Source organism: Hypanus sabinus, chromosome 1, assembly GCF_030144855.1.
Source record: "Hypanus sabinus isolate sHypSab1 chromosome 1, sHypSab1.hap1, whole genome shotgun sequence".
NCBI classification, from domain to species: domain Eukaryota; kingdom Metazoa; phylum Chordata; class Chondrichthyes; order Myliobatiformes; family Dasyatidae; genus Hypanus; species Hypanus sabinus.
The window spans coordinates 75,899,721-75,971,809 of NC_082706.1; positions in this window are offsets into that span (position 1 = coordinate 75,899,721).

Here is a 72,089-nt window from a genome sequence, read left to right on the forward strand (position 1 = left end):
AGAGGGTGATGAAGAACAAGATACACTGGGAACGGTGCAACAGGTAGAGAAAGTGATGAAGAATACTATTCACTGGGAATGGTGTCACAGGTAGAGAGGGTGATGAAGAATATGAAAGACTGAGAACGGTGTATGAGTTAGGGAGTGTGATGATTAACACGATACACTTTGAACGCTGCCACAAATAGAGAGGGTTATGATGAACACGAGAAACTGGGAACGGTGTCACAGGTGGAGAGCGTGATGAAGAACACGATACTCGGGAACAGTGTCACAGGTAGAGAAGGTAATGAAGAAAACGATACACTGAGAACAGTGTCACATGTAGAGAGGGTCATGGCGAACATGATACAAGGCGAACGGTGCCACAGGTAGAGACGGTGATGATGAACATGATACACAGGGAACGGTATCACTGGTTGATAAAGTGATGAAGAACATGATGCACTGAGAACGGTGTCAGAGTAAGAGAGGTTGATGAAGAACATGATACACTCAGAACGGTGTCACAGGGAGAGAAGGAGATGAAGAAAACGATAGACTGGGAACGGTGTCACAGGTAGACAGGGTAATGAAGAGCATGATATGCTGAGAATGGTGCCTGAGGTAGAGCGTTTGATGAAGAACATGATACACTGGGAACGGTGCAACAGGTGGAGAAGGTGATGAAGAACACGATACACTGTGAACGGGGTCTCAGGTAGAGAGGGTGATAACCATCACGATACACTGGGAATGGTGTCACAGGTAGAGACAGTGATGAAGAACACGATACACTGAGTACAGTGTCACAGGTCGAGTGCGTGATAACCAACACATTACACTGAGAACGGTGTAAGAGGTCGGGAGGGTGATGATTAACATGATACACTGAGAATCGTGTCACAGGCAGAGAGGGTGATGAAGAACAAGATACACTGGGAACGGTGCTACAGGTAGAGAAAGTGATGAAGAAAACAATACACTGGGAATGGTGTCACAGGTAGAGGGGTGATGAAGTACACGATACACTGTTGTGGAGTCTCAGGTAGTGATGGTGTTGAAGAAAATGATACACTGGAGAACAGTGTGACAGGTAGAGAGGCTGATGAAGAAGATGATTCACTGGAGAATGGTGTCACAGGAAGAGAGCGTGATGAAGAACATGATACACTGAGAACGGTGCCAGAGGTAGAGATGGTGATGATTAACACGATACTCTTTGAATGGTGCCACAAATAGAGAAGGTTATGATGAACATGAGAAACTGGGAACGGTGTCACAGGTGGAGAGCGTGATGAAGAACACGATACTCTGGGAACAGTGTCACAGGTAGAGAAGGTAATGAAGAAAACGATACACTGGGAACGGTGTCACAGGTTGAGAGGGTGATGAAGAACATGATACACAGGGAATGGTGTCACAGGTAGAGTGAGTGATGAAGAACATGATACACTGATAAGGGTGCCAGAGGTAGAGAGGGTCATGACGAAAACGATAGACTGGGAACGGTGTCACAGCTAGACAGGGTAATGAAGAGCATGATATGCTGAGAATGGTGCCTTAGGTAGAGCATTTGATGAAGAACATGATACACTGATAAGGGTGCCAGAGGTAGAGAGGGTCATGACGAACATGATACAAGGCGAACGGTGCCACAGGTAGAGACGGTGATGATGAATATGATACACAGGGAACGGTGTCACTGTTAGATAAGGTGATGAAGAAAACGATACACTGGGAACGGTGCATCAGGGAGAGAAGGTGATGGAGAACACGATACACTGTGAACAGGGTCTCAGGTAGAGTGGGTGATGATGAACACGATACACTGGGAACCGTGTCACAGGTAGAGAGGACGATGAATAACATGATACTCTGAGAACGGTGCCAGAGGTAGAGATGGTGATGAAGAACACGATACACCAGAGAACTGAGCCACAAATAGGGAGGGTTATGATGAACACGAGACACTGGGAACGGTGTCACAGGTAGAGAGGTTGATGAAGATCATGATACACTGGGAACGGTTGAACAGGTAGAGAGAAGGTGATGAAGAAAATAAAACACTGAGTACGGTGTCACAGGTAGAGTGGGTGATAACCAACACAATACACAGAGAACGGTATCACAGGAAGAGAGGGTGATGAAGAACATGATAGACTGAGAACGGTGTAAGAGGTCGGGAGGGTGATAATTAACATGAAACAGCGAATCGTGTAACATGTAGAGAGGGTGATGAAGAACAAGATACACTGGGAACGGTGCAACAGGTAGAGAAAGTGATGAAGAATACTATTCACTGGGAATGGTGTCACAGGTAGAGAGGGTGATGAAGAAAACGATACACTGGAGAACGGTGTCACAGGTAGACAGGGTAATGAAGAGCATGATATGCTGAGAATGGTGCCTTAGGTAGAGCGTTTGATGAAGAACATGATACACTGGGAACGGTGCAACAGGTAGAGAAGGTGATGGAGAACACGATACACTGTGAACGGGGTCTCAGGTAGAGAGGGTGATAACCATCACGATACACTGGGAACGGTGTCACAGGTAGAGACAGTGATGAAGAACACGATACACGGAGTACAGTGTCACAGGTCGAGTGCGTGATAACCAACACATTACACTGAGAACAGTGTAAGAGGTCGGGAGGGTGATGATTAACATGATACACTGAGAATCGTGTCACAGGCAGAGAGGGTGATGAAGAACAAGATACACTGGGAACGGTGCTACAGGTAGAGAAGGTGATGAAGAAAACAATACACTGTGAATGGTGTCAGGGGTAGAGGGGTGATGAAGTACACGATACACTGTTGTGGAGTCTCAGGTAGTGATGGTGTTGAAGAAAATGATACACTGGAGAACAGTGTGACAGGTAGAGAGGGTGATGATGCACACGATACACTGAGAACGGTGTCACAGGTAGAGAGGGTGATGAAGATCATGATACTCTGAGAACGGTGCCAGAGGCAGAGATGGTGATGAAGAACACGATACATTGGAGAACGGAGCCAAAAATAAGGAGGGTTATGATGAACACGAGACACTGGGAATGGTGTCACAGGTAGAGAGGGTGATGAAGAACACAATACTCTGGGAACGGTGTCACAGGTATAGAAGGTAATGAAGAAAACGATACAATGGGAACGGTGTCACAAGTAGAGAGGGTGATGAAGAACACGATACACTGGGAACGGAGTCACAGGCAGAGAGGGTGATGAAGAACACGATACACTGGGAACGGAGTCACAGGCAGGGAAGGTGATGAAGAAAACAATACACTGGGAATGGTGTCACAGGTAGAGGGGTGATGAAGTACACGATACACTGTTGTGGAGTCTCAGGTAGTGATGGTGTTGAAGAAAATGATACACTGGAGAACAGTGTGACAGGTAGAGAGGATGATGAAGATGATTCACTGGAGAATGGTGTCACAGGAAGAGAGCGTGATGAAGAACATGATACACTGAGAACGGTGTGACAGGCAGAGAGGCTGGTTAAGAAGATGATACACTGGAAACTGTGTCACAGGCAGAGATGGTGATGATGCACACGATACACTGAGAACGGTGGCACATGTAGAGAGGTTGATGAAGAACATGATACACTGAGAACGGTGTCACAGGTGGAGAGTGTGAAGAAGAACATGATACACTGTGAACGGTGCCAGAGGTAGAGATGGTGATGAAGAACACGATACACTTTGAACGGTGCCACAAATAGAGAGGGTTATGATGAACACGAGAAACTGGGAACGGTGTCACAGGTGGAGAGCGTGATGAAGAACACGATACTCTGGGAACAGTGTCACAGGTAGAGAAGGTAATGAAGAAGATGATACACTGAGAACAGTGTCACAGGTAGAGAGTGTGATGATTAACATGGTACACTGGGAATGGTGTCACAGGTAGAGACGGTGATGAAGAACATGATACACTGAGAACAGTGCCACAGGCAGAGACGGTGATGATTGACACGATACACAGAGAACGGTGCCACAGTTAGAGGGGGTGAGGAAGTGTGTGATACACTACGAACGTAGTCACAGGTAGAGAGGGTGAAGAAGAACAAGATGAACTGGGAATAGTGCAACAGGTAGAGAAGGTGATGAAGAACATGATACATTGGGAACGGTGCCTCAGGTAGAGAGGGTGATGAAGAACATGATACACTGCGAATGGTGCAACAGGTAGAGAAGGTGATAAAGAAAATGATGCATTGAATACGGTGTCACAGTTCGGGTGGGTGATATGAAAGACTATACACTGAGAACTGTGTAATAGGTAGGGAGGGTGATGATTAGCACCGTACACTGAGAATGGTGTCACAGATAGAGTGGGTGATGAAGATCATGATATACGGAGAACGGTGCCAGAGTTAGAGATGGTGATGTACAACACGATACACTTTGAATGGTGCCAAAAACAGGGAGGGTTATGATGAACACGAGACACTGGGAATGGTGTCACAGGTAGAGAGGGTGATGAAGAACACAATTCTCTGGGAACGGTGTCACATGTATAGATGGTAATGAAGAAAATGATACAATGGGAACGGTGTCACAAGTAGAGAGGGTGATGAAGAACAAGATAAGCTGGGAATAGTGCAAAAGGTAGAGAAGTTGATGAAGAACATGTTATACTGGGAATGGTGCGTCAGGTAGAGAGGGTGATGAAGAACATGATACACTGTGAACGGTGCAACAGGTAGAGAAGGTGATAAAGAAAACGATGCATTGAATACGGTGTCACAGGTAGAGTGGGTGATATGAAACACGATACACTGAGAACTGTGTAATAGGTAGGGAGGGTGATGATTAGCACCGTACACTGAGAATGGTGTCACAGATAGAGAGGGTGATGAAGATCATGATATACGGAGAACGGTGCCAGAGGTAGAGATGGTGATGAACAACACGATACACTTTGAATGGTGCCAAAAATAGGGAGGGTTATGATGAACACGAGACACTGGGAATGGTGTCACAGGTGGAGAGCGTGATGAAGAACACGATACTCTGGGAACAGTGTCACAGGTAGAGAAGGTAATGAAGAAGATGATACACTGAGAACAGTGTCACAGGTAGAGAGTGTGATGATTAACATGGTACACTGGGAATGGTGTCACAGGTAGAGACGGTGATGATGAACATGATACACAGGGAACGGTATCACTGGTTGATAAAGTGATGAAGAACATGATGCACTGAGAACGGTGTCAGAGTAAGAGAGGTTGATGAAGAACATGATACACTCAGAACGGTGTCACAGGGAGAGAAGGAGATGAAGAAAACGATAGACTGGGAACGGTGTCACAGGTAGACAGGGTAATGAAGAGCATGATATGCTGAGAATGGTGCCTGAGGTAGAGCGTTTGATGAAGAACATGATACACTGGGAACGGTGCAACAGGTGGAGAAGGTGATGAAGAACACGATACACTGTGAACGGGGTCTCAGGTAGAGAGGGTGATAACCATCACGATACACTGGGAATGGTGTCACAGGTAGAGAGAGTGATGAAGAACACGATACACTGAGTACAGTGTCACAGGTCGAGTGCGTGATAACCAACACATTACACTGAGAACGGTGTAAGAGGTCGGGAGGGTGATGATTAACATGATACACTGAGAATCGTGTCACAGGCAGAGAGGGTGATGAAGAACAAGATACACTGGGAACGGTGCTACAGGTAGAGAAAGTGATGAAGAAAACAATACACTGGGAATCGTGTCACAGGCAGAGAGGGTGATGAAGAACAAGATACACTGGGAACGGTGCTACAGGTAGAGAAAGTGATGAAGAAAACAATACACTGGGAATGGTGTCACAGGTAGAGGGGTGATGAAGTATACGATACACTGTTGTGGAGTCTCAGGTAGTGATGGTGTTGAAGAAAATGATACACTGGAGAACAGTGTGACAGGTAGAGAGGCTGATGAAGAAGATGATTCACTGGAGAACGGTGTCACAGGAAGAGAGCGTGATGAAGAACATGATACACTGAGAACGGTGTCACAGGTAGAGAGGGTTATGATGAACACGATACACAGGGAACGGTGTCACAGGTAGAGTGGGTGATAAAGAACATTATACACTGATAAGGGGGCCAGAGGTAGAGAGGGTCATGACGAACACGATACAAGGCGAACGGTGCCACAGGTAGAGATGGTGATGATGAACATGATACACAGGGAACGGTGTCACTGTTAGATAAGGTGATGAAGAACTCGATACACTGGGAACGGTGTCACAGGTAGACAGGGTAATGAAGAGCATGATATGCTCAGAACGGTGCCTTAGGTAGAGAGGTTGATGAAGAACATGATACACTGGGAACGCTGCCTCAGGTAGAGAGGGTGATGAAGAACATGATACACTGCGAACGGTGCAACAGGTAGAGAAGGTGATAAAGAAAACAATGCATTGAATACGGTGTCACAGGTAGGGTGGGTGATATGAAAGACGATACACTGAGAACTGTGTAATAGGTAGGGAGGGTGATGATTAGCACCGTACACTGAGAATGGTGTCACAGATAGAGAGGGTGATGAAGATCATGATATACGGAGAACGGTGCCAGAGGTAGAGATGGTGATGAACAACACGATACACTTTGAATGGTGCCAAAAATAGGGAGGGTTATGATGAACACGAGACACTGGGAATGGTGTCACAGGTAGAGAGGGTGATGAAGAAAATGTTACAATGGGAACGGTGTCACAGGTAGAGACGGTGATGAAGAACATGATACACTGAGAACAGTGCCACAGGCAGAGACGGTGATGATTCACACGATACACAGAGAACGGTGCCACAGTTAGAGGGGGTGAGGAAGTGTGTGATACACTACGAACGTAGTCACAGGTAGAGAGGGTGAAGAAGAACAAGATGAACTGGGAATAGTGCAACAGGTAGAGAAGGTGATGAAGAACATGTTACACTGGGAATGGTGCCTCAGGTAGAGAGGGTGATGAAGAACATGATACACTGCTAATGGTGCAACAGGTAGAGAAGGTGATAAAGAAAACGATGCATTGAATACGGTGTCACAGGTAGAGTGGGTGATATGAAACACGATACACTGAGAACTGTGTAATAGGTAGGGAGGGTGATGATTAGCACGGTACACTGAGAATGGTGTCACAGTTAGAGAGCGTGTTGAAGAACATGATACACTGAGAACGGTGTCACAGGTAGAGAGGGTGATGAAGATCATGATACACGGAGAACGGTGCCAGTGGTAGAGATGGTGATGAACAACACGATACACTTTGAATGGTGCCACAAATAGAGAGGGTTATGATGAACACGAGAAACTGGGAACGGAGTCACAGGTGGAGAGAGTGATGAAGAACACGATACTCTGGGAACAGTGTCACAGGTAGAGAAGGAAATGAAGAAAACGATACACTGAACACTGTCACAGGTAGAGACGGTGATGAAGAACATAATACACTGAGAACAGTGTCACAGTTAGAGACGGTGATTATTAACTTGGCACACTGGGAATGGTGTCACAGGTAGAGACGGTGATGATTCACACGATACACTGAGAACGGTGCCACAGTTAGAGAGGGTGAGGAAGTGCGTGATACACTAAGAACGTAGTCACAGGTAGAGAGTGTGAAGAAAAACAAGATAAACTGGGAATGGTGCAACAGGTAGAGAAGGTGATGATGAAAACAATACATTGAATAAGGTGTCACAGGTAGAGTGGGTGATAAGAAACACGATACACTGAGAACGGTGTAATAGGTAGGGAGGGTGATGATTAGCACGATACACTGTGTATGTTGCCACAGTTAGAGAGGGTGATGAAGAACATGATACACAGAGAACGGTGTCACAGGTTGAGAGGGTACTGAATAACATGATACTCTGAGAACGGTGCCAGAGGCAGAGATGGTGATGAAGAACACGATACACTGGAGAACGGTGCCACAGGTAGAGAGGATGATGAAGAACATAATACTCTGGGAACAGTGTCACAGGTATAGAAGATAATGTAGAAAACGATACAATGGGAACGGTGTCACAGGTAGACAGGGTAATGAAGAGCATGATATGCTCAGAACGGTGCCTTAGGTAGAGAGGTTGATGAAGAACATGATACACTGGGAACAGTGCAACAGGTAAAGAAGATGATGAAGAACACGATACACTGCGAACGGTGTCTCAGGTAGAGAGGGTGATAACCATCACGATACTCTGGGAATGGTGTCACAGGTAGAGACAGTGATGAAGAACACGATACACTGAGTACGGTGTCACAGGTAGAGAGGGTGATAACCAACACATTACACTGAGATCTGTGTAGGAGGTCGGGAGGGTCATGATTAACATGATACACTGAGAATTGTGTCACAGGCAGAGAGGGTGATGAAGAACAAGATACGCTGGGGACGGTGCTACAGGTAGAGAAGGTGATGAAGAAAACAATACACTGGGAATGGTGTCACGGGTAGAGGGGTGATGAAGTACACGATACACTGTTATGGAGTCTCAGGTAGTGATGGTGTTGAAGAAAATGATACATTGGAGAACAGTGTGACAGGTAGAGAGGCTGATGAAGAAGATGATTCACTGGAGAACGGTGTCACAGGAAGAGAGCGTGATGAAGAACATGATACACTGAGAACGGTGCCAGAGGTAGAGAGGGTGATTAAGAAGATGATACACTGAGAACAGTGTGACAGGCAGAGAGGCTGGTTAAGAAGATGATACACTGGAAACTGTGTCACTGGCAGAGATGGTGATGATGCACACGATACACTGAGAACGGTGGCACATGTAGAGAGGTTGATGAAGAACATGATACACTGAGAACAGTGTCACAGGTGGAGAGTGTGAAGTAGAACATGATACTCTGTGAACGGTGCCAGAGGTAGAGATGGTGATGAACAACACGATACACTTTGAACGGTGCCACAAATAGAGAGGGTTATGATGAACAGGAGAAACTGGGAACGGTGTCACAGGTGGAGAACGTGATGAAGAACACGATACTCTGGGAACAGTGTCACAGGTAGAGAGTGTGATGATTAACATGGTACACTGGGAATGGTGTCACAGGTAGAGACGGTGATGAAGAACATGATACACTGAGAACGGTGCCACAGGTAGAGACGGTGATGATTCACACGATACACTGAGTACGGTGCCACAGTTAGAGGGGGTGAGGAAGTGTGTGATACACTACGAACGTAGTCACAGGTAGAGAGGGTGAAGAAGAACAAGATAAACTGGGAATAGTGCAACAGGTAGAGAAGGTGATGAAGAACATGATACACAGCGAACGGTGCAACAGGTAGAGAAGGTGATAAAGAAAACGATGCATTGAATACGGTGTCACAGGTAGGGCGGGTGATATGAAAGACGATACACTGAGAACTGTGTAATAGGTAGGGAGGGTGATGATTAGCACCGTACACTGAGAATGGTGTCACAGATAGAGAGGGTGATGAAGATCATGATATACGGAGAACGGTGCCAGAGGTAGAGATGGTGATGAACAACACGATACACTTTGAATGGTGCCAAAAATAGGGAGGGTTATGATGAACACGAGACACTGGGAATGGAGTCACAGGTAGAGAGGGTGATGAAGAACACAATTCTCTGGGAACGGTGTCACAGGTATAGAAGGTAATGAAGAAAATGATACAATGGGAATGGTGTCACAAGTAGAGAGGGTGATGAAGAACAAGATAAACTGGGAATAGTGCAACAGGTAGAGAAGGTGATGAAGAACATGTTACACTGGGAATGGTGCCTCAGGTAGAGAGGGTGATGAAGAACATGATGCACTGCAAACGGTGCAACAGGTAGAGAAGGTGATGAAGAACATGATACACTGCGAACGGTGCAACAGGTAGAGAAGGTGATAAAGAAAACGATGCATTGAATACGGTGTCACAGGTAGGTTGGGTGATATGAAAGACGATACACTGAGAACTGTGTAATAGGTAGGGAGGGTGATGATTAGCACCGTACACTGAGAATTGTGTCACAGATAGAGAGGGTGATGAAGATCATGATATACGGAGAACGGTGCCAGAGGTAGAGATGGTGATGAACAACAAGATACACTTTGAATGGTTCCACAAATAGAGAGGGTTATGATGAACACGAGACACTGGGAATGGTGTCACAGGTAGAGAGGGTGATGAAGAACACAATTCTCTGGGAACGGTGTCACAGGTATAGAAGGTAATGAAGAAAATGATGCACTGAGAACGGTGTCACAGTAAGACAGGTTGATGAAGAACACGATACACTGAGAACAGTGACACAGGTAGAAAGGGTGCTGATGAACATGATACACTGAGAACGGTATCACAGTTAGAGTGGGTGATAACCAACACGATACACTGAGAACAGTGTCAGAGGTAGAGAGGGTGATGAACAACGTGATACACTGAGAACGGTGTCACAGGTAGAGAGGGTGATGAAGAACACGGTACACTGAGAATGGTGTCACAGGTTGAGAGGGTGATGAAGAACATGATACACTGAGAACGGTGTCGGAGCGAGTGAGGGTGATGAAGAACATGATACTTTGGGAAGTGTCTCACAGGTAGAGAGGGAGATGATGCATACGATACACTGAGAACGGTGCCACAGGAAGAGAGGGCGATGAGGAACGTGATGCACCGAGAACGAAGTCACAGATAGTAATGGTGATGAAGTACATGATACACTGAGAATGGTGTCACAGGTAGATACGGTGATGAAGAACACGATACACTGAGTAGGGTGTCACAGGTAGAGTGGGTGATAACCAACACGACACACTGGAAACGGTGTCACAGGTAGAGAGCGTGATGAGGAACGTGATGCACCGAGAACGAAGTCACAGATAGTAATGGTGATGAAGTACAAGATACACTGAGAACGGTGTCACAGGTAGATACGGTGATGAAGAACATGATACACTGGGAACAGTGCAACATGTAGAGAAGTTGATGAAGAAAACAATACATTCAGTACGGTGTGACAGGTAGAGTGGGTGATAACCAACACGATACATTCAGAACGGTGTCACAGGAAGAGAGGTTGATGAAGAACACGATACACTGAGAACGGTGTAAGATGTAGGGAGGGTGATGATTTACACGATACACTGTGAATGGTGTCACAGGTAGAGAGGGTGATGAAGAACACGATAGACTGAGAACGCTGTAAGAGTTAGGGAGGGTGATGATTCACACGGTACACTAAGATTGTTGTAACAGGTAGAGAGCCTGATGAAGAACACGATATACTGTGAAAGGTGCCACAAATAGAGAGGGTTATGATGAACACGATATACTGAGAATGGTGTAACAGGTAGAGAGCATGATGAAGAACACGATACACTGTGAAAGGTGCCACAAATAGAGAGGGTTATGATGAACACGATACACAGAGAACAGTGTGACAGTTAGGGAGGGTGATGAAGAACACGAAACACTTGGTGCAACAGGTAGAGAAGGTGATGAGGAAAACGATACCCTGGGAAAGGTGTAACAGGTATTGAGGGTGATGAACAACATGCTACACAGGGAACGGTGTCACTGGTAGATGAGCTGATGAAGAAAACGATACACTGGTAATGATGTCACTGGTAGAGAGGGTGATGAAGAACACGATACTCTGAGTACGATGTCACAGGCAGAGTGGGTGATAACCAACATGATACACTGAGAACAGTGACACAGGAAGTGAGGGTGATGAAGAACACGTTACACTATTAACGGTGTAAGAGGTAGAGTGGGTGATGAAGAACATGATACACTGAGAACTGTGTCACAGTTAGAGAGGGTGATGAAGAACATGATACACTGAGAACGGTGTCACAGGAAGAGAGCTTGATGAAGAACAGGTTAAACTGGGAATTGTGTCACAGGGAATGAGGGTGATGAAGAACAGGATACACTGAGAATGGTGTCACTGGTAGAGAGTGTGAAGAAGAACATGATGCACTGAGAACGGTGTCACAGGTAGTGAGGGTGATGAAGAACACGATACTCTGAGAACGGTGTCAGAGGTAGAGAGGGTGATGAAGAACGTGATACACTGAGAACATTGCTAGAGTTGGGGAGGGTGATGATTCACACGGTACACTGAGTGAGAATGATGTAACAGGTAGAGAGCATGATGAAGAACACGATACACTGTGAAAAGAACCACAAATAGAGAGGGTTATGATGAACACGATACACAGAGAACGGTGTGACAGTTAGGGAGGGTGATGACGAACACGAAACACTGGAAACGGTGCAACAGGTAGAGAAGGTGATGAGGAAAACGATACACTGGGAATGGAGTCACAGGTAGAGTGGGTGATGAAGAACATGATACACTGAGTAGGGTGTCAGAGATAGAGAGGGTCATGACGAACACGATACACAGCGAACGGTGTGACAGTTAGGGAGGGTGATGACGAACACGAAACACTGGAAACGGTGCAACAGGTAGAGAAGGAGATGAGGAAAACGATACACTGGGAACGGAGTCACAGGGAGAGTGGGTGATGAAGAACATGATACACTGAGTAGGGTGCCAGAGATAGAGAGGGTCATGACGAACACGATACACCACGAACGGTGCCACAGGTAAAGAGAGTGATGATGAAAATGATACACTGGGAAAGGTGTCACAGGTATTGAGGGTGATGAACAACATGATACACTGGGCACGGTGTCACTGGTAGATGAGGTGATGAAGAACATGATACACTGAGAACGGTGTCACAGGAAGAGAGCTTGATGAAGAATAGGTTAAACTGGGAACTGTGTCACAGGTAATGAGGGTGATGAAGAACAGGATACACTGAGAATGGTGTCACTGGTAGAGAGTGTGAAGCAGAACATGATGCACTGAGAACGGTGTCACAGGTAGTGAGGGTGATGAAGAACGTGATACACTGAGAACATGGCTAGAGTTGGGGAGGGTGATGATTCACACGGTACACTGAGAATGATGTAACCGGTAGAGAGCATGATGAAGAACACGATACACTGCGTAGAGTGCCAGAGGTAGAGAGGGTCATGACGAACACGATACACCGTGAACGGTGCCACAGGTAAAGACGGTGATGAAGAACACGATACACTTAGTACGGTGTCACAGGAAGAGTGGGTGATAACCAACACGATACACTGAGAACGGTGTAAGATGTAGGGAGGGTGATGATTTACACGGTACACTGTGAATGGTGTCACAGGTAGAGAGGGTGATGTTGGACACGATACACTGAGAATGGTGCCACAGGTAGAGAGGGTGTTGAAGAACGTAATACACTGAGAACGGTGTCACAGGTAGAGAGGGTGATGAAGAACACCATACACTAGCGAATGGTTCCACAAATAGAGAGGGTTATGATGAACACGAGACACTGGGAACGGTGTCACAGGTAGAGAGGGTGATGAAGAACGCAATGCTCTGGGAACGGTGTCACAGGTAGAGAAGGTAATTAAGAAAACGATAAAATGGGAACGGTGTCGCAAGTAGAGAGGGTGACGAAGAACATGATTCATGGGGAACGGTGTCACAGGTAGACAGGGTGATGAAGAACACGATACACTGGGAACGGTGTCATAGGTAGAGAGGGTGATGAAGAACGTGATACACTGAGAACATTGCTAGAGTTGGGGAGGGTGATGATTCACACGGTACACTGAGTGAGAATGATGTAACAGGTAGAGAGCATGATGAAGAACACGATACACTGTGAAAAGAGCCACAAATAGAGAGGGTTATGATGAACACGATACACAGAGAACGGTGTGACAGTTAGGGAGGGTGATGACGAACACGAAACACTGGAAACGGTGCAACAGGTAGAGAAGGTGATGAGGAAAACGATACACTGGGAATGGAGTCACAGGTAGAGTGGGTGATGAAGAACATGATACACTGAGTAGGGTGTCAGAGATAGAGAGGGTCATGACGAACACGATACACAGCGAACGGTGTGACAGTTAGGGAGGGTGATGACGAACACGAAACACTGGAAACGGTGCAACAGGTAGAGAAGGTGATGAGGAAAACGATACACTGGGAACGGAGTCACAGGTAGAGTGGGTGATGAAGAACATGATACACTGAGTAGGGTGCCAGAGATAGAGAGGGTCATGACGAACACGATACACCGCGAACGGTGCCACAGGTAAAGAGAGTGATGATGAAAATGATACACTGGGAAAGGTGTCACAGTTATTGAGGGTGATGAACAACATGTTATACTGGGAACGGTGCAACAGGTAGAGAAGGTGATGAAGAAAATTATACACTGGTAATGATGTCAAGGGTAGAGAGGGTGATGAAGAACACGATACTCTGAGTACGGTGTAACAGGTAGAGTGGGTGATAACCAACACGATACACTGAGAACAGCGTCACAGGAAGAGAGGGTGATGAAGAACACATTACACTATTAACAGTGTAAGAGGTAGAGTGGGTGATGAAGAACATGATACACTAAGAACGGTGTCACAGTTAAAGAGGGTGAAGAAGAACATGATGCACTGAGAACGGTGTTACAGTAAGACAGGTTGATGAAGAACACGATACACTGAGAACAGTGACACAGGTAGAAAGGGTGCTGATGAACATGATACACTGAGAACGGTATCACAGTTAGAGTGGGTGATAACCAACACGATACACTGAGAACAGTGTCAGAGGTAGAGAGGGCGATGAACAACGTGATACACTGAGAACGGTGTCACAGGTAGAGAGGGTGATGAAGAACACGGTACACTGAGAATGGTGTCACAGGTTGAGAGGGTGATGAAGAACATGATACACTGAGAACGGTGTCGGAGGGAGTGAGGGTGATGAAGAACATGATACTTTGGGAACTGTCTCACAGGTGGAGAGGGAGATGATGCACACGATACTCTGCGGACGGTGTCACAGGCAGAGAGGGTGATGATGGACACGATACACTGAGAACGGTGCCACAGGTAGAGAGGGTGTTGAAGAACATGATACACTGAGAATGGTGTCACAGGTAGAGAGGGTGATGAATTAAATGATACACTAAGAACGGTGCCAGAAGCAAAGATTGTGATGAAGAACACGATAAAATGGGAACGGTGTCACAAGTAGATTGGGTGACGAAGAACACGATTCACGGGGAACGGTGTCACAGGTTGAGAGGGTGATGAAGAACACGATAGACTGAGAACGCTGTAAGAGTTAGGGAGGGTGATGATTCACACGGTACACTGAGATAGTTGTAACAGGTAGAGAGCATGATGAAGAACACGATACCCAGTGAAAGGTGCCACAAATAGAGAGGGTTATGATGAACAAGATACACAGAGAACAGTGTCACAGTTAGGGAGGGTGATGAAGAACACGAAACACTGGAAACGGTGCAACAGGTAGAGAAGGTGATGAGGGGAACGATACACTGGGAACGGAGTCACAGGTAGAGTGGGTGATGACGAACACGATACACTGAGTAGAGTGCCAGAGGTAGAGAGGGTCATGACGAACACGGTACACCGCGAACGGTGCCACAGGTAAAGACGGTGATGATGAACATGACACACTGGGAATGGTGTCACTGGTAGAGAGGGTGATGATGCACACGATACACTGAGAACAGTGCCACAGGTAGAGAAGGTGATGAGGAGAACGATACACTGGGAACGGAGTCACAGGTAGAATGTGTGATGAAGAACACGATACACTGCGTAGAGTGCCAGAGGTAGAGAGGGTCATGACGAACACGATACACCGCGAACGGTGCCACAGGTAAAGACGGTGATGAAGAACACGATACACCGCGAACGGTGCCACAGGTAAAGACGGTGATGAAGAACACGATACACTTAGTACGGTGTCACAGGAAGAGTGGGTGATAACCAACACGATACACTGAGAACGGTGTAAGATGTAGGGAGGGTGATGATTTACACGGTACACTGTGAATGGTGCCACAGGTAGAGAGGGTGTTGAAGAACATAATACACTGAGAACGGTGTCACAGGTAGAGAGGGTGATGAAGAACACCATACACTAGCGAATGGTTCCACAAATAGAGAGGGTTATGATGAACACGAGACACTGGGAACGGTGTCACAGGTAGAGAGGATGATGAAGAACATGATTCACGGGGAACGGTGTCACTGGTAGATGAGGTGATGAAGAACACGAAACACTGGAAACGGTGCAACAGGTAGAGAAGGTGATGAGGAAAACGATACACTGGGAACCGAGTCACAGGTAGAGAGCATGATGAAGAACATGATACACTGAGTAGGGTGCCAGAGGTAGAGAGGGTCATGACGAACACGATATACCGCGAACGGTGCCACAGGTAAAGACGGTGATGATGAACATGATACACTGGGAAAGGGGTCACAGGTATTGAGGGTGATGAACAACATGATACACTGGGAACGGTGTCACTGGTAGATGAGGTGATCAAGAACACGATACACTTAGTACGGTGTCACAGGTAGAGTGGGTGATAACCAACACGATACACTGAGAACAGTGTCACAGGAAGAGAGGGTGATGAAGAACTCATTATACTATTAACGGTGTAAGAGGTAGGGAGGGTTATGATTAACACGGTACACTGAGAACAGTGTCACAGGAAGAGAGGGTGATGAAGAACTCATTATACTATTAACGGTGTAAGAGGTAGGGAGGGTTATGATTAACACGATACACTGGGATGGTGTCTCAGGTAGAGACGGTGATGAAGAAAACGATACGCTGGAGGACGGTGTGACAGAGAGGGTGATGAAGAACATGATGCACTGAGAATGCGTGTCACAGTAAGAGAGGTTGATGTAGAACACGATACACTGAGAACTGTGACACAGGTAGAAAGGGTGATGATGCACATGATAAACCGAGAACAGTGTCACAGTTAGAGTGGGTGATAACCAACGCGATACTCTGAGAACGGTGTCAGAGGTAGAGAGGGTGATGAAGACCACCATACATTAGCGAATGGTTCCACAAATAGAGAGGGTTTTGATGAACACGAGACACTGGGAACTGTCTCACAGGTAGAGAGGGAGATGATGCACACGATACACTGAGAACGGTGTCACAGGTAGAGAGGGTGATGAAGAACATGATACTTTGGGAACTGTCTCACAGGTAGAGAGGGAGATGATGCACACGATACACTGAGAACGGTGCCACAGGAAGAGAGGGCGATGAGGAACGTGATGCACCGAGAACGAAGTCACAGATAGTAATGGTGATGAAGTAGAAGATACACTGAGAACGGTGTCACAGGTAGATACGGTGATGAAGAACACGATACACTGGGAACAGTGCAACATGTAAAGAAGTTGATGAAGAAAACAATACATTCAGTACGGTGTGACAGGTAGAGTGGGTGATAACCAACACGATACATTGAGAACGGTGTCACAGGAAGAGAGGTTGATGAAGAACATGATACACTGAGAACGGTGTAAGATGTAGGGAGGGTGATGATTTACACGGTACACTGTGAATGGTGTCACAGGTAGAGAGGGTGATGATGGACACAGTACACTGATAACGGTGCCACATGTAGAGAGGGTGTTGAAGAACATGATACACTGAGAACGGTGCCAGAAGCAGAGATGGTGATGAAGAACACGATACACTAGCGAATGGTTCCACAAATAGAGAGGGTTATGATGAACACGAGACACTGGGAACGGTGTCACAGGCAGAGGGTGTGATGAAGAACGCAATACTCTGGGAACGGTGTCACAGGTAGAGAAGGTAATGAAGAAAACGATAAAATGGGAACAGTGTCACAGGTAGAGAGGGTGACGTAGAACACAATACACTGGGAACGGTGTCACAAATAGGGAGGGTTATGATGAACACGATACACAGAGAACGGTGTCACAGTTAGGGAGGGTGATGAAGAACACGAAACACTGGAAACGGTGCAAAAGGTAGAGAAGGTGATGAGGGAAACGTTACACTGGGAACGGAGTCACAGGTAGAGTGGGTGATGAAGAACATGATACACTGAGTAGGGTGCCAGAGGTAGAGAGGGTCATGACGAACACGATACACCGCGAACGGTGCTACAGGTAAAGACGGTGATGATGAAAATGATACACTGGGAAATGTGTCACAGGTATTGAGGGTGATGAACAACATGATACACTGGGAACGGTGTCACTGGTAGATGAGGTGATGAAGAACACGATACACTGGGAACGGTGCAAAAGGAAGATAAGGTGATCAAGAACACGATACACATAGTACGGTGTCACAGGTAGAATGGGTGATAACCAACACGATACACTGAGAACAGTGTCACAGGAAGAGAGGGTGATGAAGAACTCATTATACTATTAACGGTGTAAGAGGTAGGGAGGGTTATGATTAACACGGTACACTGAGAATGGTGTCACAGGTAGAGAGTGTGATGAAGAACATGATACACTGGGATGGTGTCTCAGGTAGAGACGGTGATGAAGAAAATGATACACTGGAGGACGGTGTGACAGAGAGGGTGATGAAGAACATGATTCACTATGATGGTGTCTCAGGTAGAGAAGGTGATGAAGAAAACCATACACTGGAGAACGGTGTGACAGGTAGAGAGGCTGATGAGGAAGACGATACACTGAGAACTGTGACACAGGTAGAAAGGGTGATGATGCACATGATACACCGAGAACAGTGTCACAGTAAGAGAGGTTGATGTAGAACACGATACACTGAGAACTGTGACACAGGTAGAAAGGGTGATGATGCACATGATACACCGAGAACAGTGTCACAGTTAGAGTGGGTGATAACCAACACGATACTCTGAGAACGGTGTCAGAGGTAGAGAGGGTGATGAAGAACATGATGCACTGAGAACGGTGTCACAGGTAGATACGGTGATGAAGAACACGATACACTGGGAACAGTGCAACATGTAAAGAAGTTGATGAAGAAAACAATACGTTCAGTACGCTGTGACAGGTAGAGTGGGTGATAACCAACACGATACATTGAGAACGGTGTCACAGGAAGAGAGGTTGATGAAGAACATGATACACTGAGAACGGTGTAAGATGTAGGGAGGGTGATGATTTACACGGCACACTGTGAATGGAGTCACAGGTAGAGAGGGTGATGATGGACACGATACACTGAGAACGGTGCCACAGTTAGAGAGGGTGTTGAAGAACATGATACACTGAGAATGGTGTCACAGGTAGAGAGGGTGATGAATTAAATGATACACTAAGAACGGTGCCAGAAGCAGAGATTGTGATGAAGAACACGATAAAATGGGAACGGTGTCAGAAGTAGAGTGGGTGACGAAGAACACGATTCACGGGGAACGGTGTCACAGGTAGAGAGGGTGATGAAGAACACGATAGACTGAGAACGCTGTAAGAGTTAGGGAGGGTGATGATTCACACGGTACACTAAGATTGTTGTAACAGGTAGAGAGCATGATGAAGAACATGATACCCAGTGAAAGGTGCCACAAATACAGAGGGTTATGATGAACAAGATACACAGAGAACGGTGTCACAGTTAGGGAAGGTGATGAAGAACACGAAACACTGGAAACGGTGCAACAGGTAGAGAAGGTGATGAGGAGAACGATACACTGGGAACGGAGTCACAGGTAGAGTGGGTGATGAAGAACACGATACACTGAGTAGAGTGCCAGAGGTAGAGAGGGTCATGACGAACACGATACACCGCGAACGGTGCCACAGGTAAAGACGGTGATGATGAACATGATACACTGGGAATGGTGTCACTGGTAGAGAGGGTGATGATGCACACGATACACTGAGTACGGTGCCACAGGTAGAGAGGCTGATGAAGAACACGATACACTTAGTACAGTGTCACAGGTAGAGTGGGTGATGAAGAACACCATACACTAGCGAATGGTTCCACAAATAGAGAGGGTTATGATGAACACGAGACACTGGGAACGGTGTCACAGGTAGAGAGGGTGATGAAGAACGCAATGCTCTGGGAACGATGTCACAGGTAGAGAAGGTAATGAAGAAAACGATAAAATGGGAACGGTGTCGCAAGTAGAGAGGGTGACGAAGAACATGATTCACGGGGAACGGTGTCACAGGTAGACAGGGTGATGAAGAACACGATACACTGGGAACGGTGTCATAGGTAGAGAGGGTGATGAAGAACACAAAACACTGAAAACGGTGCAACAGGTAGAGAAGGTGATGAGGAAAACGATACACTGGGAACGGAGTCACAGGTAGAGTGCGTGATGAAGAACATGATACACTGAGTAGGGTGCCAGAGGTAGAGAGGGTCATGACGAACACGATACACCGCGAACGGTGCTACAGGTAAAGACGGTGATGATGAAAATGATACACTGGGAAATGTGTCACAGGTATTGAGGGTGAAGAAGAACACGATACACTGGGAACGGTGCAACAGGAAGAGAAGGTGATGAAGAACACGATACACTTAGTACGGTGTCACAGGTAGAGTGGGTGATAACCAACACGATACACTGACAACGGTGTAAGATGTAGGGAGGGTGATGATTTACATGGTACACTGTGAATGGTGTCACAGGTAGAGAGGGTGATGATGGACACGATACACTGAGAACGGTGTCACAGGTAGAGAGGGTGATGAAGAACACCTTACACTAGCGAATGGTTCCACAAATAGAGAGGGTTATGATGAACACGAGACACTGGGAACGGTGTCACAGGTAGAGAGGGTGATGAAGAACGTGATACACAAGTAACGGTGCCAGAGGTAGAGAGGGTGATGAAGAACATGATAAAATGGGAACGGTGTCGCAAGTAGACAGGGTGATGAAGAACATGATTCACTGGGAACGGAGTCACAGGGAGAGTGGGTGATGAAGAACATGATACACTGAGTAGGGTGCCAGAGGTAGAGAGGGTCATGACGAAAACGATATACCGCGAACGGTGCCACAGGTAAAGACGGTGATGATGAACATGATACACTGGGAAAGGGGTCACAGGTATTGAGGGTGATGAACAACATGATACACTGGGAACGGTGTCACTGGTAGAGAGGGTGATGAGGAGAACGATACACTGGGAACGGAGTCACAGGTAGAATGTGTGATGAAGAACACGATACACTGCGTAGAGTGCCAGAGGTAGAGAGGGTCATGACGAACACGATACACCGCGAACGGTGCCACAGGTAAAGACGGTGATGAAGAACACGATACACTTAGTACGGTGTCACAGGAAGAGTGGGTGATAACCAACACGATACACTGAGAACGGTGTAAGATGTAGGGAGGGTGATGATTTACACGGTACACTGTGAATGGTGCCACAGGTAGAGAGGGTGTTGAAGAACACCATACACTAGCGAATGGTTCCACAAATAGAGAGGGTTATGATGAACACGAGACACTGGGAACGGTGTCACAGGTAGAGAGGGTGATGAAGAACGAAATGCTCTGGGAACGGTGTCACAGGTAGAGAAGGTAATGAAGAAAACGATAAAATGGGAACGGTGTCGCAAGTAGAGAGGGTGACGAAGAACATGATTCACGGGGAACGGTGTCACTGGTAGATGAGGTGATGAAGAACATGATACACTGGAAACGGTGCAACAGGTAGAGAAGGTGATGAGGAAAACGATACACTGGGAACGGAGTCACAGGTAGAATGTGTGATGAAGAACACGATACACTGCGTAGAGTGCCAGAGGTAGAGAGGGTCATGACGAACACGATACACCGCGAACGGTGCCACAGGTAAAGACGGTGATGAAGAACACGATACACCGCGAACGGTGCCACAGGTAAAGACGGTGATGAAGAACACGATACACTTAGTACGGTGTCACAGGAAGAGTGGGTGATAACCAACACGATACACTGAGAACGGTGTAAGATGTAGGGAGGGTGATGATTTACACGGTACACTGTGAATGGTGCCACAGGTAGAGAGGGTGTTGAAGAACATAATACACTGAGAACGGTGTCACAGGTATGGAGGGTGATAAAGAACACGATATACTGAGAATGGTGTCGGAGGTATAGAGGGTGATAACGAACATGATACACTGGGAATGGTGTTACAGGTAGGGAGGGTGATGAAGAACACGATGCACTGGGAACGGCATCACAGGTAGGGATGTTGATGAAGAATACGATACACTGTGAACGGTGTCACAGGTAGAGAGGGTGATAAGGAAGTTAATACTCTGGAAACGGTGTCAAAGATAGATAAGGTAATAAAGAAAACGGTACACTGGGAACGGTGACACAGGAAGTGATGGTGATGAAGAACACGATACACTGAGAACGGTGTCACAGGTAGAGAGGGTGATGTAGAACACGATATACTGGGAACGGTGTCACAGGTAGGGAGGGTGATAAAGAATACGATATACTCAGAATGGTGTCAGAGGTATAGAGCGTGATGACGAACTCGATACACTGGGAAAGGTGTCAAAGGTAGGGAGGGCGATGAAGAACACGATACACTGGGAACGGCATCACAGGTAGGGATGGTGATGAAGAACACGATACACTGGTAACAGTGTCACAGGTAGAGAACGTGATGAAGAACACGATACACTGGGAACGGCTTCACAGGTAGGGATGGTGATGAAGAACACGATACATTGGAAACGGTGTCACAGTTAGAAAGGGGGATGAAGAACATGATACACTGAGATCGGTGTAAGAGTTTGGGAGTGTGATGATTAACACGGTACACTGACAATGGCGTCACAGGTAGAGAGGGTGATGAAGAACACGATATATTGAGAAAAGTGTCACAGTTAGAGAGGGTGATGAAGAATACGATACACAGTGAATGGTGTCACAGGTTGAGAGGGTGATGTAGAACATGATTGACTGAGCATGATGCCACAGGTAGAGTTGGTGATGAAGAACATGATACATTGTGATCGGTGTCACAGGTAGAGAGGGGGATGAAGAACACGATACACTGGGAATGGTGTCACAGGTAGAGAGGGTGATGTCGAACATGATACACTGGGACTGGTGTCACAGATAGAGAGGGTGATGAAGAACACGATACACTGAGAACTGTGTCACAGGTAGGGAGGGTGATGAAGAACACAATACACTGGGAACGGCATCACAGGTAGGGATGGCAATGACGAGCACATTATACTGAGAACGGTATTACATGTGTAGAGGGTGATGAAGAACACGATACACTGAGAACGGTGTCACAGGTTGAGTATGTGCTGAAGAACATGAAACACTGGGAACGGTGTCACATGTAGAGAAGCAGATGAAGATTACCATACACTGGGAATGGCATCATAGGTGGAGAGGATAATGAAGAATACGATACACTGAGAACAGTGTCGGAGGTAGATAGGGTGAGGAAGAACAAGATACTCTGAGTACGGTGTCACATTTAGAGTGAGTGATTAAGAACACGATACACTGGAAACGGTGTCACAGGTAGAAAGGGTGATGAAGAACATGAAACACTGAGAACAGTGTCACAGGTAGAGAGGGTGATGAAGAACACAATACACTGCGAACGGTGTCACAGGTATGGAGGGTGATAAAGAACACGATATACTGAGAATGGTGTCGGAGGTATAGAGGGTGATAACGAACATGATACACTGGGAATGGTGTTACAGGTAGGGAGGGTGATGAAGAACACGATGCACTGGGAACGGCATCACAGGTAGGGATGTTGATGAAGAATACGATACACTGTGAACGGTGTCACAGGTAGAGAGGGTGATAAGGAAGTTAATACTCTGGAAACGGTGTCAAAGATAGATAAGGTAATAAAGAAAACAGTACACTGGGAACGGTGACACAGGAAGTGATGGTGATGAAGAACACGATACACTGAGAACGGTGTCACAGGTAGAGAGGGTGATGTAGAACACGATATACTGGGAACGGTGTCACAGGTAGGGAGGGTGATAAAGAATACGATATACTCAGAATGGTGTCAGAGGTATAGAGCGTGATGACGAACTCGATACACTGGGAAAGGTGTCAAAGGTAGGGAGGGCGATGAAGAACACGATACACTGAGAACGGTGTCACAGGTAGAGTAGGTGATGAGGAACATGAAACACTGGGAACGGTGTCACATGTAGAGAAGCAGATGAAGATTACGATACACTGGGAATGGCGTCATAGGTGGAGAGGATAATGAAGAATACGATACACTGAGAACAGTGTCGGAGGTAGATAGGGTGAGGAAGAACAAGATACTCTGAGTACGGTGTCACATTTAGAGTGAGTGATTAAGAACACGATACACTGGAAACGGTGTCACAGGTAGAAAGGGTGATGAAGAACATGATACACTGAGAACAGTGTAAGAGGTAGGGAGGGTGATGATTAACACGGATCACTGAGAATGGTGACACAGGTACAGAGGGTGATGAAGAATATGAGACACTGAGAACAGTGTCACAGGTTGAGAGGGTGATAAAGAAAATGATACACTGGGTACGGTGTCAAAGATAGATAAGGTAATAAAGAAAACGATACACTGAGAATGGAATAACAGGTAGAGAGAGTGATGAAGAACACGATACACTGGGAACGGTGTCACAGGTAGAGAGTGTGATGAAGAACATGTTACACTGGGAACGGTGTCACAGGTATGGAGGGTGATACAGAACACGATATACTGAGAATGGTGTCGGAGGTATAGAGGGTGATAACAAACATTATACACTGGGAATGGTGTTACAGGTAGGGCGGCTGATGAAGAACACGATGCACTGGGAACGGTGTCACAGGTAGGGATGGTGATGAAGAACACGATACACTGGAAACGGCGTCACAGGTAGAGAGGGTGATAAGGAAGTTAATACTCTGGAAACAGAGTCAAAGATAGATAAGGTAATAAAGAAAACGATACACTGGGAACGGTGACACAGCAAGTGACGGTGATGAAGAACACGATACACTGAGAACGGTGTCACAGGTAGAGAGGGTGATGTAGAACACGATATACTGGGAACGGTGTCACAGGTAGGGATGGTGATAAAGAATACGATATACTCAGAATGGTGTCAGAGGTATAGAGCGTGATGACGAACTCGATACACTGGGAAAGGTGTCAAAGGTAGGGAGGGCGATGAAGAACACGATACACTGGGAACAGTGTCACAGGTAGAGAGGGTGATGTAGAACATGATTGACTGAGCATGATGCCACAGGTAGTGTTGGTGATGAAGAACATGATACACTGTGATCGGTGTCAGCGGTAGAGAGAGTGATGAAGAACACGATACACTGGGAATCGTGTCACAGGTAGAGAGGGTGATGAAGAACACAATACACTGGGAACGGCATCACAGGTAGGGATGGCAATGAAGAGCACATTATACTGAGAACGGTATTACAGGTATAGAGGGTGATGAAGAACACGATACACTGAGAACGGTGTCACAGGTAGAGTAGGTGATGAGGAACATGAAACACTGGGAACGGTGTCACATGTAGAGAAGCAGATGAAGATTATGATACACTGGGAATGGCGTCATAGGTGGAGAGGATAATGAAGAATACGATACACTGAGAACAGTGTCGGAGGTAGATAGGGTGAGGAAGAACAAGATACTCTGAGTACGGTGTCACATTTAGAGTGAGTGATTAAGAACACGATACACTGGAAACGGTGTCACAGGTAGAAAGGGTGATGAAGAACATGATACACTGAGAACAGTGTAAGAGGTAGGGAGGGTGATGATTAACACGGATCACTGAGAATGGTGACACAGGTACAGAGGGTGATGAAGAATATGAGACACTGAGAACAGTGTCACAGGTTGAGAGGGTGATAAAGAAAATGATACACTGGGTACGGTGTCAAAGATAGATAAGGTAATAAAGAAAACGATACACTGAGAATGGAATAACAGGTAGAGAGAGTGATGAAGAACACGATACACTGGGAACGGTGTCACAGGTAGAGAGTGTGATGAAGAACATGTTACACTGGGAACGGTGTCACAGGTATGGAGGGTGATACAGAACACGATATACTGAGAATGGTGTCGGAGGTATAGAGGGTGATAACAAACATTATACACTGGGAATGGTGTTACAGGTAGGGCGGCTGATGAAGAACACGATGCACTGGGAACGGTGTCACAGGTAGGGATGGTGATGAAGAACACGATACACTGGAAACGGCGTCACAGGTAGAGAGGGTGATAAGGAAGTTAATACTCTGGAAACAGAGTCAAAGATAGATAAGGTAATAAAGAAAACGATACACTGGGAACGGTGACACAGCAAGTGACGGTGATGAAGAACACGATACACTGAGAACGGTGTCACAGGTAGAGAGGGTGATGTAGAACACGATATACTGGGAACGGTGTCACAGGTAGGGTTGGTGATAAAGAATACGATATACTCAGAATGGTGTCAGAGGTATAGAGCGTGATGACGAACTCGATACACTGGGAAAGGTGTCAAAGGTAGGGAGGGCGATGAAGAACACGATACACTGGGAACAGTGTCACAGGTAGAGAGGGTGATGTAGAACATGATTGACTGAGCATGATGCCACAGGTAGTGTTGGTGATGAAGAACATGATACACTGTGATCGGTGTCAGCGGTAGAGAGAGTGATGAAGAACACGATACACTGGGAATCGTGTCACAGGTAGAGAGGGTGATGAAGAACACAATACACTGGGAACGGCATCACAGGTAGGGATGGCAATGAAGAGCACATTATACTGAGAACGGTATTACAGGTATAGAGGGTGATGAAGAACACGATACACTGAGAACGGTGTCACAGGTAGAGTAGGTGATGAGGAACATGAAACACTGGGAACGGTGTCACATGTAGAGAAGCAGATGAAGATTACGATACACTGGGAATGGCGTCATAGGTGGAGAGGATAATGAAGAATACGATACACTGAGAACAGTGTCGGAGGTAGATAGGGTGAGGAAGAACAAGATACTCTGAGTACGGTGTCACATTTAGAGTGAGTGATTAAGAACACGATACACTGGAAACGGTGTCACAGGTAGAAAGGGTGATGAAGAACATGATACACTGAGAACAGTGTAAGAGGTAGGGAGGGTGATGATTAACACGGATCACTGAGAATGGTGACACAGGTACAGAGGGTGATGAAGAATATGAGACACTGAGAACAGTGTCACAGGTTGAGAGGGTGATAAAGAAAATGATACACTGGGTACGGTGTCAAAGATAGATAAGGTAATAAAGAAAACGATACACTGAGAATGGAATAACAGGTAGAGAGAGTGATGAAGAACACGATACACTGGGAACGGTGTCGCAGGTAGAGAGTGTGATGAAGAACATGTTACACTGGGAACGGTGTCACAGGTATGGAGGGTGATACAGAACACGATATACTGAGAATGGTGTCGGAGGTATAGAGGGTGATAACAAACATTATACACTGGGAATGGTGTTACAGGTAGGGCGGCTGATGAAGAACACGATGCACTGGGAACGGTGTCACAGGTAGGGATGGTGATGAAGAACACGATACACTGGAAACGGCGTCACAGGTAGAGAGGGTGATAAGGAAGTTAATACTCTGGAAACAGAGTCAAAGATAGATAAGGTAATAAAGAAAACGATACACTGGGAACGGTGACACAGCAAGTGACGGTGATGAAGAACACGATACACTGAGAACGGTGTCACAGGTAGAGAGGGTGATGTAGAACACGATATACTGGGAACGGTGTCACAGGTAGGGATGGTGATAAAGAATACGATATACTCAGAATGGTGTCAGAGGTATAGAGCGTGATGACGAACTCGATACACTGGGAAAGGTGTCAAAGGTAGGGAGGGCGATGAAGAACACGATACACTGGGAACAGTGTCACAGGTAGAGAGGGTGATGTAGAACATGATTGACTGAGCATGATGCCACAGGTAGGGTTGGTGATGAAGAACACGATACATTGTGATCGGTGCCAGCGGTAGAGAGGGGGATGAAGAACACGATACACTGGGAATGGTGTCACAGGTAGAGAGGGTGATGACAAACATGATACACTGGGACTGGTGTCACAGATAGAGAGGGTGATGAAGAACACGATACACTGGGAAAGGCATCGCAGGTAGAGATGGCAATGACGAGCACATTATACTGAGAACGGTATTACAGGTGTAGAGGGTGATGAAGAACACGATACGCTGAGAACGGTGACACAGGTTGAGTATGTGATGAAGAACATGAAACACTGGGAACGGTGTCACATGTAGAGAAGCAGATGAAGATTACCATACACTGGGAATGGCGTCACAGGTGGAGAGGATAATGAAGAATACGATACACTGAGAACAGTGTCGGAGGTAGATAGGGTGAGGAAGAAGAAGATACTCTGAGTACGGCGTCACATTTAGAGTGAGTGATTAAGAACACGATACACTGAAAACGGTATCACAGGTAGAAAGGGTGATGAAGAACATGATACACTGAGAACAGTGTAAGAGGTAGGGAGGGTGATGATTAACACGGTTCACTGAGAATGGTGACACAGGTACAGAGGGTGATGAAGAATATGAGACACTGAGAACAGTGTCACAGGTTGAGAGGGTGATAAAGAAAATGATACACTGGGTACGGTGTCATAGATAGATAAGGTAATAAAGAAAACGATACACTGAGAATGGTATAACAGGTAGAGAGGGTGATGAAGAACACGATACACTGGGAACGGTGTCACAGGTATGGATGGTGAAAAAGAACACGATATACTGAGAATGGTGTCGGAGGTATAGAGGGTGATAACGAACATGATACACTGGGAATGGTGTTACAGGTAGGGCGGCTGATGAAAAACACGATGCACTGGGAACGGCATCACAGGTATGGGATGGTGATGAAGAACACGATACACTGGAAACGGCGTCACAGGTAGAGAGGGTGATAAGGAAGTTAATACTCTGGAAACAGAGTCAAAGATAGATAAGGTAATAAAGAAAACGATACACTGGGAACGGTGTCACAGGTATGGGATGGTGATGAAGAACACGATACACTGGAAACGGTGTCACAGGTAGGGATGGTGATGAAGAACACGATACACTGGGAACGGCGTCACAGGTAGAGAGGGTGATAAGGAAGTTAATACTCTGGAAACGGTGTCAAAGATAGATAAGGTAATAAAGAAAACGATACACCGGAAACGGTGACACAGGAAGTGACGGTGATGAAGAACACGATACACTGAGAACGGTGTCACAGGTAGAGAGGGTTATGTAGAACACGATATACTGGGAACGGTGTCACAGGTAGGGAGGGTGATAAAGAACACGATATACTCAGAATGGTGTCGGAGGTATAGAGCGTGATGACGAACTCGATACACTGAGAACGGTGTCAAAGGTAGGGAGGGCGATGAAGAACACGATACTCTGGGAACGGCAACACAGGTAGGGATGGTGTTGAAGAACACGATACACTGGTAACAGTGTCACAGGTAGAGAGGGTGATGAAGAATACGATACATTGGGAACGGTGTCACAGGTAGAGAGGGTGATGTAGAACATGATTGACTGAGCATGATGCCACAGGTAGAGTTGGTGATGAAGAACATGATACACTGTGATCGGTGTCAGCGGTAGAGAGGGTGATGAAGAACACGATACACTGGGACTGGTGTCACAGTTAGAGAGGGTGATGAAGAACACGATACACTGAGAACTGTGTCACAGGTAGGGAGGGTGATGAAGAACACGATACACTGAGAACTGTGTCACAGGTAGGGAGGGTGATGAAGAACACAATACACTGGGAACGGCATCACAGGTAGGGATGGCAATGACGGGCACATTATACTGAGAACGGTATTACAGGTGTAGAGGGTGATGAAGAACAAGATACACTGAGAACGGTGTCACATGTAGAGAAGCAGATGAAAATTACGATACACTGGTAATGTCGTCACAGGTGGAGAGGATAATGAAGAATACGATACACTGAGAACAGTGTCGGAGGTAGGTAGGGTGAGGAAGAAGAAGATACTCTGAGTACGGCGTCACATTTAGAGTGAGTGATTAAGAACACGATACACTGGAAACGTTGTCACAGGTAGAAAGGGTGATGAAGAACATGATACACTGAGAACAGTGTAAGAGGTAGGGAGGGTGATGATTAACACGGTTCACTGAGAATGGTGACACAGGTACAGAGGGTGATGAAGAATATGAGACACTGAGAACAGTGTCACAGGTTGAGAGGGTGATAAAGAAAATGATACACTGGGTACGGTGTCAAAGATAGATAAGGTAATAAAGAAAACGATACACTGAGAACGGTGTCACAGGTAGAGAGGGTGATGAAGAACACGATACACTGGGAACGGTGTCACAGGTAGAGAGTGTGATGAAGAACATGTTACACTGGGAACGGTGTCACAGGTATGGAGGGTGATAAAGAACACGATATACTGAGAATGGTGTCGGAGGTATAGAGGTTGATAACGAACATGATACACTGGGAATGGTGTTACAGGTAGGGCAGCTGATGAAGAGCACGATGCACTGGGAACGGCATCACAGGTATGGGATGGTGATGAAGAACACGATACACTGGAAACGGTGTCACAGGTAGGGATGGTGATGAAGAACACGATACACTGTGAACGGCGTCACAGGTAGAGAGGGTGATAAGGAAGTTAATACTCTGGAAACGGTGTCAAAGATAGATAAGGTAATAAAGAAAACGATACACTGGGAACGGTGTCACAGGTTGAGAGGGTGATGTAGAACATGATTGACTGAGCATGATGCCACAGGTAGGGTTGGTGATGAAGAACATGATACACTGTGATCGGTGACAGCGGTAGAGAGGGGGATGAAGAACACGATACACTGGGAATGGTGTCACAGGTAGAGAGGGTGATGACGAACATGATACACTGGGACTGGTGTCACAGATAGAGAGGGTGATGAAGAACACGATACACTGACAACTGTGTCACAGGTAGGGAGGGTGATGACGAACATGATACACTGGGAACGGCATCACGTAGGGATGGCAATGACGAGCACATTATACTGAGAACGGTATTACAGGTGTAGAGGGTGATGAAGAACACGATACACTGAGAACGGTGTCACAGGTTGAGTACGTGATGAAGAACATCAAACACTGGGAACTGTGTCACATGTAGAGAAGCAGATGAAGATTACGATACACTGGGAATGGCGTCACAGGTGGAGAGGATAATGAAAAGTACGATACACTGAGAACAGTGTCGGAGGCAGATTGGGTGAGGAAGAAGAAGATACTCTGAGTACGGTGTCACATTTAGAGTGAGTGATTAAGAACACGATACACTGAAAACGGTATCACAGGTAGAAAGGGTGATGAAGAACATGATACACTGAGAACAGTGTAAGAGGTAGGGAGGGTGATGATTAACACGGTTCACTGAGAATGGTGACACAGGTACAGAGGGTGATGAAGAATATGAGACACTGAGAACAGTGTCACAGGTTGAGAGGGTGATAAAGAAAATGATACACTGGGTACGGTGTCAAAGATAGATAAGGTAATAAAGAAAACGATACACTGAGAACGGTGTCACAGTTAGAGAGGGTGATGAAGAACACGATACACTGGGAACGTTGTCACGGGTAGACAGGGTGATGAAGAACACGTTACACTGGGAACTGTGTCACAGGTATGGAGGGTGATACAGAACACGATATACTGAGAATGGTGTCGGAGGTATAGAGGGTGATAACGAACATGATACACTGGGAACGGTGTCACAGGTAGGGAGGGTGATGAAGAACACGATGCACTGGGAACGGCATCACAGGTATGGGATGTTGATGAAGAACACAATACACTGGGAACGGTGTCACAGGTATGGGATGGTGATGAAGAACACGATACACTGGAAACGGTGTCACAGGTAGGGATGGTGATGAAGAACACGATACACTGGGAACGGCGTCACAGGTAGAGAGGGTGATAAGGAAGTTAATACTCTGGAAACGGTGTCAAAGATAGATAAGGTAATAAAGAAAACGATACACTGAGAACGGTGTCACAGGTAGAGAGGGTGATGAAGAACACGATACACTGGGAACGGTGTCACAGGTAGAGAGTGTGATGAAGAACATGTTACACTGGGAACGGTGTCACAGGTATGGAGGGTGATAAAGAACACGATATACTGAGAATGGTGTCGGAGGTATAGAGGTTGATAACGAACATGATACACTGGGAATGGTGTTACAGGTAGGGCGGCTGATGAAGAGCACGATGCACTGGGAACGGCATCACAGGTATGGGATGGTGATGAAGAACACGATACACTGGAAACGGTGTCACAGGTAGGGATGGTGATGAAGAACACGATACACTGTGAACGGCGTCACAGGTAGAGAGGGTGATAAGGAAGTTAATACTCTGGAAACGGTGTCAAAGATAGATAAGGTAATAAAGAAAACGATACACTGGGAACGGTGTCACAGGTTGAGAGAGTGATGTAGAACATGATTGACTGAGCATGATGCCACAGGTAGGGTTGGTGATGAAGAACATGATACACTGTGATCGGTGACAGCGGTAGAGAGGGGGATGAAGAACACGATACACTGGGAATGGTGTCACAGGTAGAGAGGGTGATGACGAACATGATACACTGGGACTGGTGTCACAGATAGAGAGGGTGATGAAGAACACGATACACTGACAACTGTGTCACAGGTAGGGAGGGTGATGACGAACATGATACACTGGGAACGGCATCACGTAGGGATGGCAATGACGAGCACATTATACTGAGAACGGTATTACAGGTGTAGAGGGTGATGAAGAACACGATACACTGAGAACGGTGTCACAGGTAGAGAGGGTGATGTAGAACACGATATACTGGGAACGGTGTCACAGGTAGGGATGGTGATAAAGAATACGATATACTCAGAATGGTGTCAGAGGTATAGAGCGTGATGACGAACTCGATACACTGGGAAAGGTGTCAAAGGTAGGGAGGGCGATGAAGAACACGATACACTGGGAACAGTGTCACAGGTAGAGAGGGTGATGTAGAACATGATTGACTGAGCATGATGCCACAGGTAGGGTTGGTGATGAAGAACACGATGCATTGTGATCGGTGCCAGCGGTAGAGAGGGGGATGAAGAACACGATACACTGGGAATGGTGTCACAGGTAGAGAGGGTGATGACAAACATGATACACTGGGACTGGTGTCACAGATAGAGAGGGTGATGAAGAACACGATACACTGGGAAAGGCATCGCAGGTAGAGATGGCAATGACGAGCACATTATACTGAGAACGGTATTACAGGTGTAGAGGGTGATGAAGAACACGATACGCTGAGAACGGTGACACAGGTTGAGTATGTGATGAAGAACATGAAACACTGGGAACGGTGTCACATGTAGAGAAGCAGATGAAGATTACCATACACTGGGAATGGCGTCACAGGTGGAGAGGATAATGAAGAATACGATACACTGAGAACGTTGTCACGGGTAGACAGGGTGATGAAGAACACGTTACATGGGAACTGTGTCACAGGTATGGAGGGTGATACAGAACACGATATACTGAGAATGGTGTCGGAGGTATAGAGGGTGATAACGAACATGATACACTGGGAACGGTGTCACAGGTAGGGAGGGTGATGAAGAACACGATGCACTGGGAACGGCATCACAGGTATGGGATGTTGATGAAGAACACAATACACTGGGAACGGTGTCACAGGTATGGGATGGTGATGAAGAACACGATACACTGGAAACGGTGTCACAGGTAGGGATGGTGATGAAGAACACGATACACTGGGAACGGCGTCACAGGTAGAGAGGGTGATAAGGAAGTTAATACTCTGGAAACGGTGTCAAAGATAGATAAGGTAATAAAGAAAACGATACACTGGGAACGGTGACACAGGAAGTGACGGTGATGAAGAACACGATACACTGAGAACGGTTTCACAGGTAGAGAGGGTGATGTAGAACACGATATACTGGGAACGGTGTCACAGGTAGGGAGGGTGATAAAGAATACGATATACTCAGAATGGTGTCGGAGGTATAGAGCGTGACGACGAACTCGATACACTGGGAAAGGTTTCAAAGGTAGGGAGGGCGATGAAGAACACGATACTCTGGGAACAGCATCAGAGGTAGGGATGGTGTTGAAGAACACGATACACTGGTTACAGTGTCACAGGTAGAGAGGGTGATGAAGAATACGATACACTGGGAACGGCATCACAGGTAGGGATGGTGATGAACTACACGATACACTGGGAACGGTGTCGGTGGTAGTGAGGGTGATGAAGAACACGATACACTGGGAACGGTGTTACAGGTAGAGAGGGTAATGAAGAACACAATATACTGAGAACGGTGTCACAGGTAGAATGGGTGATTAAGAACATGATACACAGAGAACGGTGTAAGAGGTAGGGAGGATGATGAAGAACACGATACACTGAGAACGGTGTCACAGGTAGAGAAGCAGATGAAGATTATGATACACTGGGAATGGTGTCACAGGTGGAGAGGATAATGAAGAATACGATACACTGAAAACGGTATCACAGGTAGAAAGGGTGATGAAGAACATGATACACTGAGAACAGTGTAAGAGGTAGGGAGGGTGATGATTAACATGGTTCACTGAGAATGGTGACACAGGTACAGAGGGTGATGAAGAATATGAGACTATGAGAACAGTGTCACAGGTTGAGAGGGTGATAAAGAAAATGATACACTGGGTACGGTGTCAAAGATAGATAAGGTAATAAAGAAAACGATACACTGAGAACGGTGTCACAGGTAGAGAGGGTGATGAAGAACACGATACACTGGGAACGGTGTCACAGGTAGACAGGGTGATGAAGAACACGTTACACTGGGAACTGTGTCACAGGTATGGAGGGTGATACAGAACACGATATACTGAGAATGGTGTCGGAGGTATAGAGGGTGATAACGAACATGATACACTGGGAACGGTGTCACAGGTGTGGGATGGTGATGAAGAATTCGATACACTGGGAACGGCATCACAGGTATGGGATGTTGATGAAGAATACGATACACTGGGAACGGCATCACAGGTAGGGATGGTGATGAAGGACACAATACACTGGGAACGGTGTCGGTGGTAGTGAGGGTGATGAAGAACACGATACACTGGGAACGGTGTTACAGGTAGAGAGGGTAATGAAGAACACAATATACTGAGAACGGTGTCACAGGTAGAATGGGTGATTAAGAACATGATACACAGAGAACGGTGTAAGAGGTAGGGAGGATGATGAAGAACACGATACACTGAGAACGGTGTCACAGGTAGAGAAGCAGATGAAGATTATGATACACTGGGAATGGCGTCACAGGTGGAGAGGATAATGAAGAATACGATGCACTGAAAACGGTATCACAGGTAGAAAGGGTGATGAAGAACATGATACAGTGAGAACAGTGTAAGAGGTAGGGAGGGTGATGATTAACATGGTTCACTGAGAATGGTGACACAGGTACAGAGGGTGATGAAGAATATGAGACATTGAGAACAGTGTCACAGGTTGAGAGGGTGATAAAGAAAATGATACACTGGGTACGGTGTCAAAGATAGATAAGGTAATAAAGAAAACGATACACTGAGAACTGTCACAGGTAGAGAGGGTGATGAAGAACACGATACACTGGGAATGTTGTCACAGGTAGACAGGGTGATGAAGAACACGTTACACTGGGAACTGTGTCACAGGTATGGAGGGTGATACAGAACACGATATTCTGAGAATGGTGTCGGAGGTATAGAGGGTGATAACGAACATGATACACTGGGAACGGTGTCACAGGTAGGGAGGGTGATGAAGAACACAATGCACTGGGAACGGCATCACAGGTATGGGATGTTGATGAAGAACACGATACACTGGGAACGGTGTCACAGGAAGTGACGGTGATGAAGAACACGATACACTGAGAATGGTGTCACAGGTAGAGAGGGTGATGAAGAATACGATACACTGGGAACGGTGTCACAGGTAGGGATGGTGATGAAGAACACGATACACTGGGAACGGCGTCACAGGTAGAGAGGGTGATAAGGAAGTTAATACTCTGGAAACGGTGTCAAAGATAGATAAGGTAATAAAGAAAACGATACACTGGGAATGGTGACACAGGAAGTGACGGTGATGAAGAACACGATACACTGAGAATGGTGTCACAGGTAGAGAGGGTGATGTAGAACACGATATACTGGGAACGGTGTCACAGGTAGGGAGGGTGATAAAGAATACGATATACTCAGAATGCTGTCAGAGTTATAGAGCGTGATGACGAACTCGATACACTGGGAAAGGTGTCAAAGGTAGGGAGGGCGATGAAGAACACGATACACTGGGAACGGCATCACAGGTAGGGATGGTGATGAAGAACACGATACACTGGTAACAGTGTCACAGGTAGAGAGAGTGATGAAGAATACGATACACTGGGAACGGTGTCACAGGTAGAGAGAGTGATGTAGAACATGATTGACTGAGCATGATGCCACAGGTAGGGTTGGTGATGAAGAACATGATACACTGAGTACGGTGTCAGCTGTAGAGATGGTGATGAAGAATACGAAACACTGGGAGCAGTGTCGGAGGGAGTGAGCGTGATGAAGAACAGGATACACTGAGGCCGGTGTCGGAGGTAGAGAGGGGATGAAGAACACGATACACTGAAAACGGTGTCATAGGTAGAGAGGGGATGAAGAACACGATACACTGAGACCGGTGTCACAGGTAGAGAGTGTGATGAAGAACACGAACCACTGGGAACGGTGTCACAGTAAGAGAGGTTGATGAAGAAAACGATACACTGATAACAGTGACACAGGTCGAGAGGGTGATGATGAACACGATACACTGGGAATGGTGTCACAGGTAGAGAGTGAGATGAAGAAGGTTCTTTTCAGTGTACTGACAACAGGGCTCGGGAAGTTATGTTGTCATTGCAGTATATAAGAAATTGGTGAGATCATGCTTGGAGTAATGTGAGCAGATTTGGTACCCCTTTTAAATGTATTAAGTTGTAATTTGAAGAAAATATTTTACAGGAAATTGAGTTCCAAGGAGAAACTGTGTAGAGTAGGACTTTGTTCCCTGTGACATTGGAGACGGAGGGTTGACCACATAGAGGTGTACAGAATCATGGGTGCCCAGCAAGGATATGCAAAAACCACGATATCATAGGTTTAAGATCTTTGTCCAGAGATTTCATGAGGAGTTTGTTTTTGCCAAGGGTGTGTGTGTTTGGAATGAGCTGCCAGAAGTGGTTAAAGCTTACATAATAGCAATGGATTGTAGGAGTCTGGAGGACTATGGACCAAATGTGGATACATTAGACTAGTTCTGCTGGGCACCACAATCGGCATTGATCAGTTGAGCTGAAGAGCCTGTTTTCATGCTGTGCTTCTAAGAATCTTAGAATCAGAAGATTTCCCAGAAGATTTGCTCATATAGCATCCACAAAATTCAATTTAATATCAAAGTATGTACAATGTCTATAAAAAGTATTCACCCCCCCCCCTTTGGAAGTTTTCCTGTTTTATTGCTTTATAACATTGAATCACGGTGGATTTCATTTGGCTCTTTTGATGCTGATCAGCAGCAAAGGACTCTTTCATGTCAAAGAGAAAACAGATCTCTACTGGTACAGCCAGTTGGTTTTAGAAGTCACATGATTAGTTAAATGGAGATCTGTTTTTGGAGGCCTGTGTGCAGTCAAAGTGTTTTAATTTATTATAGTAAAAATACAGCTGTATTGGGAAGGTCCTACTGCTGGTGAGTCAGTATCCTGGCAAAAACTACACCATGAACACAAAAGAACATTTCAAGCAACTCTGCAAAAAGGTTATTGAAAAGCACAAGTCAGGAGATGGGTACAAGAAATTTTTCAAGTCTTTAAATATCCCTTGGAGTAGAGTTAAGTCAATCATCAAGAAATGGAAAGAATATGACACAGCTGTAAATCTGCTTCGAGCAGACTGTCCTGAAAAACTGAGTGACCGTGCAAGAAGGGGACTAGTGAGGGAGGCCACCAAGAGACTTACGAGGAGTGATTGATAAGTTTGTGGCCTAAGGTAGAAGGAGATGAATTATACAGCTCTCATTACATGCACATGCAGTGCAATTCTTTAAGTGAAAATACAGAAAGTTTGAAGTTAATATCTCACTCCTAACCTTAGGCCACAAACTTATCAATCACTCCATGCTGCGGACCACTTCTGCAGGTCCAAGATGCTGACTTCTACAAAGAAGGATCTGTGTGCTCCACTACCTCTGGACTAATTGTGTAAATGTAGGAAAAACAAATGTGCTTGGTTTTCTAAAATTGACTCCTTCTATCTTAGGCCACGAACTTATCAATCACCCTTCGTAAGTCTCTTGGTGCCCTCTCTCATGAGTCCCCTTCTTGCACGGTCACTCAGTTTTTCAGGACAGTCTGCTTGAGGCAGATTTACAGCTGTGTCATATTCTTTCCATTTCTTGATGATTGACTTAACTCTACTCCAAGGGATATTTAAAGACTTGAAAAATTTCTTGTACGCATCTCCTGACTCTGCAGGAGTTACAGGTTTCAGTGGCTGAGCTGGGAGAGACAGTGCAAACAACAACTGTTGCCTGGGTGCTTCACCAGTCACAGCTTTATGGGGTAGGGACAAAGAGAAAGCCGTTGTTGGAAAAAAAAACTTACATGAAATCTCAGCTGGAGTTTGTGGGAAACTTTGAAGTCAGTTGGAAGAAGGTTTGGTGGTCTGATCAAACCAAAATTGAGATTTTTGGCCATCAGACTAAACACTATGCTTGGAGTAAACACATCATCAGAAACACACCATCCCTACCATGAAGCATGGTGATGGCTGCATCATGCTGTGGGGATGCTTCACTGCACCAGGCCCTGGAAGGTTTGTGAAGGTAGAGGTTAAAATGAGGGCAGCAAAATACAAGGAAATTCTGGAGGAAAACAGAAAGCTGTCTGCAAGAGAACTGCGACTTGGGAGAAGATTTCTTTTCCAGCAAGACAATGACCCCAAGCATAAAGACAAAGCTATACAAGAGTGGCTTAAAAACAACAAAGTTAATGTCCTGGAGTGGCCAAGTCAGAGTCAAGACCTCGATCCAATTGAGAATTTGTGGCTGGACTTGAAAAGGGCTGTTCACTCGCAATCCTCATGCAATCTGACAGAGCTTGAGCAGTTTTGCAAAAAAGTCTGGGGAAAACTTGCAGTATTCAAATGTGCAAAGCTGATTGAGACCTGTCTACACAGACTCAAGGCTGTGATTGCTGTCAAAGGTGCAGCTACTAAATACTGACTTGAAGAGGGTGAATACTTATGCAATCAATTATTTTAAGTTTTACATTTATAATTAATTTAGATCACTTTGTAGAGTTCTGTTTTCAGTTTTACACAAAAGTCTTTTTTATGTCGATCAGTGTCAATTAAGCCAAACTAAATACATTATGATTCAATGTTGTAAAACAATAAAACATGAAGACTTCCAAGGGGGCATGAATAATTTTTATAAGCCCTGTATATGTTACCATATAAGATTCATTTTCTTGCAGGCATTCAAAGAAAAAAAGGAATACAATAAATTTTATGAAAACTGCATAAACAGACAATGTCTGACAAAGAACCAAAGGGTAAAAGAGGACGAATCCTGCAAGTGAAAGTAACACTGAGAATGTGAGTTATGAAGTCCTTGAAGGTGAGACCGTAGGTAATAGAAACAGTTGAGAATAGTGATGAATGTAGTTATTCATGCTGGTTCAGGAGCCAGATGGTTATAGAGTCATAACTGGTCCTGAACCTGATGGTGTTGGTGTTAAGGTTTCTGTACTTCCTGTCCAATGGTAGTAGCAGACATAATATTCTCTGTATATCAAGCACTCAACTCCTTGTTATACTATAGTATCACCATTACGACATATTCCAACATCGCCATTTCTACCTGCCAGTTTGCCAACCTTATTCATCACTTTTTTGTACATTAAAGCAGGTCATGAATTTCTTCAAAATGGTTTGAGTTAAACATTCCTACAGAAATACTAATTCCTTAGACCATAAGATATAGGAGCAGAATTAAGCCATTTGGTCCATCAAGTCTGCTCTGCCATTTCATCATGGCTGATCCATTTCCCTCTCAACCCCAATCTCCTGCCTTCTCTCTGTATCCCTTCATGCCCCGACTAATCAAGAACCTATCAACCTCTGTGTTAAATATACCCAATGACTTGGCCTCCACAGCTGCCTGTAGCAATGAATTCCACAGGTTCACCACTCTTTGGCTAAAAAAATTCTTCCTCATCTCCATTCTAAATGTACATCCCTCTATTCTGAGGCTGTGACCTCATTTCTAAATATTCTAACATTTTATATTCGCAATGACACAAAACACAACAGTACAGATTGTCTCCAGATTGGGGAAGAATTCCGTTGCTGTGAGAGATCATAATCTAAACAGTTTGCAAGTCAGAAATGCTGCTGCAAACGTAAATCCTATGCACAGCAGCACTGCAGTAGACAGCAAATCCATCTCACCTGTTTCCCAAACATTCATTCAGAAAGACAGTGTGTACGTAAGTGAGATATCTTCAAGCTGAGGAGATCCTGTATTGTGAATAGTGGAATTGAAGAAGGGCTCAGTTGAACTATTTTGTTCAGTTCTAGTGGACTTGTTATAAAATAAGTGTGGAGGTATTGGAGAGTCCAGCAAAGATTTACAATCATGGTTATAGGTATAAATTTGAGAGACTGGGACAGTTCGTGAAAGAGAAGACCTGAAGGAAGAGGAGGGCCTTGGATCCCATATACCAAGATTCAGGAACAGTTATAACCCTTTAGCCATCAGATTCCCGAACCAGCCTGGAAAACTTCACTCTCCTCAACTCTGAACTGACACCACTGGACAACAAAGATTTTGCTTGAATACTTTTGGGTGTATCTCATGGATTTGAGGCTGCTGATCATGAAAATCAGCATGAAATTTCCCTATCATGCACCATTTTTAGCAATCACCTATATTTATTATCTCAATTCATAATTCGTCAATTTAAATGTTATCCCAGATCCTTTTTGCCCACAATGTAAACTGAAAGATTTTCTACCTTGTCCAAGCATACCTGGACAGGCTTTGGGTTCCCAGTATGACCCACAGCAATGGTGTCTTTTTATTGATTCTTTAGTGTTAAGCCTGCACAATGGCAGTGCCCACCCTTCAATACCAATCACCTATACCGTACACATGAAGGAAATCTACCAAAATCTGCCAGTCTTGTTGAGACACGTACAGCACAGCAACTGCAACTGGAACATCTAGGGTCATCTGAAATAGGAGCACTGCCACTATGAATGCAGCTCAGCTACACAAAATACTGTGGTTTCATTTGCAAATTGGACAGCCATGCTAAAGAATCTCATTACATTAAAAAGAATTGGCCACTCCATAAGCAGTTGGTTCCTGGGCAGGAAAGTGTGGCACTTTGTAGACTCAATAAAGATATTTTTCCTCATCCTCAGATAAAACTGAGGCTTAAGAAATAATGTATGCAAGCAATGATCAAGGAAAGTGAAGAATTTTGATATATAAGATAGATGTTCCCCAGAATAACTGATGCCAAGATTAAGGAGGCATTTTTGTTGGTCCACAAATCAAACAGGTCATCAATGACAGGCAATTACAAGAACTTCCAGTGGGACCAGAGAAAATCACATGGAAGACATTCAAGGATGTTGTTGAAAGCTTTCTTGGGAACTACAGAGCACCAATCTATGTGCACCTGGTTGACAACATGTTTCTAGCATACAACATGTCACTAAAGATTAATTTTCTGCATTCCCATTTAGACTTTTCCCTGCAAATCTTGACACTGTCAGTGACGAGCATGGTAAAAGGTTTCACCAGGACATCGCAGTCATGGGGAAAAGGTATCAGGGAAACTGGAATCCATCATTGATGACATATTGTTGGACACTTAAGCGAGAAGCCTCAGACACTCAAACAAAAATCATCAACAAAACATCTTTAGCTTAGTTGAGCTATTGCAAAATGTCAACACCATTATGTCATTAAATACATTATATTCAATAAAAGTTAATTTCTTATTTCTCCAAATTCCAATGTGATACAAGTAGTCTGAAAGTAACTTTGCATTCACCTTCAAGCAGTCTATGACAATCATTCTGAGGAAGCAAACTTTCAAAAAAACTTGTTCATTGTCACTGAACATCAATATGGATTCACTTTCAAGGGCTCTACAACTCATGTTCTCAGTGTTATTTATTTACTTATTATTATTGTTGTTTTTGCACAGTTTGTCTTCTTTAGCACGCTGCTTTTCAGTGTTAGTGTGGAGTTTTTCACTGATTCTATTGCATTGCCTCAAGAAAATGAATCTCAGGGTGGCACATGATGACATGTACATACTTTGATTAAAAAAACTACATTGATGTTTGAACTTTGAACTTTGGAGGATACGACTGTGGTACATAAATGGACAGAATGTATTGTGACAGGCTGTTCCTCTTAGTGGAGGGATTGAGGACTGAAGGTGGCAATTATAAATTAAATGGAATGAGAAATGACAAGGACGCAAGGAAATTTTTTTTTATGTAGTATGTAGCAGGAACTTAGAATCCACCGCCTGTAGATGTGATGGAGACAGGTGAACTGGAGAAATACATGCCACTAAAAATGTACAGAGAAGAGAACGAAGGGGTGGAAATGGAGTCCAGCATGAGCACAATGGGCTGAATGGCCTCTTGCTATGCGATAACCAGTCTGCGATAACATCCGTGAAACTAATCAGTTATTCTTTTCTTCACTTGTGCAGAAAGCACATTGTTTCTGATCCACAATACCAATTAACTCTATATTCATACGAATACAATCATTTCCTTTGTACCATTTTACCATCCCTTTGTTTTTTTTCTATCAGAATCAATGACATGTTGCAGTACAGATAAAATCCAATAGCCTATTAGTCCATTGAAGTAGAGTGGGATCTTCCATCACTCTGTCAATGTGGTCAAACTGATTGACAGGAGGAGTATGGCATGTTTACTTTCATTAGTCGAGGTACTGAGTTCAAGAGTCAGAAAGTTATGCAGCAGATTTGTGAAACTCTGATTAGGCACATCTAGAGTCTTGCATTCTATTCTTTAAAATTAAACTGCATTAAATTTACTTTGAATCCTAGCATCCTAGCTGGATTAGAGGGTTTGTGGGAGAGGCTGGTCAAACTAGGGTTGTTTACTCTGGAGCAGTGGAGGCTGAGGAAAGACCTGACTGAAGTTTATAAAATTAACAGATAGTGCAGACAACCTGCATTTTTCCCATGGGTGGATATCTAATATTAAAGGTCATACATTTCAGGTGAGTTGAAAAGAGATATGAAGAGCAGGTTTTTTTATATAGTGTCTGGAAAACACAGCCAGTGGTGACTGTGGAGGCAAACTTGACAGAGTCATTTTAGAATCTCTTAGAAAGGCACATATGAGCTGTGAGCAGGCAGAAGGGATTAGGTGTCATTATCTTAATTATTTTGGCATTACGTTGTGGGCTGAAGGACCTGTAACTGCTCTGTGTTCCAGGGAATCGACACATACTTCACGGAAGAGCAAATCAGACAGCCTAACTTTCCCACCCTTTCCAAAAAGCTCGGTAATTCTACTTCTATTCAAACTCTTACCTAGTTCTCTGAATTTGCTCACAGCCAGCACAAAGGCTATATGGGAAATGAGAAGTATGGGATCCTGCAAATCCTTGGAAGTGAGGAGCTCTTAGTGTAACAGCCTCTCAATCATCACACTGATGTAATACAGAATGATGAAACATTAGTGATGTTTACTCTCTGTAATGGATAGCACAGCAGTGTAGTGGTTAGTATTATGCTTAGTATTATACAGTACCAATGACCAGAGTTCAATTCCCACCACTGCCTATATGGAGTTTGCACAGAGGAGCACTTTTAGTAATAGACAACTGCGCTACACCAAAGAGCATTATTACCCTCGGCCATTAGGCTCTCTAATGAGTCAACCTGCAGCTGGGGATGTAATGACCCCTCCTGTTAAACTGTTTGTGGGAACTTACTTTTTATTCTTTCTACCTCTCTTCTAATATTTATATTTGTGCACTTGTAATACTACTGTGACACTGTAATTTCCATAGGGATCAATAAAGTATCTATCTATCTATCTATCTATCTATCTACATTTTCCCCATGACTGCATAGGTTTCCTCCCACAGTTCAACATCCTACTGGTTGGTGGGTTAATTAGTCATTGTAAATTGTCCTGTGATTAGGCTAGGATTAAATCGGGGGCTTGCTAGGTGGCATGGCTCATAGAGCTGGAATGGCCTAATCCACGTGTAGCTCAATAAATAAATAAATAGAGTCATCAAACACGGAAACAGCCCCATTGGCCCAACTGGCCCATGCTGACCAAGTTTTCCATCTAAACTAGTCTACTTTGCCTGTGTTTGGCCCATATCTCTCTGAAACTTTCTTATTCAAGTAGCTGTCCAAGTTCTTTTTAGATGTTGTTATCAACCACTTCCTCTGGCAGCTCAGTCCATATGAATTGGACGTATTGAATCAGTTTGTACAATGCATGTAGATTGACATGTCTGCTTGTCTTCACTGCAAATAATATGAATAAAGTATATGTATGGATAAAGATGTTCACTGTTGAACCACACAACAGAATCTGCCTCAAATACTCAGCAACCTCTTACCACCCTCCCAATCACAACGTCACTTCCTTCACCATTAACTCTTCTTCACCTCCCACCCCCACCTAATCTATCAATACATTTCAGATCCAAAACATTTGCTGCATTAAAACAAGACTTTTCTCCTGTAACATCTCGATCTTGTGCCAACAGCAATAGCTTCAAAGTTTTCTGGTTCGTGGCCAACAGGAAAAGACTTTTCCTTCTGCAAGAAGATTTTAAGCAGGAACACAATATTTCAAAAACTAGATTTGGGTCCTCTGGTCTCAAAATGCGATTTCCCTGGATATGTGCACTGGAACCTGTGGCTCTTTGACCTAGCACTGTTCACACCTGAAATTTGTGCATGGGTCTCTTTAAAATGAACGCAGCGAACAGATCAACTGATGTTACTGCTTTGTCTATTAAGGCATATTCACGGAGTGAAATTTCATGTCATCGCATTGGAACACGATAGCCACAACTATGCTAACTTTTGTTGTGGCTCCACAGGTCTTATCAAGCTGAAGTCATCCTGTGAACTGGAGCAATCAGCAGGCAGCAATGAGGCCTCAAGGAGCAGAGCAACACACATAAAACAAAATGTCAGTTGTTTATTCCACTCCACAGATGCTGCCTGATGTTTTGAATGCATCCAGCATTTTGTATGTGTTGCTCTGGATTTCCAGCATCTGAAGAACCTCTTGTGGTCAGGGGGCAAAAACTGACAAAGTTCTTTTTAACTGTTTCTGAAACACCTTTAATAATCAGTTGAATAATTTAAATAATTAAACATTGTTGACATTTTTAAAAAATGTGATTAAAACATTTAGTTTACATAAGTTAATTTAAAGAAACATTAACATTAGTGAACAATAATCAAATTATTTATTTTTCCATCCAGGCTGGTGGTCCATTCAAATTATGCAAGACATGCAAGATGTAAAATGCATCCAGTCCCTCAACCCAGCACAACTGAAATGCATTCTTGGTCTCAAAACCAAGAAGAGCAGGTCAGGTGCACCAGTGTCGGACACGCAGCCCATTCAAAGATTCAAAGTGCAATCATTATCAAAGAATTATACAACCTTCAGATTCACTTGCTTACAGGTAGTTGCAAAGCAAATAACTCAAAAAAGACTAATTTATAAAAAAAGACCAACCCCCAATGTGCACAGAGAAAGAGAAAAAAACAAATCATGTAAATAATAGAAGCATGGTTTGTTTTTATTCTTTACTTTCTGTTCTTTTTAATTTATATAAAATTAAATTATTTAATGTATTCTGTACATGTTAGTTTTTAAAAAATTATTGAGATACAGTGTGGAACAAGCCCTTCCGGCCCTTTGAGCCGTACCACCCAGCAATCCCCCGATTTAATTGTAACCTAATCATAGGACTATCACAATGACCAATTAACCTACCAAATGGTAATCTTTGGAATGTGGGAGGAAACCGGAGTACCTGGAGAAAAGCCACACAGCCACAGGGAGAACATACGAACTCCTTACAGGCAGCAGCAGAAACTGAACCCAGTTTACCGGGACTGTAAAATGTTGTGCCAGCCACTATGCTATGGTGCTGCCTCACTTGTGCTCTGTAGTGTGCAGAAGCAGAAGTCAAAAATACACTAAACTTAGGACAAAGGATGCAAATAAGAACTGCTAGAAATGATCATGCAGTTTCACAAAGCCTAAAGGAAGCAAGACTGAATAGACACAAAAATCCAGCAAACTGAAAAGCTTCAATCTGCAGGTAGGACAGCACAGTACAGGCCTTTCAGCCCACAATGCTGTGCCACTTCTTTAACCTACTCTAAAATCAATCTAACTCTTTTCTCCTCAGTTGCCCTCCATTTTCTGTCATCCATGCGCTTACCTAAGAGTCTCTTAAATATTTTCTATCTATCTGCCTCTGTCACTAACCCTGGCAGGGCATTCCACACATCCACCACACCCTGTATAAAAAATCTACTTCTGACATCAGCCCTATACTTTCCTCCAAACACCTTAAATTTATGCCCCTCCGATTAACTATTCCTGCCCTGCTGAAAAATCTCTGGCTGTCCACTCAATCACCTTGCACTCCTCTATCCTCCTTCTCTCCAAAGAGAAAAGCCCAAGTTCACTTAATCTATTCTCATAAGATATGATTTCAAATCATCCTGGTGAAGCTCCTCTGCACCCTTTCTAAAGCTTCCACATCCCTCCTATAATGAGGCAACCAGAAATGAGCACAATATTTCAAGTATGGCATAACCGGAGTTTTATAGAGCTGCAACCCCATAGCTCTTGAATTTGATCCCCGATTAACGAAAGCTAACATACCATATTCTTTATTCACCGTCTTATCAATATGTATTGTGATTTCGAGGGATTTATGGACATGGACTCCAAAATATCTCTGTTCCTCCTCACTGTGAAGACCCCTAATATTAACTCTGCATTTTTCCTTTAATCCAAAGTAAATCACTTCACACTGTTTTAGAATGAACTTCATCTGCCACTTCTTAGCCCTGCTCTGCATCCAATCAACATCTCACTGAAATTGATGACAACCTTCCACACTACTCACAGTACCACCAACCTTCATGTCATCTGCAAACCTACTAATGCACCCTACCACTTCCTCATCCACATAACTCATAAAACTCACAAAGAGCAGGGGAACAAGGTACCGGAAATCTGAAATAAAAACAGAACTGATAAAAAGATATCCAACTGAAAAAACTCTCGGTAGACGCTGCTTGACCTGCTGAGTATATCCAGTATTTCTGGTTTGTAATTTGGAAGGGAGCACCATCATTTTTGATGAAACTCCTGAGTTGAAAAGGAAATAGTGACGTTATCTTCATGTGTTTGTATCTAACCATGGAATCACATTGTCATGGACTCAGATGGTATGGAAACAGCCCTTTTGGCCTAATGTGCCTATACTGACTAAGGTTCTACTGAAGCTAGGTGCCCTTTTAATTTGCCCACAGTTGGCCCAAGTCCCTCTAGATCTTTCCTGTACATTTAATTAGCTAAATGTATTTAGATTGCTGTTATAGTAGCTGCCTCAACTACTTTCTCTGGCAGCTCATTCCAAATATGCACCACCACTCTCTGCATGAAGAAAAGACTGGTGGGGCATACCCTCTAATTTCATCTTAAACCCCTGCCCTCTCATTTTTGGTTCCCTTTCCCTAGGAGTGCATACCTACTATCTATGGTGCTGGTGAGTTTATATGTTTCTATAAGGTCACCCCTTAGTGTTCCATGCTCTAAAGAATTAAGTCCTAGACAGCCCAATCTCCCTATACTTCAGACACTCCCAGCAGTGTTTTTGTAAATCTTTTTTGCAACCTTTCCAGATGAATTATACTTTCCCTATAGCAGTGTGACCAAAACTCTAGACAACACTCCAGGTGTGGCATGCACTAAATGCTGGAGGAAATCAGTAGGCCAGGCAGCATCCATTGAAAAGAGTAAACAGTTGACGATTCGGGCTGAGACCCTTTGTCAGGACTGGGGAAAAAGATGCGGAGTTAGAGCAAGAAGGTGGTTGGGAGGGAGGAAGTACAAGGTGTTAGGTGTATCTGGGTGAGGGGGAGACGTGTAGGGTCGCAATGGTCCTTGTTCTGCATGTAAGGATGAGCAACAGGAGGGAAATCAGTGGGGAGAGATGAATGTACAAGGGAGCCGCATTGGGAGTGATTGCTGTGGAAAATGAAAAGTGGAGGGGGTGAGGAGGGAAAGACCCACCACCAAGCACCATCACCTTACCCTTGCAAGCAGAACAAGTGCCACACCTGCCCCTACATCTCCTTCCTCACTACCATTCAGGGCCCCAAATAGTCCTCCCAGGTGAGGAGGCACTTCACTGTGCATTTGTTGGGGTCGTATACTGTGTCCAGTGCTCTTGGTGTGGCCTGTTGCATATCAGTGAGACCCAACGTAGATTGGGAGACCACTTCACTGAGCACCTACACTCCATCCACTGGGAAAAGCATGATCTCCTGGTGGCCACCCACTTTGATTCTATTTCCCATTCTCATCCTGATGTGTCAGTCCATAGCCTCCTCTACTGCTGCAATGAGGCCACACCCAGCTTGGAGGAAAAACACCTTATATTCCATCTAGTTAGCCTCCAACCTGATGGCATGAAATTCGAGCTCTCAATTTTCGATAATTGCCTCCCCTTCACCATTCCCATTCGTGTTACCCTCTCTCACCTCATCTCCTTATTTGCCCATCACCTCCCTCTGTTGCTCTGCCCCCTTCCCTTTCTTCTATGGTCTTCTACCCTCTCCTGTCCGATTCCCCATTCTCCAGTTCTTTATCTCTGTCACCTATCAGCTTCCCAGCCCTTTACTTCAACCCTCCCAGTTTCATCAATCACCTACCACATTGTACTTTTTCATCCCCTCTACTCTCCTTTTTGCTCTGACCTCACCTTTTTTCCCAGTCCTGAAGAAGGGTCTCAGCCCAAGACATCGACTGTTTACTCTTTTCCATAGATGCTGCCTGAACTGCCAAGTTCCTCCAGCATTTTGTGTCTGTTGCTTGAATTTCCAGCATCTGCAGAGGTTCTCATCTTTTTGCTACTCCAGGTGCAGCCTCACCAATTCCGTGTACAGCTGCAACGTAACATCTCAACTCTTGTACCCAGGCCTTAACTGATGAAGATCAGTAGGTCAAAAGCCTTCTTCACCACCCTGTCTACTTGTGACACCACTTTCAGGGAAACATTCACCTTACTTCTAAGTTCCTCCGTTCTACAACACCCTGCTAGGTACTACCATTCACTGTATAATTTCTACCTGGTTAGACTTACCAAAAGACATCACCTTGCTCTTAGCTAGATTGGACGCCACTTAGCAGTCCTTTGCCCATTTACCTAGCTGATCAGAACTGGCTGTAACTTTTGATATTTTTCTTCACTTATTATCACCAACATATATACTGGCCATGACTCATACATTTTCATTAAGTCAACAATGATTCCATGACTGCCCACCAGACACAGGCCTCCAGTCAAGGGAACAACCTTCCACCTTAAATTTCTGCCTCATAACATCAACTACAAATCCAGTTAGCTAGTTCTCCCTGGGTGCCTTGCAATATGATCTTCTAGACTAGCCTACCATTTGGACTTTGTTGGGGGTTTTGCTAAAGTTCACCATAATAACACCCACTGCTCAGCCCCTTGGCTGCCTCTTCGAAAGCACTTAACGTATTTGTCATACACAAATTTGCATGCGCGGTTATGTTGAGTATTCCTAATCAGTCCTTGTCTATTGAAATGCTGCAAGATTCTCTTCCTCAGAATCCACTCCAGTAACTTACCCTGTCACTGGGTTCGGAAATGGCCCGAGTACGGAGCGAGAAACATTGAAGCAGGTCGATAGTTCATAGACTTAAAGACGAACAGAGTTAGAGGGAAAAGAAAACAATAAACACTAGGCCATTAACTAAAACTCTTAAATGGAAAACAAAGCCTACAATGTGGCTGAAAGGAATAACTAACTATAATATGAATACTATTAGTCTTCGGAGTCAGTTGACTCGTTAGTCCAATTTCTCAGGCAAAGCCGAATGCAAGCTGGCGGCAAAGCGTTGCTGTGCTGGGTCCAAGTCTCAACAAACACTATGACAGAATGAGTGGAGTTAAATACTATCACAATGAAATAATAATTAGCTGACACATGCATATTCATGAGCGCAGTTGCTGTATCTGCTACGTTGCCGAATCCATGGTTGTGACATACCTACCAGTGATATCCGATTCACCATCCTGCAGGTTCCTGACTTAATTTTAATGCTCTTCTTAAATACTGAGAATTCTCCTTCTCTTACTCCCTTGTCACACAATTGCAGTTGATTTACAAGATCTAGACTCTATGATCATACCACTTTGACAATCATAAAGTCTGAAGTAGGAATGTTTGCTTATGATCGTGTACAGTTCAGCACCATCCAGCTCTCCTCAGGTAATGAAATCTGGAACCAACTCAGCCAGAGCCAAACACTATTCAGGCTGGGCTGTTAGATTGCAAGCAACACTCACATTACACGTGTGCCAGGCAATGATGCTATCAAACAAATGAAAATCTCGCTATCATCCTCAGGCTTTCAATGTCATTATCTTCACTAAATCCTCCTTTGTCAATAACCTGAGGGTTGCCCTTGACCAGAAACTGAACTGGGAAGGCCATATGCATAAGAAACTCATCTCCTAACTCCACAAAGTCCAATGTCTGCCTCTCGTCTACAAGAGTACATTTCACCTACCTGGATGACTGTAAATCAAGAGGTTGACACTGTACAGAATACAGTAGCCCACTTGATAGACACCCTATCCACAACCATTCACTCACTCCGCCACCAATGCACAGCAGCCACTGTTTGTAGCTTCTACAGGATTCACAGCAGCAACTCACCAAGACTCCTTAGACAGCACTTACCAAACTGAGGACCTCTCCAGCTAGAAGGATAATGGAGGCAAATCCGTGGAAATTGACGGGCAAACCACACATCATCCAGACTTGGAAATATTAACTGTTCCTTCACTGTCATTGGGTCAAAACCCTAGGGCTCTCTCCCTCATAGCATTGTGGGTAGAGCCACATCTGAAGGACAGCATCAGTTCAAGGATACAGCTCACCATTACCTTCAGAGTCATTAAGGATGGCCAATTAAATGCTGGCTCAGTCTGTGAAGCCAACATCATGTAAGTGAAAAATAAAAAAAATGATCCACCTCTTAATCATAAACACCTATCTGCCCTTCTTGTTTTAAGCTCTCAAGCCCCAGATCCCAGACCTAGTCCAGACCCCAGCTTTAGGGCAAGTGGATTCGAAATCAAAATTTGAAAGGCCAGGCCTGCTGTGTTCCACCAGCATTTTGTGTGTGTTGTTTGAATTTCCAGAATCTGCAGATTTCTTCGTGTTTGCCCATTACTTGATCTGTCATTCTTAGTCACCAGCTCAAATACTGAAGATATTGATGTCAGTGGTGGGTAAATTAATGGAAAGTATTCTTAGAGATGGTATATATAATTACCTGGATAATTAGGAATAGTCAGCATGGATTTGTGTGTGGAAGGTCATGCTTGACAAATCTTATTGAATTTTTTGAAGAGGTTACGAGGAAAGTTGATGAGGGTAAAACAGTGGATGTTGTCTATATGGACTTCAGTAAGGCCTTTGACAAGGTTCTGCATGGAAGGTTATTTAGGAAGGTTCAATCGTTAGGTATTAATATTGTAGTAGTAAAATGGATTCAACAGTGGTTAGATGAGAGATGCCAGAGAGTAGTGGTGGATAACTGTTTGTCAGGTTGGAGGCCGGCAACTAGTGGTGTGCCTCAGGGGTCTGTATTGGGTCCAATGTTGTTTGTTGTATACATTAATGATCTGGATGATGGGGTGGTAAATTGGATTAGTAAGTATGCAGATGATACTAAGGTAGGTGGCATTGTGGATAATGAAGTAGGTTTTCAAAGCTTGCAGAGAGATTTAGGCCAGTTAGAAGAGTGGGCTGAACAATTGCAGATGGAGTTTAATGCTGATAAGTGTGAGGTGCTACATTTTGGTAGGAATAATCCAAATAGGACATACATGGTAAATGGTAGGGCATTGAAGAATGCAGTAGAACAGAGTGATCTAGGAATAATGGAGCATAGTTCCCTGAAAGTGGAATCTCATGTGGATAGGGTGATGAAGAAAGTTTTTGGTATGCTGGCCTTTATAAATCAGAGCATTGAGTATAGGAGTTGGGGTGTAATGTTAAAATTGTACAAGGCATTGTTAAGGCAAAATTTGGAGTATTGTGTACAGTTCTGGTCACCGAATTATAGGAAAGATATCAACAAAACAGAGAGAGTACAGAGACGATTTACTAGAATGTTACCTGGGTTTCAGCACCTAAGTTACAGAGAAAGGTTGAACAAGTTAGGTCTTTATTCTTCGGAGCGTAGAAAGTTGAGGGGGGACTTGATAGAGTTATCTAAAATAATGAGGGGGATAGATCGCATTGACCTGGATAGGCCTTCTCCATTGAGAGTAGGGGAGATTCAAACAAGAGGACATGATTTGAGAGTTAGGGGGCAAAAGTTTAAGGGTAACACGAGGGGTATTTCTTTACTCAGAGAGTGGTAGCTGTGTGGAATGAGCTTCCAGTAGAAGTGGTAGGCAGGTTCGATATTGTCATTTAAAGTAAAATTGGATAGGTATATGGACCAGAAAGGAATGGAGGGTTATGGGCTGCATGAGGGCCAGTGGGACTAGGTGAGTGTAAGCATCAGCATGGACTAGAAGGGCCGAGATGGCCTGTTTCCATACTGTAATTGTTATATGGTTATAAATCTACATGTGTTGAGTCACAAGGTGTAGTTATAATCCAAGCCAAGGAGTAGGAACAACCTGTGGCCCAGATCCTGCATAATTTGCATACAGATTTTGCTCTAGACCCTTCAAGAGGACTACAACCTTGTCGTGATTTGGAGACCTGCATGCCTCAAAGACCCGGAGGGCTATGTTGGCTAGAGTCAGGGCTGTATGCGTTGGCTCTTGGTAGGGTCATCCATGCCAAACAGATCAAAGGGTAGATGCCAGACTAAGAATGGTCCATCAGTTCTCCAGGTTCAGGGGTTCAACTCAAGGCTAACAATCCTGACTGGTAAAACAAAACTGCTATGGAAAAAGCAATGAAGAATCCTTCTACATCTGACTGTGATGGTATTCCTGAGTCTCCATTCAGGAGATTACTTACATTACTGACAGCAGTGAAAATCGAGAAGAAGCTACTGACACAAGTAAAGGACACTTCCAGAGATGGAGGACCTACAAATGGCATAACAGGCAGTAACGAAGCAATCTTTTGCTCTCGAGAATGCTGACAAGAATTTTGGGCCTCCCTTGTTAAAATAAGATTGATGCTACTGCATCTTGAAGCTTGGGACATTGTCAGTCTTACCTGAAATGTTCAAAGATTCAAAGTACAATTATTGATAGAATATGTACCCAGTATACAACCCTGAGATTTGCCTTCACACAAAATAAAGAAACACCATGAAACCAACCTGTTCAAAGAAGAACATCAAACGTCAAACCCTACCTCCCACCTCACACAAAAGAAATTGCGCAAACGGCAACAAAGAAAAAGAATGAAAATATAGACTATAAAACATAAAAGGCAAAGTTCAGTACAGTTCAACCCACTGTTCACTACCTGCAGGCCACCCAATTCAAAAATCGCCCAAAAATTAGTAACAAGGGAAGAGTGACCAGAACTAGAACTAGAAATAGAACCATCATAAAAAGTAAATTAGAAAACAAATCGACAATCCGCACTGACTAAACCTCGCTCTAGCCCCGTCTGCTGACAGCATTAAGGGAGAGAGAGAGAGATCATTCAAATGTAAGGACCTTCCCTTGGGAGCAGACACGTTCTTCGGCAGTAGCACGCGAGAGGCAGATAGATGAGGCTGAGCTTCGTCTCTGCATCCACCTCAATGATTTTAGTCTTGCTTTAATTGCTCTAATGGTGATGAGCATGTGGAAATCCTGCCCAATTCATCATGCACAAGGTGATGTGCTGAAACTGGAGTCTATCCTTTACAGCACAGAAGAAAGAAACTGACCACAATGTCTAACAGTCAGAGTTTCTGCTTCTATTGCAAACCAGCAGAAACAGCTTAGCTTGAGCTCCTGGGGTGAATAAATTGATGGTGTTCAGTTCTTCCTGCCCTTCACAGCCATGCTTCTTTGGTGTGGTTCAAAGAGTAGTTCAGCTGCATCCACTTCAAACCATTTGGCAGGCCAGTCATCACATCAGTATAGCTCAAGAATAATGGCAACAGCTACCAATAGTAAACCTGACTAGAAATGAGCAACTCAGCCTGATAAGGAATACGAGTTAGACCACAATGCTGTAATGCTGCAATCCACCCGAGGACACAGCCTAGAAGCTGAGCACACCTTCGGAATTCCGAGGATTTGTGGTCCGGGGGACAAGCCGATTCTATGATGGTGCCACAGGAGAAAACGAGTCATCAGGAGCCACAGATTGGCTCTTGGGGGCTCTGTACTTGGCAAATTGCACACTCTCTGTCTTTCTCTCATTTGTGGTTGAGAGTTTGTTGCCATTTCTCAAGTCGAAGAACTCGGGAAAAAAAGCAACGTGGCAGGCTTTAATAATGTAAATCAGAGAGTTGCTTTGTCAGTGTCTCTTTTCTCATTGCAAAGGGGTGACACCTCTCTGTCCCTTTATTAGGGAGAGAGAGAGCCTGTGCTATGTCGAATGGTTGGTTGAACATTTAGTTTTTGTTGTAGTGCAGATCATGGTCTTTCTTGGAGGCTTTGCCATTGTTTACCTGGTGAGTGGAGGATGCTGATGCTGGGAAGTGGGAAGAGGGTGGGAGGATCATTGTTTTGCTGCTGCTTGTGAATGGGAGGGGTGAGCTTTGGGATTCCAACGTTTTTACTGTCACTCATTCTTTGGGGCACTTTTGTTTTCTTGAATGTTTGCAAAGAACAAGAATTTCAGGTAGAATATTGTATACATTTGCTGATATTAAATGGAACTATTGAACTATTGAATTATGTTCCTTCAGACAAAGTTAAGAATCTCTGGGAAGAAGATTTACAGATGTCAATATCTGAGGAAACTTGGAATGAAATTTTTAAACTGGTTAATACTTCATTGTTATGTGCTCGTTATTCCCTCATACAATTTAAGGTGGTACATAGAGCTCATATGACTAAGGATAAGCTATCTTGTTTTTAGTCTGATATATCTCCCCACTGTGAGAGATGTAATAATGGAGAAGCTTTATTAATTCATTAGTTTTGGACTTGCCCGAATCTTGAAAAATATTAGAAGTAAGTTTTTCAAACTTTCCTTACTTTTTAAAGTCAATTTTAAGCCTAACCCTCTGACGGCCCTATTTGGTATTGTTGCAGGACAAGGTATTAAGTTGAAGGCATCTGATTTACATATTTTGGCCTTTAGTTCTCTTATAGCTAGGAGGACGCTTTTGTTCAAATGGAAAGATGTTCTTCCTCCTACTCATGCTCAATGGTTATGTGACATTAAGTCAATTTGTTGTTTAAACTCAGATGTTGGCCATTATTAATTTTTATTATATTAGAAGGTATTTACCTTCTTTTCTCCTTAATGAGCAGCTTCGATCTTGGTAGGGGTTAGATACTTTTTTTTTGTAATAAATTAGTATAGTTCAATATAACTATTGATTAACTTATATGAATACAGAGTTATGTAATTGTTATTATGAACAGATATAATGTAGTTGGTAATTTTTAAAAATCTTTTTTGACCTTCTATACACATTTACTTGTACTCTGTATTCTTCTATGTAGAAACTAATAAAGATATTCAAAAAAGAAAAATTGAACTATTGAAATATGAACCACAAATGAAATTCCAATCAAATCAGGATCAACAGCACAGAAATACGTATCACTTCAAAGTCCCATTTCTAAGCCATTTAGTATTGCTAATATTGAACTTTCCATTATTTGCATTAGCTTGGCTCAATCTTTGAGACAGAACATTAGCTAATACAGATCTAGGCATATAATTCAGGCTGACTCCTCAGTTTAGTGTCGAAGGAGTATTCACAAGCAGCAGCTGTGATGTAAAACCTACCTTTCAAATACCTTGTACATGTGAAGAAGAGTAGACAGGCTCTCCTTGCATCAAAAGTGGAAAACTGTCAGTTATCGTGTAGATTGTTTCTTCACATAAATTTGAGGACACAACAAATTAATTAGTTGTCTCCGAAGCCAATTGCATTATCCTGAAGTTCTGAATTATAATATGTAAATGTATCTTTTCCCTTAACTTCTTGGATTCCACCCAAAGTTACCATGGGAGGTTTGGTTCATATTCTCATTTTTCATTCTTGCAATTTAATACTAATTTAAGTTTTAAATAAGTTTCCAATCCTCACTGGAGGAGAGACTAAAGAATGGGATTTGTTTTCCTTTAAACAGAGGAGGCAGAGGTATATAAAGTTATGAGCAGCATACAGTAGAAGTGGACTTTTCTCTATAGCAGAAGTATCTGAAACAACAGTTACTGATTCAGATTAATGGGTCCGAGGTTGAGAAAGGATCTGAAAATGAATATTATCATGCAGATGGTTGTTGTAATCTAGAATTCACTGGATGAGAGGATGGTGAAGTCAGGTGCTCTCACAACACTTAGCAAGTATCTTGATGAAACATTGTACCACTAAGGTATGGAAGTATACAAGAGTATAGAACAAACAAAGGATAGGTAATATGAGATGGAAAATGCTCTCAGAAATAAGGGAGGAGGCTACTAGGGACCTGATTAATACTTTAGCATCTTCATTAACCACTGAAGATATACTAGAAGACTTGAGAATGGCTAATGTTGCTGCTTTATTTAAAAAGAGCAGTGGTGATACCCCAGGTTTGTAAATCTGTAGTCAGTGGCAAGGAAATTCCTGGAGAAAATACGAAAGGACAGGATTGCTAACATTTGGAAAGGCAGGAATTAATTAGGAATAGGATGGCTTTATGCAGGATAAATACTGTTTCAATGACTTGATTGAATTTTTACAAAGGAGATTCATACAGGCAGGGCAGTAGGTGTTGTCTATGTGGAGTTAATAAGCCATTTGACATCGTCCCTCAAAGTTGTTTAGTCAGATGGTTAAGATATCCAATTGGCTTATTAATAGGACCATAATTGTGCTGACTGGAGGTCTGTGAGTAGTCATGCACCACAGGGATGGGTGCTGGGATCTTTGCTGTTTCTGATATAAATGACTTGGATGTGAATGCAGAAAGTATGATTAATAAGTCAATGGATGATGGATTGAGTTCTAATAGGAGGTGATGAAGGTGAGTATGGAACAGTGGATGTTGTCTTTATGAATTTCAGGAAGGTGTTTCAAGTCATTCATGTTAGGTTCATCCAGGAGATTAAGATGCTTGAGATCCATGGATTCATAGATACAGAAGTGGCCATCCCATAGAAGCCAGAGGGAAGTGGTCGATGAGACTTATTCTATATAGCACTAGTTATTTTCCTTAGTGGAACATGTGCTATTTATGCTATGTGCAGTAATACTGACTTGGATGAAAACACAGATGGGTGGTTTAGTAAATTCAGATGGCACAAAGATAGGTGACAATATGGACAGTGCAGATAATTGGTTAATGATTTAGAGGAGTATAGATCATTTGTAGATATGATTTGTGGGAGTATAGATCATTTGTAGATATGGACACAAAGCATCATGGTCCCTCCTGGCAAGTGCCAGAATCTGGCTATTTACCTCAGGAATTGGGCCTCAATCCCCTTGTTTAGTTCCAATCATTCCCAGGTCCCATTAACTATAAACACCTGCTTTCCATCAGCCAATGCAGTATAAGAATCCTGTGACCACAACTAGAAGGTGCCAGTTTGTTGACTGACTTGTGTATGAGTAGCTTTGTTCCATGGTTCTTAGGACTATCAGTTCTAAGCCTGGCATCATTCCTGAATTCTCTACAAAAGTCAAGACTCCGGGTAAAGATTCCCTTGGCACCAACTCTGCGCTAGCTACAATCGTAATCCCTCCCAACTCGGCCTTCGCATCTGTGTTCAGCACTTGGGTTTGTTCCACCGCCACATCCTTGCAGCACAGAGATGGAAGATGGAGTTTAATCCAGCCAAATATGAGGTGTAGCATGTGGTGAAATAAAATGTAATAGGAAAGTACCCAGTTAATGGCCCAACATTTAACAGTGTTGATGTACAGAAGGATCTTATGATCCAAGTTCATAGCTCCTTGAAAGTGGCCACACAAGTTGATAGGGTGGTAAAGAAGGTATATGGCAATGTTGCCTTTATTGTTTGAAGCACTGAGTTCAAGAGTCAGGAAATTATGTTATAGTTTTATAAAACTCTGTTCAGGAGTTCCGGTTATTATAAGGAGGGTTCAGAGGCCTTGGAAAAGGTACAGAAGAGATTTACCAGGATGCTGCCTGGATTAAAGGGCATGTACAATATGGACAGATTGGACAAACTTAGCTGATAGAAGTTTATAAAATGGTGAAAGTCATATAGCAGACAATCAATATCTTTATCCCAGGTTAAGGTGTCTCATATCAGAGGGCTTACATTTAGGGTGAAAGTGGGAGAGTTTGAAGGAGATATGTAAGACAAGTTTTTTTTACACAGTGTTGGTTCTCTTACACAGGGAATGTTGGGTGTCTGGAATGTTCTGCCAAGCATGGTAGTGAAGGCAAATACAATAGAGGTGATTAAGAGGCTCCTAGATGGGCATCTAAATATACAGAAAGTGAAACGATATGGACCATGCGCAGACAAAAGTGAGTAGTTCGGTTAGGGATCATTAGGTTGGCAAAATTAGTTCATTGCAGGCTGAAGAAGTTGCACCTGTGCTCTACTACTCTATGTTGTATAACACGGAAATTGTGATGTTGTGGATAGTGAGGGAGATTTTCTACGGCTACAGCAGAATAGAGATCAAATGGAAAGCTCGGTAGAGTGCTGGCAAATGGAATTTAACACTGACAGTTGTGAGGGAATGTAGTTGAGAATTCAAATAGAGATGGGACATATGTGGTAAAAGTACATTGAACAGATAGACGGGGTCATAGTCTGTAATACTTTGAAAATAGCAACACATGTTGATAGGTTGGTTAAGAAGGCACATTGCATTTGTCAGGGCATGGAAGAGGGAAACTATGAAGCTATGTTACATCTTCACTGAACATTGTTTAAGGCATTCTTGGTATTGTATGTAATTCTGGTTGGCACACTACAGGAAGGAGGCAATTGTACTGCAGAGAGTGCAGAGGAGACTCACCATATTTGGAGGACTTTGCTTATGGGAAGATACTGAGCTGATTGGGCTTGAAGAAAGAAGGCTTGCAGGTGACTTTATTGAAGTATGGAATAGGGTTGATAGTCAAATTCTTTATCCTGTTATAGGAGTATCAAAAACAAGAGCACATGGGTTTAAGCTGAAGGGTAGGAGTTTCCAAGGGGATCTGAGGGCTAAGTATTTTACACAGAGAATGGTTGATACTTGGAGTGCACTTACAGTGGAGAGTGTGAATTTAGATAATGTTTGAGAAGGTTTGAAGCAGATATGGTAGGCAAATGTGCTTGTTTCTGTGTTGTACGATTCTAAGGATCCAGGAGTCTGGCTCAAGTGTGATGCCAAGCAATTAGACATTGCTCCTGTGCCTTTTGTTTCAGGGAGAATGAGATGAAGTAGGTGATAATACATCTAATCACTTAACAACTCTGTAAAAGGAAGGGAGATTTGGATCATTGGAGGAAATTCTGAGGGCTGATGTGTATCACTTACAAAGCTGCAAATTAGTTAAGAACCATCATCACAGAAACATCATGCCTAATAAATTACATTTTCTGATGTGCTAACAATGAGTTTAGCACATTTAATGTAGCCTACATGAATTTTAGAAAGGCTTTTGCCGAGAATGCTGTCTGCAGAGATATTCTACAGGTCCTGGTGGGTCTTTTGTTGCTTTGCCTGGCATTCATCAATTATTTAGTGTTAAATGTAGTGAGCATGATAATAAATTGTAGAAGAGACTAATTAATAAATAGCCCAAGGTTTCAGAAAGATATCTTTGAAAAAGAAAAGAGGAAATGGATTTTGCTGTGGTACTGGATGAGCAAGTGCAGCTGAGGAGAAGACTTTTAAAACAGGTGAAAAGTCTAATGGAATATGTGCATTTATAGATGGAAGTCTAAAGGTATAAAAAGGGATATTAATTGCCCATAGATGGAATCATGGAGGGTGAACCTACAGAAAGCATCCAGCCCAAATAGGGTACTTGTCCGAGCACTAAAGACCTCTGCTGATCACCTGGGTGGAGTGTTTACTGATATCTATAACCTCTTGCTTCAGCAATCTGAGGTAGCAAAATGCTTCAAGTAGGCTCCTGTTATACCAGTGTCTAAGAAAAGCATGGTAACCTGCATCAATGGCTATCATCCAGTAGAACTTCCATCCACAGTGATGAAGTGCTTTGAGAAGTTGGTGAAGAAACATATCAACTCTGGCCTGAGAAGTGATTTAGATCTGCTCCAATTTGCATACCAGCATAACAGGTCCACAGCAGATGCCATTTCATTGGCTCACCACTTAATCCTGGATCAGCTGGACAAGATGCTTACATAAGGATGCATTGTATTGAGTACAGCTTGATATTCAATACTATCATCTCCTCAAAACTAATTAATAAGCTTGAAGACCTTGGTCTCAATAGATCTGTGTGCAATTGGATGCTCTAATTTCTCACTTGTAGGCCCAGTCAGTTCAGATTGGCAGCAACATCTTCTCCACAATCTCCATCAGCACAGGTGCACCACAAGGCTGTGTGCTTAGCTCCCTGCACTACTTGCTTTACAAATGTAACGTGAGGCTAAGCTCAGCTTCAATGCCATATTTAAGTTTGCTGAAGACACCACTGTCATTGGCCAAATCAAAGGTGGGGATGAATCAGCAAATGGGATGGAGATTGAAAATCTGGCTGAGTGGTGTCACATCAACAACTTCTGACTTAATGTCAGCAAGACCAAGCAGCTGATTACTGGCTTCAGGAGGAAAAAAAAATGGAGATCTATGAGTCAGTCCTTATTGGGGGAGAGGGTCAGCAACTTTACATTCCTCATTGCTATCATTTCAGAGGACCTGTCAGCCCTGCCCATAATGTAAGTACAATTACAAAGAAAGCAAGGCAGCGGCCCTACTTCCATAAGTGCTTGTGGAGATTTGACATGACATCTAAAACTCTGACAAACTTCTATAGATGTGTGATGGAAAGTATATTGACTGGCTACATAACAAACAGCCTGGTATGGAAACACCAATGCCTTTTAATGGAAAATCCCACAAAAAGTAAGGCCCTGTCCATCACAGGTAAAGCCTTCCCCACCACTGAGCGATGTTGCAGCATAGCAGCATCTAACATCAAGGACTCCCTCCACCCAGACCATGCTTGCTTCTCACTGCTGCCATCAGGAAGAAGGGACAGGAGCCTCGGGACATGTAACACCAGGATTCAGGAACAGCTATTAACCCCTCAACCATCAACCAGTGAGGATAACTTCACTCAACTGCACTTGTCCCATCACTGAACTGCTCCCATAACCCATGTGCTCACTTTCAAGCAGTCTACATCCAATGTTCTGAGAGGGTTCTGACAGGATGAGAGGGGAGCTGATTGAAACATATAGGATTATTAAGGGATTGGACACACTGGAGGCAGGAAGCATGTTCCCGCTGATGGGTGAGTCCAGAACTAGAGGCCACAGTTTAAGAATAAGGGGTAGGCCATTTAGAACAGAGATGTAGAAAAACTTTTTCACCCAGAGAGTGGTGGATATGTGGAATGCTCTGCCCCAGAAGGCAGTTGAGGCCAAGTCTCTGGATGCATTCAAGAGAGAGTTAGATAGAGCTCTTATAGATAGCGGGGTCAAGGGATATGGGGAGAGGGCAGGAACGGGGTACTGATTGTGTATGATCAGCCATGATCTCAGTGAATGGCGGTACTGGCTAGAAGGACCGAATGGCCTACTCCTGCATCTATTGTCTATTGTTCTCTCTAATTTGTAATGACAAGTGTGCACAAAAATATTGTGCTGGGCAATTTTTTGCCCAGTGACAACATAGGCATGCTGAATTGTATGTGATTTCCTTGCTAAATGATGCTTTAAAAACTCAAGTTCCTGAATATCACCACACTTCTTTCCACTTGTAAGTTCTCCAGTAACTTTTTCATTGCAACAATAGGTGTAGGTAACACCAGTTTCTGTATTGTACATAAATATTTCTCATAGCCACACATTCCTGATCTCATGAGCTTTCAGAGTAGCAATTTCTATTGCCATTCCGCAATTTTTTTGTGCTTTACACCCTTTGATTCTTTGGAATTTGACATTGTGAATCAATAATTTCTTCAAACAGTATAAATAAGCCAATTCCTGAATCTGCAGATACATCATTGCAAACTCCACATTGTCAGCACCATTGGCATCAGAAACTGGAAAAGGAAATGTGATTGTGTACAATTGTGAAATATACTTAATATGCCAATGAGGTAGAGGGTGACAAACTTTTGTGCACAGTTTAAATTCCTTCATGTACTAGTAGCAAAAGATGTGTGCACATGCACGGTTTTGAGGCAACATTGTCTACATCTCATGTTCTTGATATTTATTTCTTCTTCTTATTTTTTTTCTTCTGTATTTGCATAATTTGTTGTCATTTTCCCATTAGTTGCTTGTACGTCCTGCTGAGTGCAGTCTTCCATTGATTCTATTGTGTTTTTTGGATTTACTGTGCATGCCCACAAGGAAATGAATTTCAGGGTTGTACATGATGTTCTAATCTGTATGCACTTCGATAATAAAGTTACTTTGAACATTTCCAGTCACCGTCACCACATTATGGGAAAGATATAATGGTTCAAAGACCTTTGAGGTTGATACTATGGATGGAGGTTAGTAGCATTTGGGAAGCACATTGCATAGCCTATTAGACCTAATACCTCACAGCACCAGACACCAAGGAGGTCAGTCCTGGACTCGGGTGCTGTCTGTATGAAGTTTACGTATTCTCTCTGTGATCACCCAAGTTTCTTCTGAGTGCCCTGGTGTCCACTCACATCCCAAAGACGTACTGGTTGGTAGATTAATTGGCTGCCATAAATTGTCTAAGTGGCAGAATTTAAGAGAAGTTGTTGAGAAGGTAAAGCGAAGTTTTAAAAAAGACATTAATGTAAATGGGTGGTTGATGCATCCAACTGAAGCTCCTGTTTTATGAGTCACATAGTGAAGCAACCCACCTTGTCACTAACAACCATCAAACCATCAACCACCAAACTCATTTGCACTAATCCATTTTTCTTTCCCATATTCAAAGTGCAGAAGTCCTTCTACTCCCACCCCCCTACTTTGATTTCACCTGTGCAGTGGTGCGTTAGCCTACCAACCAACATGTCCAGTATTTAGAAGGACAGTGAACCACCATACACAGAACACCCAAGCTCAGGATCTAACTCAGGTCTCTTCGATCTATAAGGCAACAGAACAATCTGCTGTGTCCATTGTACAGATTTCAGTGACAGACTTAGTGAGCCCTGAATCCATAGCAAACACACATAGAGCGTGGACCTGGTTCCAATTGATTTACCAAATACTGACAGTTCCCTTTGATACTGCTGGCAACAGATAGCTAGATTTCACCCATGTTTCCTTTTAATTAGCTGGCATGGTCAGATGATCTTGTCCGCTGTGGGTTTCTGTGATTCCATGGTTTAATTCAATTGAATTAATGTTCAGTTCATACATTAAAGACTTTCCTCACTGGCAGGTATTAGAAAATGGATGATTTTAGAAGAAATGTAGAACTGAAAAGTTTTGTCATCTTGAACGATTGCAAGTGATTTACAAAGTGACACAGTGCTTCTGTGTTGAGGATGCAACTTTTGCCCAACACAAAGCAAGCAACAGAAGAAAAATAACTATCAAAGAAACAACAGATGCTGGGAATCTGAAATAAAAGCAGAAAACGCTAGAAAAACTCAGCAGGCCAGGCATCATCTAAGGAAAGTTAATGTTCCAGATTTAACCTCCTTCATCAGCAATGACCTCTCTGGACCCTCCAGCTGTTAACTGTTTTTCTTTCCATGAGTGCTGTCTGACCTATTACGATTTTTCAGTATTTTCTTTTTGTAAATCTAATAACAGGTAAATATATTAACAGTAAGGCATGGGGTAATCAGGGTCTCCTAGGCTCAGATTGTATTTTTGTGCTGTCCTTCGCCAAACTGAGGCAGAGGCTGTGATCTGCTCCCGCTATTCCAGGCTCATGTCTGAGGGCTCTGCCTTGGACCGAGGCAAAGGCTGAGGATGAAGATGTGGACTGCTCTGGCTGCTCCAGGCTTCATGTCTACAGACTTACTTTTGTTTTGAATGTTATTTTCTAACTTTTATTGTTTGCACAATTTTTTTTTCTCTCTCTCAGCACATTGGGTGTTTGCCTTTTTTTGTGTTTCTTTGTTTTGTGGCTGCCTGTAAGGAGACAAATCTCAAGTCAAGTCATGTTTATTGTCATTTTGACCATAGAGTGCTGGTACAGTACACAGTAAAAACAAAACAACGTTCCTCCAGGACCCTGGTGCTACATGAAACAACACAAAACTACACTAGACTAAGTGAGACAGCACAAGGCTACACTAGACTATGTAAAACAACATAAAAAGTGCACTAGACTACAGACCTGCACTGGACTACATAAAGTGCACAAAACAGTGCAGGGCAGTATAATCATTAATAAACAAGACAATAGGCACAGTAGAGGACAAATTACAATATAATAATAAATGATGTAGATGTCAGTCTAGAGACTGAGTATTGAGGAGCCTCTTGGCTTGGGGGAAGGAACTGTTGCACAGTCTGGTCATGAGAACCTGAATACTTCAGAGCCTTTTGCCAGATGGCAGGAGGGAGAAGAGTTCGCGTGAGGGGATGTACAATGTATATACTTTGAGAATAAATGTACTTTGAACTTTGGTAGAAGACCAGTGATCCCATTCCTTGATTAATGATCATTCTTCAAAGCTGAACACATGGAAATCCATGTCTGGTTCATGGTATACATTCCTAGAGGTAACAAATGTTATAGAATCATCTTTCTTTCCACCCTGAGATTTAACTCTCAGGAACAGACACTTGCCCAAATCAGAGTGCACTTTACTTTGCAGGTGAGCCTTGTTATGCAAGTTCAGACATTGATGGGTTTTATGCCAAAATCAGTTTAGTGCTTCAGTTTAATCTAACAATTTTTTTTTCACTTGACTGATGCATTAATTTTCTTAAAAGTTAGGAATAATAGGAACATAGAAATAGGCCAATCCTGCATTTAAACCTGTTTCGACGACATCTTTGTTTCCTGGATTGGTTCAGTCACCTTGTTCTACATCTCCTAAGACCACTGCCTTACAGAAAATATATAAAGTTAAAATGACCTGATGCTTTTTGTTTGAATATTTTGTGTTTCTGAAGCCCTTCACACAAAGAAATGCTTCTAACTTCTCTAATGAATGACCTCAACCTAAATCTGCTCTAACTCATTATTCTAGATGCTCCTATGCAAATATTTATATAGATAGTATTATGTCTGACATTAAATGTAACACGATGCAGAAAGAGAGCAAATGCAGTAGCAATCTTTGGCTTTCCGTAATGCAATGAGTTGCTACTGCCTAGTATAACACAATATTCTTCCCTAATTATAAATTGTACAGTACACATTAATTAATACATTTAAATGGTTCCCAAGTTTCTTTCCAATCTCATCCAGTTCTAAAACTTGTAGGCATATTTTACAGTTTTTTTGGTAAAATTGTCATAACTACATGTAAAAGTGAAGAGTGCAATCTCATTATCTGTGAGGATATGCTGCTGCCTCATATTTCAGCACCTCAGATCAGATTTAGCACTAGACTTCATTAGGTGTCAAACTGAATCCTGACATGCTAGAATTTTTTATAATGACACACTGTCTCATTTCATTTTTGTTAACAAAGAAACCATCTTTCCACAAATGTTGAAGTAAAAACATAATGCTCTCTTGCAAATAACCACCTTCCAATTTGCATGGATTTGATGCCCACAGTTGAAAGCTGCAAGTTTGAACGCTTTGGAAATGTTTTTGGTTGACATGTGTTGAGTGTGCAGTTTCAGCAAACCATTTGAATATTTGTCATTTTGCAATGAACTTGCAAGTACCTGTGTTTCGTTGCCTTTACTGTTCCACTTTAACAAGACCCACTGCAGAAACAGGTAACCTGGTGAGCATCAAAGCACTTCATTAGATATTTGAATCACAGGATGTCCATTCGACATCCTAAATGTGTTCATTTGCTTCTTTTGCACAGCGAGCATAAAGATTTTGCTATTTGGTTAAATGTGCGAACATACAAGCATTCAGCATCAGCCTCAAGCACAGCAAATTTGCTTTTTTGGAAGCTGATAATGTGATAATTAAATTGCTCACAGACACCTTGTTGATGGCATTTGCTGAAGATTTGAAAACCCTTTTACAATTATACCTTCCTGCGGGGGAATCATCACTGGAAGCGCAATGATCAGATTGGAGTTATTTTTGAAGGCATGTATTAAAATTTTATGTGGAGTGAAATGGGACAAGACCCGTTTCCTTTCTACTGCACAATGATTTATTACTCCAAAAGACCACAGAACTAATTAGCAGAGTAATTAATTAATATAAATTTGCATATTTGCATTCGCAATTAGTGCAGTCAACTGATTAGTCTGAAATGGGAAGTTTGACTCATCAGATGTTAGTGTCTGCTGGACCGGAAAAATACTGCCAGATGAGGCAGATAAATAAACAGGGCGCATGTGCAAAAGTCGTCTTTGTTGTAAAAATGAACTCACTCAAGTAATGAGGTCCTTATACCAAAGCAGATGAGAAAATTCGCTGTGATTATTATAAAGACTACAAAATTATTGAACTTCATTGAGCTATGCCTGTGAAGGTAGTGTCACAACCTTCCTGACTTTACAATAAGATGATTTGTTTAAAGAAAATAAAAGATTAAAAGGCTATACCTTTATTGTAAAAATCCACATATTGAATTATATTTGTATATTTCCTATTCAGTACTGTTAAATTTCGATCCTCCTTAGTTCACCTATTAGGCCACAGTTTTCCTATAAGATTAAGAATAATCTTAGTCTTTATCACAGCCTGTCCACCTCATTTTTGTTGTTGTATCATCCAGAAAGCATTTTTTCTTGCCTCACATAAGTCAAAGAATCAAACAGTATCAAAGAGGCCATTCAATCCATTATGAGTTACTAAATAAATCCACTACTTTTCCATTTCCTGGAAATAATACATCTACTTCCTTTCTGAATGCTTGAGTTGAAGCTATAGTCAAAGCAATTCAAATCTTTCTCTTTTCTTTCCCATTGTGTGTGCATTGAATTTCCTGCTAATGGGGGAGAAAAAATCTCCCCACCTATGCTTCTGGAATTCCAGAAGAATCTTCCCCTAATTGTTCTTGCTCAAAGAACAATAATACAAGTTCAATATTCAATGATTCAGGAACAATGTCTTCCCCGCTACCATCTGATTTTTGAACGGACATTGAACACCTACTCACTAATTTTTTATTTCTGCTTTTGCACTACTTATTAATTTAACTATACTTACTATAGTTCATGTTTTTTTCTCTATTACTATGTATTGCATTGTACCACTGTCACAAAGACAACAAATTTCACGACGTATGCCAATGATATTAAACCTGATTCTGATTCTCCTCATTATATTTCTACTATCAATCTGACTAACAAAGTATAAACCAAGAACAAAATTAATTGTTTTTATGCCAAACTTTCCCCCAAGTACTTAGTAATATTTTATTACAAAGTTGATTGTGTAGCGGCTCCATAGCCATACTGTTTGTGTGGAGTCCTCTTTGAAACTGTTCTTACAAAGACCAGTCAGGTTTCAGAATTGTCCATCCTCTTGTCGTTTTCCCATTGGTTAACATGATGTTTACTATTTCACTTAACCCCAAGCAATACTGTTCTATGTCTTCAATCATATTTCATTCTGTTCCACCCACAGCTTAGATGCTCAGCAGGCAAAACCTAACTTTGTAACACCTGACTTGAAGACATCATCGTGGACACCTACCCCTAAAAATTAAGATTCAGGTGCACACTTCAGGTGTGCATGATGCTAACAAGAATGAAGATAATTAAGTTCACACATTAACCGTAAAAAGATAAATACCAGGTAGATTATGATGTCAGTCAGCCCTGATGAACCGAGTTATTTTCAAATGTATAATATCCATGGCATTCACCTCAGCTATGCTCCTCATGATACTATACATCTCTATGAAGTCACTTCTCAGTCTCCTATGCTCCAAGGAATAAAGTCCTAGCTTGCCCAACTTCTCCTGGTAACTCAGACCTCAAGTGTAGGCAACAGTCTTGTAAATGCTCGCAACTGGTGCCCAATCAGTGCAGGCTGATTATTGTTGGGCACTTAAGTGAGAAGCCTCAGACAGTGAGTACAAATTAAAATCATCAACAAAGCTTTTTTAAACTAATTGAACTATTGCAAAGCATCAGCATCATTAAGCAATTAAACATAGAATTCAATAGGTTAATTTCTTGCTTCTATGTAGTCTGATGATTTATTTGTGTTCAGCTTCGAGTAGTCTCTCATAAACAAAAAAAATTCTGTGGAAGCAACACCTCAGAAAAAAAATTGCTGTCCACAGCAGTTAGTGGAGGAACGTGCATAGCAAGAAAGACTATACCACAGCCTCTTTTCACCCATTCTCTAAGTGATGTAATAATTCACTTGCAATCCTAATAAACTCAGCTGCTCACCCCATTTCCCAGGTCTCACATTCCTTTCCTCTATCACTGGCCATCACATCTTCCTTCCCAATAACAGAGAAACACTTATTAGAAAATGTGCACACTAATCAATTTTTATAAATTTGATTATGACTGACCTAGCATCAAGGAGCAGCATATGAAAGGTTTAAGGCTTTAGTGTGAGAGGCCATTTTGAAGAAAAACCTGCTTTGAGATTGAAGTGCTTTAAAGTGCTTGAAGGGCTTTAAAAAGGGAGGCTGTGGTGAGAAGGCTAAGTGGTAACAAGATAAAGTCTTTCCTTTTCTTCTGGACAGAGTAGTAATAGCAGTCAGTGGCATGGTATGGTCCTCCATGAAATGTGGGAGATCGGTGGGGTGATGTCCAGCATCTCTAATGATTACGTCCACCACTATCCTCTAAGTTGTGCGGATGCATGGCCGCACACTAACTGCAAAGCCTCCACACACATAACCCTTGTCACCATGCAGCTGGAATATTCTTTTATATTTAATATACAAGGAAGTGTTAACATTTCCTGCTCAGAACAATGGTTGGTCTGCGCAGCTGTAAAAAAAAATTAGAGGGAATGTTGATGTCCACAGGAAGCTGCAGTACCTGTCAGACTGCATGGATGGGTGGGCGTGACAGCTGGACTCACTGAGTCACAATCTCATAATGTAGACATGTCATTGACAAGTATGGCTTACATATGTCACAAGAGAAGACTGAAGCAATGCTACGGTCACTCATAGCAGAAAATGTGTAACCATATAAAATAACCATATAACAATCACAGCACGGAAACAGGCCATCTCGGCCCTTCTAGTCCGTGCCGAACTCTTAATCTCACCTAGTCCCACCTACCCGCACTCAGCCCATAACCCTCCACTCCTTTCCTGTCCATATACCTATCCAATTTTACCTTAAATGACACAACTGAACTGGCCTCTACTACTTCTACAGGAAGCTCATTCCACACAGCTATGAGTAAAGAAATACCCCCTCGTGTTTCCCTTAAACTTCTGCCCCCTAACTCTCAAATCATGTCCTCTCGTTTGAACAACTCAGGTCATACTTGAGCCTTGTAAACTATTACCACCGGTTTCTCCGAAACATTGCTACAGTGTTGCATCCATTGAACACACTGTTACAGACAGGAACAAAGTGGGAATGGTCAGAAAGATGGAAAAAGTATTCAAGGAAACAAAGAGACCAATAACATCTGATAAACTGCTTACCCATTATGACCCATCCTTGCCCATCAGACTGACGTGCGGTACGTCTCCTTATGGCATTGGAGCTGTTTTGTCACACATTTTAAAAGATGGATCTGAACACCCAATTGTATTTACTTCATGATCACTAATGAGTGCAGAATGCAACAGCACACAGATTGACCGAGAGGCCCTTAGTCTAGTATATAGAATAAAGAAGCTCCACCACTACCTCTATGAACAAACATTTACTCTCATGACAGATCACCAGCCCCTTGTGTCTATTTTCAACCCCAGGAAGGGAATTCCAGTGACGACTACTACCCAGTTACAATGTTGGGCACTGTTCCTAGGTGCCCACTCTTATGACATAGAGTTCAAGAGTACCAAACAACACAGCAATGCTGAAGGCTTGTCATGTCTTCCACTATTAGCAACTAAAGAAGAAAAGCCGGCAGAAGTGTTCCATACCACATTGGTGGACCAGTTGCTGGTAACAAATTCTGAAATACAAAGGTTAACTAGGGATGACCTGACATTGTCAAAGTTCAATGCAATCACCATGCAAGGATGGCCAGCTCATGGTAACCCTATGTTCCCAGAGTTCTCAGCGAGACAAGACTACCTGACGGTATGTCAAAGAATGCTGATGTGTGGATTTCGTGTTGTGGTTCCCTCTAAACTGCACAACAGAGTGGTAGAAAATCTGTATGAAGGACACCTGGGTACACTCATGATGAAGAGTCACACTCAGAGCTATGTGTGGTGGCAGGGTATAGATCAGGGATCGGCAACCTTTTTGCCTCTGTGGGCCAGATTGTGTATTAATGAGTGGACGGTGGGCCAGATAACTGCCATTAAAAACTTGAAACATGGGAATTATCAATTTGAATACATCTAGTTATGTTTTTCCTCAAATTAATGAATAATGCATGTTAGAAAATCATTTGTGCTTAAGGTTGCCTACCCCTGGTATAGATGAACTGATTGAAGACATGGCCAAAAGCTGTCTGGGAAGCCAAAAAAATTCAAAATGCACCCCCTCAGGCACTGTTACACCCATGGAAGTGGCCATCTTCACCATGGCAAAGAGTATATATTGATTTTTTTGTTGGGCAATTTATGGACTCCATGTTTCTGATTGTTGTGCATGCTCATTTGAAGAGGCAGGAGGCTATACCAGTGAAGTCAACCACCTCAGCAAAGTCTGTCTCTGCCCTGAGGACTACCTTCACCAGAAATGGTGTACTAGGACAAACTGTGAGTGAAAACAGACCACAATAGACATCAGAAAAATTCCAACTGTTCATGAAGCAAAATGGCATCAGACATTTCAAGTCAGCTCCTTACTACCCAGTAATGAATGGGCAGCTGAAAGGTTTATTCAAACCTTCAAGAAGTCCATTAAAGTGATGGACAAAGAGGTCATTTCTCCACTGCACAACGTGGACAACTTCCTTTTTGTGTATTGGAACTTTGTTCACACGATGACAAATCAAACACATGCAAAGCTGTTCATAAACAGGAATCTGAGATCTCACATAGACCTCCTGAAAACCAGATCTACGATGGAAGTGCAGAACAATCAGTTCAAAGCGGAGAGCTTCAAGATTGGACAGGGAGTCCTAGCATGTGATTACCAAGAAGATAGGTGGACACCCAGTAGGATAGCTACAAGAACTGGACCAC